At 35.9% G+C, this 64113-nt stretch overlaps 1 protein-coding gene across 5 annotated transcripts; it reads right to left on the bottom strand.

Moving 5' to 3' along the window:
* Nucleotides 1–6133: 6133 nt before the first annotated feature.
* On the bottom strand, nt 6134–63128 carry EBAG9 (estrogen receptor binding site associated antigen 9). 5 transcript variants are annotated; one of them, XM_074201205.1, is made up of 7 exons: nt 63024–63128; nt 35930–36027; nt 17274–17352; nt 17021–17179; nt 15228–15335; nt 10654–10745; nt 6134–6663 (listed from the first exon to the last, which is right to left on the bottom strand). In XM_074201205.1, exons 2-7 carry the CDS (start codon nt 36010–36012, stop codon nt 6543–6545), a joined length of 642 nt encoding a protein of 213 aa, XP_074057306.1. In that variant the 5' UTR covers nt 36013–36027; nt 63024–63128; the 3' UTR covers nt 6134–6542. The 5 variants fall into 5 exon arrangements, with proteins under 5 accessions (XP_074057306.1, XP_074057307.1, XP_074057305.1 ...); XM_074201206.1 differs by lacking the exon at nt 63024–63128 and adding an exon at nt 54311–57452; XM_074201204.1 differs by lacking the exon at nt 63024–63128 and adding an exon at nt 44965–44988.
* Nucleotides 63129–64113: the final 985 nt, after the last annotated feature.

Genomic DNA, 64113 nt, shown 5'->3' with positions numbered 1-64113 from the left:
ATACAAGGTGGTTTGGAGGTGTTGGGGGAATCAGGAAAGACAATGCAGAAGATGCTCCCTAAACTGCATCTTAAAAGAAGAGAGGAACTTGTAGGCAGAGGTTTAAAAAGAAAAGAAAGTGCTTTCTGGCTATAAGGCATAGTTAGTACACAGAGCTGAGAGGGAAAATCATAGTCGAGAAACCAGAGATAATACCAATATGACTGGATCACTCCCTAAGTCTAGAAAGGAGAAGTGTGTCCACTGAGGCCAAGACTAGGTTGTTTAGAGTTTAAATATGTATTTTTTTAAAAAGAGTAAATATTTTTATCCTTGAATCAATAGCAAGTCAAGTAGGCAACAAATAAAGTCAGAGCTGAAAGGATTCCCTTGGCCATAGAGTATAGGATGCTCTAGAGTGATGAAAGAAGATGTGAGCTGGAGGGACCAGTTAGGAGGTTGTTGCATAACTGAGCAGAGAGGTGATAAGAGCTGAATTAGGGTAGTAGTTGTTTGAATAGAATGAGTCAGATGTGAGAGATAATGTAAAGCAGAAATGTCATGATTATTCTCATTCATGAAAGGAAGGAAACAAATCTTTTTATTAAGTACCTTTTTGTGGGGGCCAGGTGTGATGCTAATTGCTTTATAAATACCTCATTTGATCCTCAGAGCAACCTTGTGAGATGGGTCCTATCATTACATTAATTAATGAGTCCTATCATTACAATTAATAAAACTGAGTCAAGCCAAGGAATTATCTGAGGCTGAATTTGAACTCAGGTCTTTATAAATCTAGGCCCAGTGCTCTACTGAGCCACTTAGCTGGGTGAAAGATATTTATGTTGACTACATAACTAATAAACATAGGAGCCAGTACTTAAGTCCAGCTCTTCCAGCCCCCAGTCTAAAGCAAAATTCCTATATCAACTCTACAACAAACCGGAGAATTTATCTTATTCTGAAAATTAAATCCTAATCCTTTTGTTAATCAAAATTGTCCCCACATTTCCCTGAAATACATTTCCTCATAAATTAAAGAGAAATGTTCTAAGTTATGTTCTTTCCTAATACTTGATATGTTCCTCAGACATTTGAAATGTTATCTTTTTTATATAGATCATCATATGTGAATTCTTGACAATAGATCTGGTTCCAATCTAATCAAATTTACACTTTGAAAAGTGCTGTTTCTTTTCAATTAACTTCTCTACTTCACTGGACCATAGATTTAGAGGAGGGGACATTTGAGGTCATCTGAATCAATTCCCTCATTGTACAGTTGAGGAAATTGAGGCCAAGGGAATTTAAGTGATTCAGCCAAAGTTAATATGGTAATATTGAGTAGTTGTTGCTACTAAAATTCTGTTATCTACTCTCAAAATGTAGGAGTCATCTTTGATTGTCCCCCCCCCATTGCTTTCCATTTCTAATCCAGAACATTTCTGAGCTACTTTTCTCCATACACTCCACTAGGACTCTAGTTCATTCTGGTTCTTGTCCTTTGTTATAGAAGGCCAAAATGACATCACTAGGTTTGTGACAAATTACAGTGCGTTGGGCTGTGGCTGATCAGACCAATCGAGCTCAGAATGCTCTACAACAAGTTGGGCACAACCATTCATTACTTTTGTGCTGGACAAGTATAATATTTCCTCAGGTGGTTTCTATTCCTCTAGACTTTCAATTCATTTTTTTATATTCAAAAGTCTTCATAGATTCATATCTTGATCAGACCATTTCCCTACTCAAAAATCTTTAGCTTAGCATGTCTTCTATAATATAGCTCCAAACATACTTTCCCACCTCATTTTAATTTTCCTTTTCCACATTCCTGCCAAACTGAGTTACTGCTATTCCATACACTAAATTGGGTCCCCTAGATGGTCCCATATAGGCCATCTCCCACTCCAAGAATGCACTCCTGCCTCATTTTTGTTTCCAGGATTCTTTCTTTTATTAATCATCTCCTATTTACAGAATGCAGTCCTAGGTACTTTGGAAGATACAATCACAGAAATATAGAAGCTGAGAGTGGAAAGGATCTTAGAGATAATGTAGTCTAACTCATGTTTATAACTGAATTCCATTACAATACACCAATTAATGTCCCCTACTTGAAAAATTCCAGAAAGGTAATTGCTACCTCGTAAAGCAATCTATTCCACTCCTGGAATAGCTAATTGTTAAAATGATTGATCCTAGAAACTTCTACACTTTCCTCCTTGTTCTGTCTTACATGATTCTTGCCATCTACTTATATAACCTCAAGAAAGTCACTTCTGGACTAAAATATAAAGTATGAATGACTCTAAGGTTCCTGTCGGGTCTATGTAAGATTCCTGAAAATTAAGTAACAAAGTAGGAAGTTCATGCTATGCTTGCTGCTGAAGAAATGACCCACAACTTGTGTTATTTTGGTGCCACAGATAAGCATTTTTTAAATCAACATTATGAAATGAGTGATGTAAAACTTGAATAATTAAGAAAAATTTTAGTTGAGCCAAAAGAGGAAACCTTGGCCTAAGGGCTGAGGTTTTAGGACAGAGCACTATAATTCCAAGGTAGGATGAACTCATGTGGCAGTCAGAAAACAGGGAAATGTACCACAAAGTAATTCTTCCTACTGTAACTACTGTAAGTTGTTATTTTTACACTGCTAAAAGTTGTCAAAACATAGATTAACTAGTTTTAAAATAGCACAGTCATTGTAAATCATCAATCAATAAGAATTTATTAAATACCTACTTGGTTCCAGGATCAGTAGCAAGTGTTGGGGATACAAAGATAAAAAGTTGAACCGTCTGTCCTTAAGGAATTTCCATTCTAATATGGCATTATACATATAAGTACATGGATATTTTTATTTATTTTTGCCCCTCCAAATTTCAGTGCTCTGTATCAAAATTTACTCTAATTATTGCTAAGTTCTAAACTCCCTATTATCTTTTTCCATCCTCTGCTCTTTCCCTTCAGTCTTAAAGAAGTGACATTTCTCCTTAAAGGAAGGCCAATGGTAGTTTAAATCCAGTCTCAAGACACCTGACATGGACTAGCTATGTGACCCTAATCATGTCTCTTAACTCTGATTGCCTCACATCCAGGGCCATCTCCAGTCATCCTAATTCACATCTGGCCATTGAACCTAAATGACTCTGGAGGAGAAAGTGAGGCTGGTGACTCAGCACAGCCCCCTCACTAAGATTCAATTCATGTGATTGTCATGGCATCACCTCCCTGATGTCATGGTCTTCTTCCACAATGAAGGACAAACATCTAGATCTAAATCCTCCCCCAGTTATGTTTCCTTCTAGTAGAGGAATGGCAGGTTAGGGAATGTAAGTGGAGGGATCAGTTATTGATGGATATATCTCAAGGGGTTTGGCCAGGAAGCCAAGGAGAGATAACTAGCAGGGATAGTAAAGTCAAACAAGAATATCTTTTAAAGGATGGGGAAAATATGAATATATTTGTAGGCAATAAGAAAGGAAACTTCATGGAACAGAGGGAATCAAGTAAAGCTTAGTGCTTGAGCTAAATCTTTACTATAAGGTAGAGGCAAGGAGGGAGTAAGTTCCAGATATTGGACACAGCTAGCCTCCCCCATCCTTAAATATACAAAAAAAAAAAATCCTAACTAAAAACAACAAAACCCTCTACCTTGATCCTGTAATTCCCCCTAAGTATCATTCATCTTCCCCTTAGCCCTCCCTCTTTTCCAGTTAAACTCCTTGAGAAAGACATCCAAAGGGAGGCTAGGTGGTGCAGTGGATAAAGCACCCCCCTGGAGTCAGGAGTACCTGGGTTCAAATCCGGTCTCAGACACTTAATAATTACCTAGCTGTGTGGCCTTGGGCAAGCCACTTAACCCCATTTGCCTTGCAAAAACCTAAAAAAAAAAAAAAAAAGATCCAAGTTCACTCCCTTTCATTTCATCTCCTCTCACTGTACTTTGAAATTTCTGGCTTCTACTCTCATCTTTCAATCAAAATTGCTCTCTCCAAAGTTACTGATGCTTTTTTTAACAGTCTACATCCAATTGCTTTACCTTAATTCTGGTCGTTCTAGACATCTTTGTAGCAATTTGACACTGTTGATACTCTTCTCTTTTTATGATGCTTTCTCCTTTGTTTTCCACCCCCCCCCCCCCCGTTGTCCAACCACTCCTCAGATTCCTTTATGGGATCCTCCATCTCTATCATACCCACAAACTATAGGAGTCCCCTGGGGGTACTGTCCAGGGCCTTCTACACTCACTTCATGATTTCATCAGTTCTCATTAGCTTATTATCCATATGCAGATTTCAACAGAAAATGATTTGAAACCACAAAATTACATCAAAAATTATTTGCAAAAAACATCCCCAGGTATCCAAGGTATGTACATTGAAGCAGATAAAAATGAAATAGGTTCACCTCAAGGTCCAGCTTGAGGCTGATGATGTTTGTCCTTTATTCTCAAAGAAGACCATGACATCAGGGAGGTGATGCCATAACAAGCACATGGATTGGAGTGAAGGGATGCTGTGCTGTCACAAACCTCACTTTCTCCTGCAGATTCATTGGGTCTAAGTGGCCAGATATGAATCAAGATGACTGGAGACAGCCCTGGATGTAAGGCAGTCAGGGTTAAGTGACTAGCTCACTGTAAGTGGCAAATATCTGAGGCTGGATTTGAACTCCCATCCTCCTCACTCCAAGTGCTCTATCCACTGTGCCACCTAGCTGCTCTTCACTCTATATTACTTTTTACATGAAGCTTCTCTTAATCCTATTAGCTTTAGTGACAACATCCTTCTCTCGTTATACAAATGAGCTTTAAATGTTTTTCTCCCCCTGTAAATTCCTTTAGGGTATGGAATATTGTTTTTGTATTTTCTGTAATTAGCACAATAATACATTGCCAAGTCACTAAACATTTATTGATTAATTTAACTAGAAAACATAAAACTAGAGAAACCTTGGCAATGTATACACCTCAAGCAATAATTGAGTTGGGGGAAGAGGAAGGAAGAATAGAAAGATAGGGATTCTAAAATAGAAAGTTCAATGGCAGAAAACCTCCAGATAATTAATTTTGACCTTCTGAAGGTGTTGGGGGGGGGGGGGTCAACAAAAAGGATTTTATTTTTTGAAATCAACTTTATGTAAAACCAATAACTACATATATGTGCATTGGAAAATTAACAGATCATAATTAAATTGGCATATTTTGTTAAGGCTCTTTATGTTTGGAAGTGGGAAACAAGAGTTGAGAGGGGGAAAAATACATTGAAAAATTCCAAAGACATTTTAGGATGTATCAATTACCTGGTTGTATTTTAGCTCTTTGGAGTACAGAAGCCAGGGGATCTTTAGTCACCATATATATTTTTTAATTTAAAAAATATTTTTTTCAATCAAAATGGTATTTGGGCCTGGTAATAAGTTAATTCAGAAGAGTATTTAAATACTACATGGTAAAATTCCTATATTGACTTACTTTATAAATAATTTAATAATCAACAATATTTTCATAGTTAACATAGGAAACTTGCATTATGTCAAATGTAAACAATTTATATGAAAAAACATTATTAAGCTTCAAAAATATCAGAACTAAAGGCTTTGTGCATCTATGATGGTTAAATTGATGGACTAGGAGAATTAAAATAATTTAGATACATTATTTTTTAGAACCTAAAGAAAGAGAAATTCTATAAGAGATTTGTTGAAATATACAAGTCAGATATAAAAAAGCCTACATCAACTATAGTTGACTTTGTCCATAACTTATGCATGCAATATAAATTTGATAAAACTGAAAAATGTCATAGCTTACAGGCATCTCTAAAATTATGTAGTCTACTATACTGATTAGAAATAAGAAAACTGAGATCCCAAGAAATTTAGCTATGGATTACAACATGGAAAATAACATTTTCTATAAAAAAAATCTTTATGATGCAGAAAGCCTATATGACAATTTAGAAAGAAACCTAAGCATCAATGGTTTTCAATGAAAATAAAATTCTCACATACCTCAATGAAATTTTAACATTAAGTATTCTACTCCAAATAAGAGGAAACATATGCATATGCCAGCTTATAAATCAAATAAGTTAAAATAGCAGTTTATATCTGATTCAGGATAGGTGACCATGTAGACAGAGTATTCTTTAAAATTGTTTATTTCATTTTTTACACACAATGAAGGAAAGCATAATAGAAGTAGTTTCTCCCACCAGAAAATTATTTACACCCAATTTTTTCCAAGCTAGAAATACAAACGTGAGGAGTTACTGGTATATCCAATTTGTAATCATTTCTCTGCAGCGATCAATTTCCTTATATGTTTGGAAGTTACTGAAGAAAAATATTGTCTTATAAGTCTTTTCATTCTGTTTAAGTTCCATCTAATAGCAGTTCAAGTGGCAATGGGAGAATCCTGGTATCCAGGATGGCCTGATGAACACTTTGAAATCAAGCAGCTTGTTTGAATTCTAAAAATACTCTTAAACCCATACAAATGATGCTCATATTGTGGAACTCAAAATCCTTCAAATGGAAATGTCAAACATCTGTTATGACAGTTTCACACCAATTTTGTTCTGTTCTTTCTTCATTAGCCGTTGTGCTTCCTTTTCCATTTTCTTCCTTTGTTGTTCAGCTGCTCTCTTTTCTCTGTCAGCTATTTTCTGCTGTCTAAAATTGAAAAGAAAAACATATAGTTTTTCATGTGTCAAAAATAACATACCCCTAAATCTACAAACAATCTTCAAGGGGAAACATCTTTGTCCATGGTTAAAAAAAAAACCAATATTAAATTACTGGTCTAGATAATGTAAAATTTCACTTTCTCATTTTATACCATCTTAGTTTTATCTTTATAACTTCTATAGGATTAGTTGGATAGAGGTAGTGGATACTCATTTCTATCACAGATAGGGAAACTGAGGCATGCTACTTAAGTGACTTATCCAATATCATATAATTGGTCAGTTGCAGTATGTGCAGATGAGAAATTATGTCTCCTGGGCATAACTGGTTACCAGTTACACCAGGTGTCACAGCATAAATATGATCTTAAGCTGAACCAAAAGAATCAAAAGTGTCTAGAAAGAGGCTAGTGATACTCTAATATCTCTGTACCTTAACATGATGAGACTACATGTGGAGTACTGTGTTCAGTCCTGAAAGCAACACTTACTAAATGAAACAATATTTTCAAAGGAGAGATGACAATCGGGAAGGAAAGGGGATTAAAACTATGCCATATGAAGATTAAAGGAATTGGGGCTATTTAGCTCAGAGAATTTAAGATTTAATATGGGAAATGCAAAGATAAGACTTGCTTTTCCTTTGTAAGGGCAATATTTAGCGCAGTATCTGGGACATAGGGGCAACTTAATAAATGCTAGCTGACTGAGAGACACTAACTAAAGAAGATGAAAACAGGAATATGATCTAATCAAAGAAAGGACAACAAAGGAAATTTATGTGGGAGAAACAACTTTAAGAGTGCCCAAAATCTGACTCTCTAGAAAGGGGAAGAAAACAGGAGGAAGAAGCAGAAAAGGAGATTTAAAAATGCATGGAGAGTATTACTACCAAAAGAAGGCAACTGGGACATAAATAAGTAGCCTCTGACTCATCTATCTACTTTTCTCATATGTATAAAATATTTGTATGAATGATTTGCCTATGTATTTAAGATATCTTCAATTATTTTTACTAATATATTATCTATATAAGCAAAATTCTCGTTATCCTTTAAAAAACTTTTTTTAAACTCCTTAGTTTTCATCTTTAGGATGATTTAACTCATATGATTTTGGAATAATATCCATAGGCTAAAAAATAAATAACATGAAGCAAAATATAAATGTCATAACCTCTGATATGATATAACCAATATGATTTGCAGCTTACACATACAAATTATTTCCATTGTATTAAGAAGTGATCCTCCATGTTATTAAGTATTAAAAATTTTTAGTGTTATAACACATAATTTTTAAAAATAGTATATTTAAGGACAGACTAAGTCTAAGAACTAAAGCCCTCAAGTTACACAACAGCAATTTTACTGCCCTATGGCTCCCTCTGCTGGCTAAATAAATTAATTTTAATTTTCTGGCCTTAACATCAAAACAAGATTTACATGATTTTAAACTGCAATTTTTAGCAGTCATAACTTCTACTCATTAGAGGCTTTTAGATGTTAAAAGTCTTCTCTAAGCTACTGTCCTGGTGGTAAGTAAGGTTAGCTATTAAGCAGTTCAGAATAAAATTGTTATGAAATAGTTTTCTTTAATAAATCCTATCAAAAATCAGTTAGAATTCTGAAGTTCTAAATTTAAAAAAAATTAATCTAGTCTAATCCCATCACTTTCCAATGTAAAAAATGAGACCTAGAGATATTTGGTGTTTTTCAGGAAGGAAAAAATCTTATTATGATTTATTATTATTATTAAATGGCTACATTTCAAGGAAAAAGTGGGACATGTCAACTGGAAGTTAAAATTACTAAATGAAAACTATTTGAATAAATTCCTTTTCACTAATAATTTTTAATTAACACTTAGTGTATGCCAAGGATCATAAAGGTTTGAAAAAGCATATATCTTAGTCTTCAATATAGCTTGGCTAAAGAAATAAAAGACTAGACTTGAAGCCAAGTTCAAATCCTGTCTTTGACAGTAGTTGTTAATATGCGGCAAGTCTTTAGTTCAGCTTCCTCATCTGTAAAGTGAGAACCATGAGTAAAATGAAAGCATTAAACGGCAGAATCTAATAGGTGCAATGAAGACAAATTATTCTTTTTTTTTAAGGTTTTTGCAAAGCAAATGGCTTGCCCAAGGCCACACAGCTAGGTAATTATTAAGTGTCTGAGACCGGATTTGAACCCAGGCACTCCTGACTCCGGGGCCGGTGCTTTATCCACTCCACCACCAAGCCGTCCCTCAAATTATTCTTTAGTAGGAAATAGCATAAACAAAGTTTCAGTATGGGAATATTCACACTGTATTGATGTTTTCCTCATAAATTCTTAAGAGTTAATTAAAGAAGGGACAGCTAGGTGGTGTAGTGGATAAAGCACCGGCCCCGGAGTCAGGAGTGCCTGGGTTCAAATCCGGTCTCAGACACTTAATAATTACCTAGCTGTGTGGCCTTGGGCAAGCCACTTAACCCCATTTGCCTTGCAAAAACCTTAAAAAAAAAAGGTTAAAGAGAGAGCCCAGAAGTCATCCAGAGTAACCTTTAGTCAACATTTAATTTATAATTCTTTAGTACCATAGAATGACACTCCTGATGTTTGTTTTTTATTCTCAAAGAAGATATCAGGGAGATGGTATCATGACAAGCACATGAAGTGGATTTGAGTGAGGGGGTACTATGGCAAATCACCAGTCTCACTTTCTCCTCCAGAGTCAATGGGATCTAGCAGCCAAACATGAACCAGGAAGACTGGAGATGGCCCTGGATTCGAGACAATCAGGGTTAATTAACTTGCCCAGGGTCACACAGCTAAGTGGGAAGACACTCCTAGTGAACAAAGAAAAGGTAATCTTTAAGATTTCCAAGAATTTTGACTAAGTTTCAAAATAAATTTCTAAAAATAATTTCAAGTTGAATTATATCATTAAAAGCAAAAGTCAAAATAGTAATTCTCATCACAAGTTTCTCCTGCTAAGATGAGAGATATCAGTTAGATCCTGAAAGGACAATTAGACTAAAAATACCAAGTGTTATCAATGTAAACTTGGAGGGAGAAGGACTTCCAAGTGTTGCCCTTGGTCCTGGCTAATAGTTTTATAAGTTATATACATGATCATATAGGTGGTTTCCTTTTCAAATTTCCAGATGATGTGAAGTTTGGAGGGATAGTTAATGTTAAAAGAGAGATGGTGGTATAAGAGATGTGTGAAGCCATGTGATAAGGGGCACAGATTCTGGAAGAGGAACTTATATTCAAATTTTGCCTCTGAGTCTATAACTTCAGACAAGTCAAGTTTCCTTATCTATAGAATGAAGGGGTTAGGCTACAAGGTCTTTCAGATGTAGATCTATGATCTTAAACTTGAAAGATCAGGAAACAGATGTAGGAAGTTCAATAAGCAGAATATTGTAATAGAATGGTTGATAAAATGGTATATGATAGGGTGATAGCAACGGGAATGGAGAGAAGCAGATAGATAAAAGGAATATTTGGGAGGGAGAAGCAACAGGGTAGTAACTCACTAAAGATAAAGGAAAAGAAAGAGTAAAGCTATACCAAAGATGGTGATGCCCTATTGGGGAAACTACCATTCTACTTCCAATCATACAGTTCTGAAAAGACTAGACAATCCTACCATCACAATATCTCACAGACATCTCTTTAATCCCATTATGCAATCACTTTCACAGTTTAAGGCCTCATCACTATTTCCAAGTCTACTGCAATAGAGTTCTAATTAGTTTCTTTGATTCTAGTCTCTTCCTTCCATCCAACATAGTTGCCAATACAAAGCCCTAAAACACATCTAATTATATCATTCTCTTGTTCAAGGGGTTCCCTTTTGGCAACAGAATAAAATATAAAACTTAAACTCCTCCATGACTGGGCACCTTCCCATATGCCTCTTAGACGTTTTTCATGTTGTTTCCCTTCAAGCCCTTTCTATGTCAAATAGTAGTAATGTTCTTTACCTAAGGACTTCCTCTGCCTGCCAGGCTGCATCTTCTTCTTCTTCCCACGCATTTGTATTCTCCTGCCAGGTATCCAAGTCACCTAATTCAGGCTATAGTAAAGAAAACGAAAACAAGTAAGTATAGGAAGGTGACAGAAAAGGGACGGGGGAGGGACTACAAAATTCAGTGACAATATATGGGGTTCTAAAACAATTGTGGAGTAAATGAATGCCTAATGGAAACATACAATTAGTGGTTTATTAGATGGAGCAATGAAGCCTTTTTAACTAGAGCCATACTACATAAAAATATGTAATTAGACATTGTTGATTGTTTCAATTTTTTTGTCTTTATTCCATTTAGGTCAAGACTTATATTATTTTAGATTTAAAACTAGATTAGTTATAAGACAGACTCTGAAAACCTAACAATTGCTAGTAAATAAGCCTTCATTTCCTTTTAGCAGAGGGAAAAAAGATAGTACTTGCAACTTACATTTATATACCACTGAAAAGCCCTTTCTTCAACAGCCCTGTTAGTTAAGTTAGAGAGGATATCATAAAACAGTGTAAAAAGAATACCAGCCACAAGAGATCCTTCAGCATTTGTGAAAGGGTGCTGTATAAAATAGGATATTTATTGGATACTAGAAAAAAGATGGGTAATAGGTTGTAGAGTATATATTATGTTTCTAGGCCTTCACTATTCAAGGAGAAGGTAAAGGCATACCAGAGGGATTTAAGTGAAACTTAGGTGAGAATATGATTAAATTCAGTGGAGCATAGCTTTTAAAATCTTCTAAACTCATTATACCTTGTTCTAGCTATCAGAAGTCATTTTTAGCGGCATAGTAGATGCTGTAGGACCATTCTCATACTCCTATCTCCCTTGATAACCCCAATCTTCATATCCCAAGTTCTTTCCTATACTCTCCAGAAACCCACTGTGATGATCTAAAGTCCCTTGAGAATGCACCTTTTCTCCTCATCAACAAAATTAAAGTCCTATTCTATGAATGCAAAAGTAGGCAGGATCTGAATTCAATCACTTACATTAAGGTATGAATGAACAAAGGAGTAGTGCAGTTCTCTGGATACTGGTAGCAATGAGAGACCAAGACAGAGAATAGCATGGGGCCATTGTAGGTTGCCAGCAGACTACTGTCCCTGGCTCTGGCAGCTATCTCTCCAACTCTAATATCAGTCTTTCCCAGAGACCTTGGCTTGTGTGAGTGGCATGCTTGGCCTCAATGCCTCTGGATTCTTGCTAGACTTTTCTTGGCAGCAATGAGGTGATGCAGCTGATAGAGAACTAGGTCTGAAATGAGGAAGACTTATCTTCCTAAGTTCTAATCTTGCTTTAGACACTTACTAACTGTGTGACCATAAGCCACTTAACCTTGTTTGCCTGTTTCCTCATATATAAAATGAGCTGAGAAAGGAAAAGGAAAACCACTTCAGTATCTCTGCCAAAAAAAAAACTCCAAATGTTGTAACAGAAAATCGAGTGAATAAAAACAAATTAATGAACAACTTCTTAATCTAAAATAATATTTAAATGGTAAGGAGGATAGCTTTATGGAAGATGAGGAAGACATTCTTTGAAAATCTTTGGCTTCTTGCTTATTTCTTAGGTTTCTGTATCTGATCCCATCTCTACCAAAAGTACCAAAAAGAAAAATATATTCAATCAACAATGTAAACATATATAATTCCTCCTTTATTTACTTGCTACTTTAAGAAGCTTTATCTACAAATAGCTCAGTAAAACAATTACTGCTTGAGGAGGGAGCAATCATAAATATTTGAAAATCTAAATAATAAATCTGAATAACACAGAATATTCCAACGCCTTATCAAACAGTTCCCAACCTGGAGTAGTAACAGAACAAAACTTTTTAGATTTTCTGATATTAAGTAGCCTATAATTACTCAAATTTCTCCATTATTACACAAAACAATGCTTTACTGATGGAAAGGAATATTCAGACATTCTAATGCCTTGTAATACTTGAAAATCTGCATAAATGTAGAAGTTCTGCATTTTACCCACCAAAGTGTTTTTTAAAGATGCAAATATAATTTGCTTATACCTTCATTTTTAAAGTGAAAAATCTTTTAATTAATAACCACTATTTTAAATATCAGTTTTGAGTATAACATTCACTAACTTCCCAACTTCAATGTGCATGCATGAACCATAACCTCAATATTTTATGAAAATTCTTATAAAAGGATAGGTAGAATACAAATGCAAAATTTGTCTCTACAGGAATGGAATTTCTCTTGCTGTAACTATGTCTTCATAGATCAGATATAGTAATTACTTTTCCCCAAAAAATATTCTACCAAACAAACCTATATAAAACATCAGCATTTTTTTTAGGTTTTTTTTGCAAGGCAATGGAGTTAAGTGGCTTGCCCAAGGTCACCCAGCTAGGTAATTATTAAGTGTCTGAGGCCAGATTTGAACTCAAGTACTCCTGACTCCGGGGCCGGTGCTCTATCCACTGTGCCACCTAGCTGCCCCCAACTGTGTCACCTAGCCACCCCCAAGCATCAGCATTTTTATGTTTTACCCACAAAGCCCAGCAGTAAAGGACAGAAAGAGAAATTCCATTTAAAATAACTGTAGGAAAAAATATATAAAAATAAAATAACTGTAAACAATATAAAATATTAGGGAGTCTACCTGCCACAACAAACCAAGGAATTATATTGAACACAATTACAAAACACTTTTTACACAAATAAAATCAGATCTAAATAACTAGAAAAATATCAATTGCTCAGCTGAATTAATATATAAATATAATTAATATAATAAAAATGACAATTCTACCTAAATCTACTTATTCAGTGACATACCAATAAAATTACCAAAAATTATTTTATAAAACTAGAAAAATAACAACAAAATACAAACGGAAGAACAAAAAAGGTCAAGAATCTCAAGAAAATTAATAAAAAAAATTCAAAGGAATGTGACCTAGTTGTAACAAATCAAATTATAATTATTATTATAAAGCAGTAATCATCAAAACTATTTGTTATTGGCTAAGAAACAGACTGGTGGATCAGTGGAATAGACTAGGTACACAAGACATAGTAGTAAAAAACTACAGTAATCTACTATTTAATAAACCCTCTTGTTTCTTGGATAAGAAAACTCACTATTTGACAAAAACTGCCGAAATAATTGAAAAACAGTATGGCAAACATAAGGCACTGACTGACCAAGATCTCACACTTTATACCAGGATAAAGTTGAAATGGATACATGAATTAGATATAAAGGGTGATACCATAAGCCAATTAGGAGAGCAAGGGATAGTTTAACTGTCAGATCTATGGAGAAGGGAAGAATTTATAAACAAACAAGAGACAGAGAACATTATGAAATGAAAAATGGATAATTTTGATTACATTAAACTAAAAAGTTTTTACACAAACAAAACCAATGAAACCAAGATTAGAAGGAAAAAAGAAAGTTGGGAAATAATTTTCAAAGCCAGTGTTTCCAATAAAGTCTTATTTCTCAAAGAAATAAGAGAACTGAATCAAATCTATAAGAATAAAAGCCATTCTCCAATAGATAAATGGTCAAAAGATATGAACAGGCAGTTTTCAGATAAATTAAAACCTATCTATAATCATGAAAAAATGCTCTACATCATTATTGATTATAGAAGTACAAATTAAAACAACTGTGAGGTACCATATTACACCTATCAGATTGGCTAAAATGACAAAAAAGGAAGGTGATCAGTTGGAGATGTGAGAAAACTGGGACACTAATGCTCTGGTGGTGGTGTTCTGAACTAATCCAATCATTCTGGAGAGCAATTGGAACTATGTCAGAGATAGGCATATACCCTTTGATTCAGCAATGTCATTACTAGGTCTCTATCCCAAAGAGATCATAAAAAGGGAAGAGGACCCATATGTAAAAATATTTATAATAGTTCTTTTTTCTGGTGTTATGGAATTGGAAAAAATGAGGGAATGTCCATCAATTAGGGAATGGCTGAACAAGTTGTGGTACATGGATGTAATAGAAATACTTTTTTTCAATAAGAAATGATGAGCAGGAGGATTTCAGAAAAACCTAAACTAATGCTGAGTGAAGTGAGCAGGAGGAGGAGAATATTGTACACAGTAACAGTAACATTGTACGATGATCAACTATGATAGACTTAGCTCTTCTCAGCAAAACAGTAATCAAAGACAATTCTAAAAGACTTGTGATGTAAAATACCATCTACAGTTAGGAAAAAAACTCCTAGTCTGAATGTTGATCAAAACATATGATTTTCACTTCGTATTTTTCATTTTTTTTTGTCTTTTTCTTTTATTTGGTTTTTCCCTATTGTGGTGATTCTCTTTTCACAATATGACTATTATGGAAATATATTTAACATAACTATACATATACAATTTATATCAGATTGCTTGCTGTCTTAGAAAGGGAGGTGGAAATGGAGAAAAATTTGGAACTTAAAATTTGACAAAAATGAATGCTGAAAATTATGTTTACATATAATTGGGAAAAAATAAAATATTAAGCCAAAAAAATTCTACCAGAATACTTACAGATTGGTGAATAAAAGGAATATCTTGTGCAGCTGCTAATCTACTAGAAAAACCTGTAGTACCATCTGGGATGCCAAAATTTAATGGTTCTCTCTTTTTAATAATAATCTGAAAGACAACATTAAAGACAATAAGGATTTTTTTACTTGATGGATTAAAATAAACTAGCAAATAAATTATTCAAAATAAGTATTTTTGATTCACAATGTGGACTTTAAGCGTTGCTTAAGGATACAAAAAACATTAGTTAGCAACTACAAAATTTCTCATTAAATAGTAGGAAGAATCTACACTGCTCTAGAATATCATAAAATTTAGAACTCAGAGGATCTTAGAAATCATCTAGTCTAAGCTCCTCAATTTTACAAATGAAACACAAAAAGGTAGGTGGCTTTATTAGAGCCACACCAGGATATGAGCATAGGTTCTCTCATTCTACCATTCTGCTTTAAATACAAACATGCTGGGTCATAGTCTGCCAAATGAATAATTCTTTTAATTAGTACTCCATTTCCGAAAACATAAAACCAATATCCAGGGAAAAGTTTATTAAATACTCAGTGGATGGAAAATGCCTACCTAACTACTTAAAAAAAAAATTCTGTGCAAAAAATATTTCTTTAAAATATTTCCTGGGAACTACACCCAAAGGGCAACAAAAATGTGCATACCCTTTGATCCAGCAATACCACTACTGGGTCTATACCCTGAAGAGATGATGAAGAAGGATAAAAACATCACTTGTACAAAAATATTCATAGCAGCCCTGTTTGTGGTGGCAAAAAATTGGAAATCAAATAAATGTCCTTCAATAGGGGAATGGCTTAGCAAACTGTGGTATATGTATGTCATGGAACATTATTGTTCTATTAGAATCCAGGAGGGATGGGAATTCAGGGAAGGGATTTGCATGAACTGATGCTGAGTGAGATGAGCAGAACCAGAAAAACATTGTACACCCTAACAGCAACATGGGGGTGATGATTAACCTTGATGGACTTGCTCATTCCATCAGTGCAACAATTTGGGGCTGTCTGCAATGGAGAATACCATCTGTATCCAGAGAAAGAACTGGAGTTTGAATAAAGACCAAGCACTATTAGCTTTAATTTAGAAAAGGAAACTGATAACTTATTGTCTGATCTTGCTATCTCTTATACTTTATGTTTCTTCCTTAAGGATATGATTTCTTTCTCATCACATTCTATTTGGATCAATCTATATCATGGAAACAATGTACAGACTGGAAAATTACCTTCTATGGGGGGTAGGGGGAGGGAAGTAAGATTAGGGGGAAAAATTGTAAAACTCAATAAATAAAAACTTGGGGCAGCTAGGTGGTGCAGCGGATAAAGCACCGGCCCTGGAGTCAGGAGTACCTGGGTTCAAATCCAGTCTCAGACACTTAATAATTACCTAGCTGTGTGGCCTTGGGCAAGCCATTTAACCCCATTTGCCTTGCAAAAACCTAATAAACAAATAAATAAACGTTATAATTTTTAAAAAAATTTCCTGGGAGCACCTAGGTGCTGCAGTGGATAGAGCACTGGCCCTAGAGTCAGGAGAACCTGAGTTCAAATCCTGCCTCAGACACTTAATAATTGCCTAAGTGTGTGACCTTGGGCAAGTCACTTAACTCCACTGCCTTAAATAAAATAAGAAAAAAAGAAAAAAGAAAAGGGTTTTTCCTATGCTTTTTATGTTCGCTAATTCTACTAGAATAAGAAACAGTTACAAATTCTTACATATAATTAATCAATTCCAAATAATTACACTGAGTTGAGTAAACATACTTTTTGTGTTTTTCTTATAGTTGGTGCCATGTCTTTAAAATAGTCAGGTTCTAACTGTTCCATTGTATTTTGTTGTGCTGTCCCATTTCCATTCCCTCCTTCAATCTTTATACTTGTGGGTGCATCTTCATCCCAGGAGCTCCAGTCTTCAACTTCTGACTAAATGTAATATTGAATGATATCATGTTAATCACAAAAGGAAATCAAATTTATATGCAACAATAAAAATCAGTGCACCCTTTGTAAAAGTCACCTGCTTAGGAACTGGTGAATAATCCACTGTGGTTGGCAAGGTTATTTGATCTCCACTTAATTTCCGTCCTCTGCCAGATCTGAAATAAAAATATATGAATAATTCCTTCCAAAACTACTAAATAACAAAGAATATCAATCAACATAGGGGAAAAAAGGGAAAATAGAATAGAATGACAAACATTTCTTAATACAGTTTTTAGTTTAAATGCCAATAAATCAAGAAAAAACATGAATTAAAGAGTTTGAAGATTTTAAAAAATATGGAAACAGAGTGATGGTATCTAGCATAGTTTGGATTTTAATAGTTATGAAGAGAAAATTAAATTGTCACTTCCTTCATGAGACTATATCTTTAGTTTGCTTTCTTCCCATTACTGATCATATCTTAGAAGGTCCAAGAAAAAATAATTCAGTTCCTTCCATTATAGAAACAAGCTTTTTGCTCTCTTTTCCTGATTGCTATTCATGTAAAAATTTATTCTATGTATGATAAGATCTTACTGAACACTCTTTCTGACCAACCTTAAGGATAGATGTAGAAGGGTTTTCCAAACCAAAGTTTTTTAATGCAAAAATTATCATTTAACTCTTAATTTGATGTCTTTATGCTCTTACATTCTTCCTGTTATCAATATAGTGATCTGTGAAATCAGGAACACTTACAATATTCTTTATTTGTCCCATAACATTTAGTATAGTATATTGCACAGATACTCAATGTAGATCCAGCGAATGAATGGATGGATAAAAATTTTAGTTGTATCAAAAATTGAACACTAAAGATTGGTTTCCACTTCAAGAACAAAAACATCATGCTTTCCTCTAGGATAACATCATCACTAGAAATCTCATCATTACAGAAATTACTTAAACTCTGATGCTCAATAGCTCCTCACTATCCTCAGGTACCTCTCCTCTCTAATAGGAGAAACAGCTTCCCCCCAAAAAAACTTCCAAAGATTACCCCTTTATAGAAAGCTCAGAATCCCCAAACTTTCCTTTCTCACCTGCCGCTCTGCTTCGTTTCAATTCCACAAATATCATACTACTTGGGAGCTCTGGTGATCTGCCATTTCAACTACAGGAAGCTGTATTATATTGCATGGTCCTGAAGGAGAGGGACTATCTTTCTTATTTTTATCCTCAACAATAATTTTTTTTATTGACTACTGAGTAAATAAAAAAACAGAAAAAAGCAAAAATTTTTTATAATTTAAAAGAGCAGTAACATTTTTACCTTCTCATATAAACTTAATAAAATATGTCCTCAATACAAGAGTGAATCTTTTCATTGAAAAAGAAAATGAAGCAGCTAGGTGGCATAGTGGACAGAGCACCAAGTCCTGAAGTCAGGAGGACCTGAGTTAAAATCTGGCCTTAGACATTTAATAATTACCTAGCTGTGTGACCTTGGGCAAGTCACTTAACCCCACTGCCTTGCAAAAAAGATAGAAAACTTAAAATGTATGCCCAATTATTCTTTTATTACCATAAATGATTATTTTATAAATATAATAATTAAATAAAAATTCCAACTTCCCAGAAAAATTCAAAAGTGACTTCTATACAACTGTATCTTCTAATGTCTAATTTTCCTTAATTGTAAACATAACTGTATCTGATTTATCTTTGCATCTCAACCAGTTACTAGTACGATGTACTATATATGCTATTAAATATTTGCAGGATATTGAGTGAATATCTTTTTGAAATAAAATAATTAAGATTTCATATATACTTTTTCAAGCACAGAATATGCAGAACTTTAACTGAGCGATTGATTTGTAGCAAATTAACTAGTTTTACATAAACAAAAACATTAAGACTTAAACTATGGGCATAGAAAGCACACTATTGTAACCCAGATGTCTTAAACACCAGAGTTATCAAACTTGCAGACCGGGAGTATTTAAAGCAATTAAATTGTAATTAGTGAACATTTAACAAAAAAATTACAATAAAATATAATTAATGTTAATTTCTGGTTTACTAAGTCAATATACAGAATGTAGGAATTAATTTCTATTTGAGTATGACATCTCTGTTATATGCTACTATAAAATTATGGAAATAAATGAAAGAATAGTTAAAAATCCTGAAATTGATATATAATTTCAACAAAAACCAAATATTTATTAAGAGCTTATATGCTAAGCACAAGGGATATAAGAACAAAAAAAGATAGTTTCTCTGCCTTCAAGAAATATATCCCACTGAAGAATATAGTGAGATTCTCTAGGCTGAGAAGGAATTCTTATGATTCAGGAATAAGAATGGCCAATAGACAAAGGAAAAATTCCAAAATCTATAGTGTTTCTAAGTTTTGATTATGTTACAAAGTAAGTTTTGCAATCAAAGCACTAATACAATACCTATCACTGGTTAACTTTCTTAGCTAAACAACTTTCCACAAATGGTCCAAATTGTTTGTTTTTGAGCCTAGAAATATATTTGAAAGGGAGGGACAGAGCATTCACTTCATAGAAATGTTTATAAACAAACAGTCTAGAACTCATATGTCCCATAACATAAAAAGGTATTTTTTATTCTATACAATAAAAAAGGAAAGTTAATAACTATATATACTTGCTTTCCCAGAGACTTCTGGTAAAAACATTTTTTTTAAATATCTTAATCTTGATGTAATACATATGAAAGAAATTTTTAGGAAAAAAATAGCTTGATTTAATTCGGGATGCTATAAACAGCTTTCTTCAAAAAGCTATGGCAAAAATAAAAAAATAAACAACAAAATCCTACAAAACAATTTGTATATGCTGTAAATCTCATCCAGTTTCATAAAGTACTGATATAAAATGCTATATAATCATTGTAAAGAGATAGTGTCCTGATTTGAAAAGCAATTCATGAGAATTGGAGGCTAATGGCTGCTGAGGAAAACTTAGGACTTCAAAAAGTACAAGTATTAAAAATTTGTATAAGTCTATATAAAGTAATAGCATCTCTGCCATATACAATTCATTTGGGTTATTTCTACTTCAGGTTCACAAAGTTGCTTTCCATAAAAATAGTTTTAAAAAAAAATCAGTGGGGCGGCTAGGTGGCGCAGTGGATAAAGCACCAGCCTTGGAGTCAGGAGTACCTGGGTTCAAATCCGGTCTCAGACACTTAATAATTACCTAGCTGTGTGGCCTTGGGCAAGCCACTTAACCCTATTTGCCTTGCAAAAACCTATACATATATATATATATATACATATATATATATGTATATATATATATATATATACATATATATATATGTATATATATATATATATATATATATCAGTGATGATTTCATCAGTTTCAGGAGCTTCCAGAGAGAGGAAGTCCCTCTACCAATAGACACTAGTACCTATCTTCATCAAAATAGAATCTTAGACAGTTGCCTTGGAGCACTGAGAAATTAAGTGACCTGTTCACAGTAAAGGGAGTCAATATGTGTCAGAGAGGCCTTGAACCTAAGCCTTCAGACTCCAAAACCAACTTTTGGTCTAATATGTCATGTTGTTTTACTTAAAGGAGCCCTAAGGTGGACAGCTTAATTTGCTACTTTAATTCCCATATGGTAATTCCATAAATCTACTTATAAAATATCAGAATTAACAAAGAAACAGTTACTTCAAAATTGGTTCAACAGTAGTTCATGTGAAAGTTTTGGGAGTTCAGTGGACTATAAGTTCAATTAGAATAAAAGAAATGACAAGCTAACTTGGTCTTAGGTTGTATTAACAGAACTATATTTTCAAGAACAAAAGAGGAGACAAGTATAAAATACTTTAAGAGCACATGTGGAAGTACTACAGTTGCTAAATTTTAGAATAGGCAAAAACAAAATGAAAAGCATCCAGAAGAGGAGGAATAGGAGGGTAAGTTGATGAAAGTCAAGAAAAGACTTGGGCATGATAGCAGTCTTCAAACATTTAAAGGGCTGACAGGTAGAAAAAAAGTTTATAGTTGTTATAATTAATATGAGGAGGCAGAACGAGGAGCAATGAGTTGAAACTTCAGGGAGGCAGATTTAAAGTAATGTAAAGAAAAATATTCCTAACAATCACAACTGTGCAAAACTGAAATGGGCTGCTTCAAAAAGAACTACTGTCTATTACTGGCTTTATTTGCTTATAGACAAGTAATCTAGAACACCTATTCCATAAAACTAAAGGGATTCTTTATACTAAATACAATAAAGGGGAACTAATAACTGCTTCTCTATTTTTCCTGAATAGTTTTGGTTAAAAAAATTTAGACTATCTCAATTTTGATACATAATTTAAAAAAAACTTTTTTGTTTTTTAGTATTTTTGCAAGGCAATAGGGTTAAGTGGCTTGCCCAAGGCCACACAGCTAGGTATTATTCTTTCAGGAACTCCTGACTCCAGGGCTGGTGCTCTATCCACCGTGCCACCTAGCCACCCTAAAAAAGAACTTTTAAAACAGTTTAATTCAATTTAACACACTTCAGCTCAGTTTTCCTTAAGAGAAGGCTTGTTGACCTCCTCAAGGCATTGCAGAGGAGAACTAGACTGCTAGTTCAGGTACAGTCTCTATCCCAAGTTCAGATTCTATGATTCAATGATGCTTATACCTAAAATTATATCTATATCATTCTCAGAAACTCTAATAGGATACAATTGATAATATAGAGGCACATACACACAAACTGTCAAGGGCAAAATAAAGCTGATGATCTAAACCACTATTAAAATGTAAAACTTGGGTTATCTAGGTGGTACACAGTGGGTAAAGCACCAGCCCTGGAGTTAAGAGGACCTGAGTTCAAAGTCTGGTCTCAGACAATTACCTGGCTGTGTGACCTTGGACAAGTCACTTAACTCCATAGCCTTGCAAAAAACCAAAAATGTAAAACTTTCTGTTCTTAGATAAGGGAATTTTGTCTACTTCAACATCTACCTTGGCTACCTGTCTTAAATGAAATAGAACTTTAAAGTTTTAAGAGTAATAATCCCCATTGTCTCATAAAAACAATCAAACAATAATTTGAAGAATAGAAGGTGGAGTCAAAATGGAGGAATAAAGGCAGGGACTCACCTGAGCTCTCCCCCAAATTTCTCCAACTACCTTTAAATGACTGTAAACAAATTCTGGAGTGGCAAAACTCATAAAAAAAATGGAATGCACAATTTTCCAATCTAAGACAAATTAGAAGGTCAGCAAAAAAAATGTCTGTTCCATCATTGTTGAGAGGAGGGCAGTCCAGTGAAGGCCATGTCAGAGCAAACTGGCACCCAGCAAACCAGAGGCAAGCCTCAGGTTACTAATCAATGGCAGCAGTGGCAGTTTCTAAACCTCAGTCCACAAACTGATAAGGGAATAACTGGACAAAAGTTCAGAAGATTTACAGGGTTCCTTTTACTTGCACCAGCATCAGGACTCTGTTGCATTGCCTATCCTTGGATCTGGGTTGCAGCCCTGGATCTTGGACTCAGTGTGAAGAGTACAGCAGAGTTTGCAGTTGCAGGGGAACAGAGACCCTGGTCACAGTTTCAAGAATGAAAAAGAGTGTTTGTGGTCATTCACAAACCGTAGCAAAGTATAGGAGAAGTAGTTAAGCACATTCTTCCTAGATCATACTACCTTGGAGGAGCCAAAAACTTATAAGCCCCAGAATTACCTCTGAAAACACCTAGTTCGTGTGAAAGATTTGGGAATATCAAGTTCATGGGTGTAAAAGAAATGACAAGCTAACTTGGTCTTAGGTTGCACTAACATAATTATATTTTCAAGAACAAAAGAAGAGACAGGTAAAAAGTACTTTAAGAGCACATATGGAATTATTACAGTTGCTACATTTTAGAATGGGAGACAACAAAATGAAAAGCATCCAGAAGAGGAAGAACAGGAAACCTGAAGCTTGGGACAATGCCCCCTCTGTTGTCCATTTGGGATAATGCTTCTCCAAAGATGAACACTATTTTAGCGTAGAGTAAAAGGCAAAGAAATAGGTTGGAAAATAAGCAAACAGAAAAAAAAAAAAAAAAACCCTGACCACAGAAAGTTACTGTGGTAACAAGGAGGATCAAAACACAATTCAGAAGATGACAAAGTCAATATTCCTGCATTCAAAATCTCAGGATAAAATATGAATTGGTCTCAGGTCATGGAAAAGCTCAAAAACAGAATTTTAAAAAATCAAGTAAAAGCAGAGGAACATTTGGAAAGAGAAATGAGTGATACAAGAAAATCATGAAAAAAAGTCACAGCTAACGTAAAAGGCACAAAAAATACTAAAGAAAACATCTTAAAAATTGAACAGGTCAAATAGTAAAGAGGCACAAAAATACAATGAAGAATGCCTTGAACAGAAGAATTGGTCAAATGTTAAAAGAAATCAAAAAATCACTGAAGAGAACATCATCATTCCTTAAATGTTAGGACTAGGCAAGTGGAAATTAATGTCATGAGACATCAAGAAACAAACAAAATGAAAAGAATAAAAAAACAAAAAATAATGTGAACTATATCTCACTAGAAAAACAAGTGACCAGGAAAATAGATTTAAGAATTACTGAACTATATTGAAAGTCACGATCAAAAATAAAGCCTACACATTTTTCAAGAATTGATCAAGGAAAACTATCCTGATATTCTAGAACCAGAGGGTAAAACAGAAATTGAAAGAATTCACTGATCACCTTCTGAAAGAGATCCCAAAATGAAAATCCACAGGAACATTATAGACAAATTTCAAACCTCCCAGAACAAGGAAAAACACTACTGTAAAAAATACTGAGGGGCGGCTAGGTGGCACAGTGGATAAAGCACTGGCCCTGGAGTCAGGAGTACCTGGGTTCAAATCATTTAACAATTACCTATAGCTGTGTGGCCTTGGGCAAGCCACTTAACCCCAATTGTCTTGCAAAACCCTAAAAAAGAAAAAATACTGAAAAAAAAAAACCCAATTCAAATATCATGGAGCCATAGTCAGAATCACATTAAGGAATATGAAGGTTTGAAATATGATTCTCCAGAAGGCAAAAAAGCTAGGATTACAATCAAGAGTCACCTACCCAGCAAAACTGAGTGGAAAAAATGGATATTCAATGAAATCAAGGAATTCTAAGTATTCATGAAGAAAAGACCAAAGCTGAATAGAAAATTTGATTTTCAAATAACAAGATGCAAAAGAAACATAAAAAGGTAAACAGAAAAGAGAAATTGTCAGGGATTGCATAGGGTTTAACATGGGAAAATGTTCCTAACATGGGAAAATGACATCTTTAACTTCATTTTTATCATTATTAAGGTAGTTAGGAGGAGTATATAATCATACTGTGACTGTATGATTAGCTAAAAAAAATAAAATTAGGGGATGAGAAAGAAGAATGCAATGGGAAAAGGGGAAGTGAGAGGTAGAATGGAATAAGTTAACTAACAAAAAGAGAAGCCTGAAAGCAATTTTTCAGTGGAAGGCAAAATGAGGGAAACGTGGAGTATATAAATCTTATGTAAAACTTGGCTCAAAGACGGAATAATATAACAAATTCAGTGCAGTATAGAAATATATCATGCCATACAGGAAGCAGAAAGGGAAGGGGATAAGAGAAGGGAGAAAAGGGTAGGGAGCTGACAGAAGAGCAGTTTGGGAAAGGTAAAAGTCAGAAGCAAAATACTTTTGAAAAGGGACAGGGAAAAAGAGAGAGAATAGGATAAATGGGGGGGTAGGAAGACAGGAATTATATAGCTGATAATTGTTACTGTTGAAAAAAAATTTTACTGTTAAAGTTATCTTTGTTAAGACTTCATTTCTCCTTCAGGCCAAGATGGCAGAGAGAAGACAGGCACAGTTCTAAAGTCTCCTGATCTTTCCCCATCTATCGTATGAAACAAACCTCTTAAAAGAAATCCGACCCACGAAACCCAGAAAGAAAAGCCAGAAGAAAGAACATCTACCTCAGGATTTGTCTCCCCCAGCAGCACTGGACAAATTCGGGCAGGTGAGTCTGGGCTCAGAGGGAGGATCAACCCGGATCAACCAGATTAGCAGTTGAATTGGAACCAGGAGCCTGAGGGCCCAAGAGCCGGACCTGCTGGATGGATCAGCCTTGGGGCTAGACTGCAGGGGCTTGAGTCAACTAGGGAGCAGAGGCGCTGGTGTTGATGCTGACCCTCTGGAGTTTGCCGACAAGGCTGGGGGAAGAGTTCTGGTGTAAGAGAATAGCAGACACCATCCCTGGGCTCCTCTGGTCTGAGGAACTCTGAGTCTACCCCTCCATTGCTGCTGAGGCCTCTTCCCAGAACAAACAATAGCAGACTAATTCTGCCTCAGGCCCAGGTGTGTGAGCAGAAGAACCAGCCCAACTGAGGAATGACCTCAGGCCAGGGTAAAGCCCACCATTGATTGAAGGCAAAAGAATTCAATAGCTCCAACTCCTCCCTTCAAGCAAAGGGAGACCTCAACAAAAGTCACAGACACTCCAGAGAAAGCAACCAGCACCTCCTACTGGCCAGCCAGAGAAACTGCACTCAGTGAGTAAAGCCTCTAATGATCCCAAGGCCCTGTGAACCAGCCCCCCCCCCCCCACTCAAGGTCTTAGCAAAATGAAGGGTCAGTGGAAAGGTGGATCCATAGAAAAATTCTTGGAAGGGAAAGACCCTAACTCAGAAAGACCTAGAACCTCTGAGGAGAATACGATCCCATCTTCAGCACAGAAAGAATTCCTTGAAGAAATAAGGAAGGAGCTTAAAAATCAACTGGAAAATTTGGGAGAGACAATTAATACCTTGCAACAAGAAAACAAATCCTTAGAAAGTAGAACTGGCCAAATACAAAAGGAGAATAAATCTCTCAGATCCTCAATTGGACAAATACAAAATGATAATAAATCTCTCACATCATCAATTGGAGAAATACAAAAGGAGAATAAATCTCTCAGATCATCAATTGGACAAATACAAAATGAGAATAATTCTCTCAAAACCTCAACTGGTCAAATGGAAAGTTCTTTCAAAAGTAGAATTGGCCAATTGGAAAAGGAGTTGCAAAAGGTTAATGAAGAAAACTCCTCCCCCCAAAAAATAGAATGGACTCTGCAGAAACTAAAGACTCCATGAAACAGCAAGAGTCAGTTAAACAAAATCAAAAATAGAAAAAATATAAGAAAATGTAAAATACATCATAAACAAAACCAATGACCTCGAGAACAGATCAAGGAGGGGGAACCTGAGAATTATAGGACATCCTGAAAACGTTGAAGAGAAAAAAAAGCCTGGATTTAATATTACAGGATCTAGTGATGGAAAACTGCCCTGATATCATGGAAATGGAAGGCAAAGTAGTTATTGAAAGAATACATCAATCCCCACCAGAAAAAGATCCTAAAACGAAAACACCACGTAATTTTGTGGCCAAATTCCAGAACTATCAGATAAAAGAGAAAATCCTGCAAGCGGCAAGAAAGAAACAATTTAAATATCAAGGAGCCACAGTAAGGATCACGTAGGACCTGGCTGCATCAACATTAAGGGATCGAAGGGCCTGAAACGAGATATTTCGAAGAGCAAGGGAGCTTGGAATGCAGCCAAGAATCTACTTTCCCGAAAAGCTGACCCTTCTCTTCCAGGGGAAAAAGATGGACATTTAACAAAATGGAAGAATTTCAAAACTTCCTGATGAAAAGACCAGAGCTAAATAGAAAATCTGTACATCAAACAGGAGGTTAAAGAGACACATGAAAAGGTAAAAAAAAAAGGGGGGGGGGGTAAAAAAGGAAAAAAAAACCTAAAAAACTGCTATCCAGTAAGCTGAAACTGGCTATATCCCAGCATGGGGGAAAAAAGATTCTCATGAATCTTGAGAATTGTAACTCTAACAGAGAGAATATACCTAGCCAGAAATGATGGACATTCATGATCTATCCATGGGACTGCTATCTAAAGGGATGTAACTGGCTTTAACCCCACTTGGGAGAAAGACTCTAATAAGTCTCAAGAATTTTAACTATTAGATAGAATATACTGAACTAGAACTAGAAGTGACAGACACTAAGAATTTTCTATAACTCAGAATGATCTAAAAAACACTATCTCCTTAAAAAGGGGACAGGAAAGAGATGGAAGGAGGGAGGGGATTGAATGGGGGTAAATCTCATTACACTAAGAAGTACAAAAAAACTATAGTAATAGAGGGGAAGAAAGGAGCAGATGAGAAACACCTGAATCTTCTCATCAGACTTGGCTTAAAGTCAACCTACACATACTCAGTTAACTTATAAAACATCTAACATTTCAAGTATCAAAAGGGGGGGAAAGGGGAGAGGGGATGGAGAAAGGGAAGGGGAGTAGGGGGAAAAGGGGAAAGAACAAAAGGATGGGAAGGGAAAAGGGGAAAGGGGAAAGAAAGGGGAGGGGTGATACAGGAGGGTAAATACACTGAAGGGGTGGTATTCAGAAACAAAATACTGGGGAATATGGATAAAGGAGGGGAAGAGGGAAAAATACAAACAGAAAGAAGATAGCACGGAGGGCAATAAATAATTAGTAATCATAACTTTGAATGTGAATGGGATGAACTCTCCCTTGAAACATAAGAGAATAGCAGAGTGGATTAAAAACCAGAATCCTACAATATGCTACTTACAAGAAACTCATTTGAAGCAGAGAGATGCATACAGAGTAAAGGTAAAAGGTTGGAGCAAAATATATTTTGCTTTACCTGAAGTAAAAGCAGGGGTAGCAATCCTTATCTCAGACAAAGAAGCAGCAAAAAATAGATAGCATTAAAAGAGATAAGGAGGGAAACTTTAACCTCCTAAAAGGTACCATAGACAATAAAGTTATTTCAATACTGAATCTATATGCACCCAGTGGGAAAGCACCCAAATTCTTAGAGGAGAAGCTTAAAGAAGAACTATAGGAAGGCATAGACAGCAAAACTCTACTAGTGGGAGACTTCAACCTGCCACTATCAGATCTAGATAAATCGAATCATAAAATAAACAAGAAAGAAGTTAAGGAGGAAATAGACTGTTAGAAAAATTAGATATGGTAGACTTATGGAGGAAACTGAACAGGGATAGAAAGGAATATACCTTTTTTTCTCTGCAGTACATGGAACTTATACAAAAACTGACCATGTACTAGGACATAAAAACCTAACGATCAACTGCAGAAAGGCAGAAATAGTGAACACATCTTTCTCAAATCACAATGCAATAAAAGTCATATGCAATATTGGGCCAAGGAGATATAAACCCAGAAAAAATTGGAAACTGAATAACCTCATTTTAAAAAAATGAGTGGAACAAAAAACAAATTATAGAAAAAATTAACCATTTTATCCTAGATAATGATAATTATGAAACAACATACCAAAATCTATGGGATTCATTCAAAGCAACTCTCAGGGGATATATTATAGCTCTAAATGCTTACATGAATAAATTGGAGAAAGAGAAAATCAATGAACTAAACATGCAACTAAAAACATTAGAGAAAGAACAAATCAAAAATCCCCAAATAAATACAAAATTAGAAATTCTAAAAATTAAAGGAGAAATTAATAAAAGCAAAAGCAAAAAAAACTATTGAATTAATAAATAAAACCAAAAGTTGGTATTATGAAAAAAAGCAATAAAATTGGTAAACCTCTGGTCAATTTGATTAAAAAAAAAAAGAAAGAAAACCAAATTGCTCATATCATAAAAGAAAAAGGTGAATTCACCACCAATGAGGAGGAAATTAAAGTAATAATTCAAAATTATTTTGCCCAACTCTATGCCAATAAATTTGATAATCTAAGTGAAATGGATGAATATTTACAAAAATATAAGTTGCCCAGGTTAAATGAAGAAGAGATTAAATAGCTAAACAACCCCATATCAGAACAAAGAAATTCAACAAGCCATCATTGAAATTCCTAAGGAAAAATCTCCAGGGCCTGATGGATTCACAAGCGAATTCTACCAAACATTTAAGGAACAATTGGTTCCAATTCTATATAAACTCTTTGGAAAAATAGGGAAAGATGGAACCCTGCCTAACTCTTTCTATGAAACCAATATGGTGCTGTTACCTAAACCAGGAAGAGTTAAAACAGAGAAAGAAAATTATAGACCTATTTCCCTGATGAATATAGATGCAAAAATCTTAAATAAAATCTTAGCAAAACGATTACAACAAGTTATCACTAGGATAATACATTATGATCAAGTAGGATTTATTCCAGGAATGCAGGGATGGTTCAATATTAGGAAAACTGTTAGTATGCTCAATTATATCAACAACAAACATATCAGAAATCTTATGATCATATCAATAGATGCTGAAAAAGCTTTTGACAAAATACAGCATCCATTCCTAATAAATACAGTAGAGAGTGTAGGAATAAATGGATTGTTTCTTAAAATAATTAGCAATATCTATCTGAAATGATCAACAAGTATTATATTCAATGGGGAGAGGCTAGAGGCATTCCCAATAAGATCAGGGGTGAAACAAGGATGCCCATTATCACCACTACTATTCAGTATCTTATTAGAAATGTTAGCTTCAGCAATTAGAGAAGAAAAAGAAATTGAAGGAATAAGAATTAGGAAGGAAAAGACAAAGCTCCCACTCTTTGAAGATGACATGATGGCCAACCTAGAGAATCCCAAGAAATCATCCAAAAAACTACTGGAAATAATTAGCAATTTTAGCAAAGTTGCAGGTTATAAAATAAACCCTCATAAATCCTCAACTTTTCTATATATGTCTAGCAAGATACAGCAGGAAGAGCTACAAAGAGAAATCCCATTCAAAGTAACCTCAGACAATATAAAATACTTGGGAGTCTATTTGCCAAGACAGACTCAGAAACTTTTTTGAAAATAATTATAAAACACTTCTCACACAAATCAAATCATATTTAAATAACTGGACAAATATCAACTGCTCATGGATAATAAAAATGACAATTCTACCAAAACTAAACTATCTGGTTAGTGCCCTACCAATCAAAATTCCAAAAAATTACTTTAATGAGTTAGAAAAAATAGTAAGTAAATTCATATGGAGAAATAAAAAGTCAAGAATTGCCAGGAGCTGGGCAGCTAGGTGGCATAGTGGATAAAGCACTGGCCTTGGAGTCAGGAGTACCTGGGTTCAAATCCGGTCTCAGACACTTAATAATTACCTAGCTGTGTGGCCTTGGGCAAGCCACTTAACCCCATCTGCCTTGCAAAAACCTAAATAAAAAAAAAAAAGAATTGCCAGGAACTTAATGAAAAAAAGTGCCAAAGAAGGTGGCTTAGCCCTACCTGATCTAAAATTATATTATCAAGCATCAGTCATCAAAACTCTTTGGTACTGGCTAAGAAATAGAGTGGTGGACCAGTGGAATAGACTAGGTGTAAAAACAGATGATTATAGTAATCTGCTCTTTGATAAACGCTATAGCCATTGGGATAAAAACTCCCTCTTTGATAAAAACTGCTGGGATAATTGCAAGTTAGTATGAAAGAAACGTAGATTAGACCAACACCTAACACCCTTTACCAAGATAAGATCCAAATGGTTACAGGACACAGACATAAAAAACAATACTATAAGCAAATTAGAAGATTAAGGACTAGTTTACCTGTCAGATCTATGGAAAGGGGAACAGTTTATGACTAATGAAGAGTTGGAGAACATCACCAAAACCCAATTAGATGATTTGATTACATTAAATTAAAAAGCTTTTGCACAGATAAAACCACTGTAACCAAGATCAAAAGAAATGTAGTAAATTGGGAAACAATCTTTACAACTAATGATTCTGACAAAGGACTCATTTCTAAAATATACAGAGAACTGAGTCATATTTTTACAACAAAAAGCCATTCCCCAATTGACAAATGGTCAAAGGATATGCAAAGGCAATTTACAGATGAGAAGATCAAAGTAATCCATAGACATATGAAAAAAATGCTCTAAATCATTCATTATTAGAGAAATGCAAATTAAAGCTTCTCTGAGGTACCACCTCACACCTCTCAGATTGGCCAATACAACCAGAAAGGATAATGATCATTGTTGGAAAGGTTGTGGGAAATCTGGGACACTATTACACTGTCAGTGGAGCTGTGAACTCATCCAACCCTTCTGGAGAGCTATTTGGAACTACGCCCAAAGGGCAACAAAAATGTGCATACCCTTTGACCCAGCAATACCACTACTGGGTCTACATCCTGAAGAGATGAGGAAAAAGGGTAAAAACATCACTTGTACAAAAATATTTATAGCAGCCCTGTTTGTGGTGGCAAAGAATTGGAAATCCAGTAAATGTCCTTCAGTTGGGGAATAGCTTAGCAAACTGTGGTATATGTATGTCATGGAACACTACTGTTCTATTAGAAACCAAGAGGGACGGGATTTCAGGGAAGCCTGAAGGGATTTGCATGAACTGATGCTGAGTGAGATGAGCAGAACCAGAAAAACACTGTACACCCTAACAGCAACATGGGAGTGATGATCAACCTTGAAGGACTCACTCATTCCATCAGTGCAACAATCGGGAACAATTTTGGGCTGTCTGCAAAGGAGAGTGCCATCTGTATCCAGATAAGGAGCTGTGGAGTTTGAACAAAGTTCAAGGACTATTCCCTTTAATTTAGAAAAATTGTCTGATCTTATTACCTCTTAGACTTCTTGTCTCTTCTTTAAGGATATGATTTCTCTCTCATCACACCCAATTTGGATCAAGGTACAACATGGAAACAAAGTAAAGACTGACAGATTGCTTTCTGTGGGGGGGTGGTGTGGGGGAAGGGAAGTAAGATGGGGGAAAAATTGTAAAACTCAAATAATATCTTTAATAAAAATAAATTAAAAAAAACTTCATTTCTCAAACATATAAGAAATGGAATCAAATTTACAGAAATAAGAACCATACATACTTCAGCTGATAAATAGTCAAAGGACATGAATAGAAGTTTTCAGACAAAGTAATAAAAGTTATCTATAGGCAAATTAAAAAAATGCTCAAAATCAATCAAGAAAAACGCAAATTAAAAACAACCCAGAGCTACTACTTTACACCTGTCAGAATCATGTGACTGGTTCATGTCCTTTGTTATCCAAAAAGATCAAAATGATATCACCATGTATGAGAAAAATTACAGTTGTGTCTGTTTGAACAGAAGAATAATAAGGAATGCTCTGCCACATGGACATAAATAGTCCATGTGAACACCTAGTATGGGCACTCTAAACTTAGTATGTCATGTTTCCTTTAAATTGTTTCAATTCTGCCTTCCTCATAAAGTGCAGCACCTCTCTGATGAGGGCATGCCATGCTGGGTGGTCCCGTCCCATGCTGGACAATCAATGCTAAAGTTCTGACCCCTTGGTTAGTGCTTGCCCTGTGTGAGTTCTCCAGAAAAATAGGTTTTTGGCAACAGTTGCACTCTCTGTAGTAATATTGGAATGCTGGGCAGTTTAGTTCAAGAAAGGACCTCAGTTTCCAGTATCTTCTCCTGCAAGGTAATCTTCAGGGTCTTCCTGAGATAATTTAATGGAAGCGATTCAGTTTCTTGACATGGAACAGGTAGACTGTCCAGGTTTCGCAGGCACATAGCAATGAAATCAGCACAACGACTCTGTAGACCTTCACTCAGTCTAATACCTTCTTCTCTCCCACACTTTCCTTTGGAGCCTCCCAAATACTGACCTAGCTCTAGCAATGGAGTAACAATCTCATTGTCAATGTGTCCCTCCCTGGAAAGGACACTGCCAAAGTAACTGAACTTGTCCACCGAACTCAAAACTTCTCCACTTATTGTAATCAAATAGTTCCACATATGGATGGTGTTGTGCTGGCTGATAGAGCACCTGTATTTTCCTAGTGTTAATCATTAGACCAAAATTAACACAAGTAGCAGAGAATCGAGCCAATCTTTGATGCATCTCAGCTTCAGATTGTGCACTGAATGCACAATCACCTGCAAACAGAAGATCATGTAACAACACTCCCTCCACTTTGGTCTTGGCTTGAAGAAATCTGCCATCAGTGTGGCTGAAAACATCATGCTAAAAAGTATGAGGGCAAGGACACATCCTTGTTTGACTCCACTGGTGACTGGGAAGTCTCGAGGGCATTGTCCACTATCCAGAAGTGGGCATGCACACCATCATGGAACTGATGTACAATAACTGATGATCTTCAAGCAACCAAATTTTGACATCATTTTCCATAAACCTTCATGACTGACAGTATCAAAAGCCTTGGTCAGATCTACATATGTTGCATACAGACCTCCATTCTGTGCCTGGCATTTTTCCTGGAGCTGTTGGGCAGCAAACACCAAATCAACTATTCTCCCTTTAGTGAAAACATACCAGCTTCTCAGGAAGGTAACCATCTTCCAAGTGAAGAATCAGCCTATTGAGAAGGACTTTGGCAAGTATCATACCAGCAATGACTAAAAGAGAAATATCTCTGTGACTGGCACAGAACAATCCTCTTTACCCTTACAGAGAGGGACAAGGCATTCCTGAATTCTTGGGGGATAACTCTTCATGCAATCGGGTGGATTCATTATCAAATGAATATAATCTGGAAAATTTCAGTCAGTTTATGGATAAACAATGGACCCCCCTACCTTGTAGATCTCAGCTGGAATAGAATCAGCACCAGGTGCTTTGTCACTTGAAAGAAGTCTAATGGCATTCAAAATCTCTTCTTCAGTTGGAACTTCAGCTATGGATTGATTGAATTCAATTTGAGATAAACAGTCAGTGGCTTCTGCATTGATTGATGATGGTCTGTTCAGAACACTAAGGAGGTGTTCAGCCCATCTCTCTAGGATCATGTCCCTATCGTTAATCAATCGTGGATCCATCAGCATTGAGTAGTTGAGATGCATGATAGGTCTTTGGTCCATAAATAGCCTTCAGGGCAACATAAAAAGTATTTTGGTTTATTACTATCTGCATAAAATTGAATTTCATCTGCCTTCCTACTGAGCCAAGAATCCTGTATCTCTCTAAAGCTTCGATTGTACTTTACTTTTGATGGAATTAAATGATGCCTTCTTAGAAATGGATGAACTATCCTGCTGATAAACCCTGTGGAGTTCTTGTTTTTCATTAAGCAGGAAAATGGCAAATGTAGGAGGCATGTGGGAAGACTAAAAACACTAATGTACTATTGGTACATAATACCATTTCAACCATTCTGGAGAGCAATTAGGAACTATGTCCAAAGGGTATGTATACCATCTGACCTAACAAGACCTCTACTAGTTAGGTCTATATTCCAAAGAAATTTAAAAACAAAAAGGAAAAGAACATATGTGTACAGAAATATTTATAGTATCTCTTTTAGTGATGGCAAACAACTGGAAATTGAGGGGATGTCCATCAATTGGGAAATGGCTGAACAAATTGCTGCATGTTAACATGTTGGAATACTATTTTGCTTTAAGAAATAATGAGCAGGATGCTCTCAGAAAACATGGAAAGATATATATTCACTGCTACAAAGTAAAATGAGCAGAACCAAGAAGTTATTATATCCAGTAACAGCAATAGTGTATATTTATCTAGATGACCCACAAAGAATAACTTAGTTATTCTCCAGCATTACAATGATCCAGGACAATCCTTTAGGGCTTATGATGAAAGATACTGAGAAAGTTAGTAGCACCTGAATGCAGATCAAAGGTCTTGGATATTTTTAGTCTGTGTTTTATTTCACAGAATGACTTACATGGAAATGTCTTTTGCATGACTACAGATGTATAAACTGTATCAAAGTGCTTGCCTTCTCAATGAGAAAGGGGAGGGGAAAGAGAGAATTCAAACTCAAAATTTGAAAAAAAATTAAAATTGTTTTTACATATAATTGGGGAAAAAATTAAATATGAAGACTTTTTTAAAGGAATTGTAAGAATATTTAGTGACCTCTTTTTTTTTTCCTTTCCTTGAGGAGGAAATGTTTTTTCATTTGATAATAAATCCACCCAACTGCATTCCAAACATTTCCCCTTCTCTCCCTTGAATGAGATTCCCTTTAATTCCTAAATTTTACAGAAACCTATGATTGCCTAGGTACTCTAAGAAGGCCAAAAAGTTATAAAAACCCAATCTATACCTTAAGAATCTGAAATTATTACCAGAACAAGCAGTTTCCTTAAAGTGTGAATAAATTTCTTTTCCTTTCAGTTTGATTATTTATTCTATCTGACCACCAGTGTTCAGGACTGGTGGATGAGATTGTCCATTGGGTTTTCAAAGAACGCAGGCTAAGAAATTAGTTGAAACAAAAAAAGCTTATTGTCCTTGTCTCTAAAATTAAATTAAAATTATTTAAAAAGCATATCTAAGGAACATAGATGCTTTTCATAAGGAAAGAAATAATAGAAAGATAGAGAAAAAATAATTGAACATATTATATTCTATCTACTCTGTAGTCTGACATTTAAGAAGTTCTTCTAGTAGAAGACATTCTTATTTTTTTAGTAAGCACACCAAAGAGAAAGTAAAATTCTAGGAAACTAGTATCATCTTGAAAAAAAATCACATGTTTTAAAGATTTGCATGTCAAGTGAACATTAATAAGATATTTAGCACCATCATAATTTGACTGGACAACAAATACTAAAACCACTATTATTCAATCACATAAGGAGCAGAATAGTTGAAATAAGATAATTAAACTTTGATTTACCTGCATATTAACCTCTTAATGAATGAGAGTACTGTAGCTAGGCAGGTACAAACTTTAAATAACCGGAACTGTGTGATAGCCATGATGGCAAGCAGAACCTGTCAAAAAATAAACACAATAAAAATGCATCAAGGAGATGTCATAAGCCACACAACCTGAAAATGTTAAGATTTAATAAAAGGAACAATTCTGACAGAATAAATCCAACATTTTAAAACTTTTCCCTGGTAATCAGAAATATAGCAAGGTAAATTTTGAAAGCAAATCCTTTGTCAAAAGATCATCTAGATGACTTGAGAACCTATACAAAATAGTATGAAAGACTTATTTTTGGTGAATTAAGTTGCTTAATTAGAATTATTTATGATTGCAATTTATGTAAAATATAAAAATGAGCCATATAAACAAAACTTGAGATAGCAGAAAACAAGAAAACAAATTTTATTCATGCATTGGTTTCTTCATTCTCAAAGAAGAATTTAATTTAAGCGAGGGAAGGTTGAATAAAGTCACCAGTCTCACTCTTTCCTACCGAGCCACCTGGGTTCAGGACAAGATATAAATCAGGACAAATGGAGATGGCTCCAGATGCAATAGAAAGAATGTATAATTCCAGGAAAAGGACACTGAAAGGGTACTCTGGAAATAATCTCTTTGAGATGAGGGAGCATTAAATTTACCAGGTGTTCTAAAGAGAGAAGACTTTAGGATTTAGGAAAAGTACTTAAAAGGACAGCAAGGTATCAAGAGGTGGAAGATATGTATTCTATTAAGTCCTATTAGCTTCAATATTTCATTATTCAGAAGAAGTAAGTGATGGTCCTAAGAAAAGATAATCTGAGAGGAAAATAAGGTCTTTCAGAATTGGAGATTATTTTATAATCAAGGAATAGTTTCAAGAATGAAAAAAATTTGCATCTTTAGAAAACTGATCTCACTGGATCAAAGGAAAGTTATGCCATAAGGAGGGTAAGAAAAAGTTGTTGACATAGCTATGTGAAAATTCAATAGAAAATTATATCTTTAACATTAGCAGAGAATAAGATAAATAATTTAAACAAGGGGTGGCTAGGTGGTGTAGTGGATAAAGCACTGGCCCTGGAGTTCAAATCTGGTCTCAGACACTTAATAATTACCTAGCTGTGTGGCCTTGGGCAAGCCACTTAACCCCATTTGCCTTGCAAAAACCTATAAATAAATAAATAGATAGATAGATAGATAGATAGATAGATAAATAAATGAATGAATAAGTTGAACAAGATTGTGTAGGATGGGAAAGGTCAATGGATGACTAGCCATTAATGTGTATATATCTGTGTATGTGTATATATCTATATATATATGTATATACACACACACACACATATATATATACATATATATACATAGATTTATATATTTCTATGTGTATATACTTGATATATCCAGTAAGATAAAATCTAATTTTATAAAGACAAATTTAAAAACTCAATTAAGGGGGGGGGGCAGCTAGGTGGTGCAGTAGATAGAGCACCAGCCCTGGAGTCAGGAGTACCTGAGTTCAAATCTGGCCTTAGACACTTAATTAAGAATGTATGTGAAAGTCCCTTTAAAACTAAAACAATATAAAATGGTATTTTTATTATTGCTTCTAGTACCTATCAAGATAATAAAGATATTGCTTTGGACAACAACATAGAACAATACAGATCACCTAAGGTATAAACATTGAAGAGATAAAGTTTTAGATCCTGTAAAGTGAAAAAATAAAGTGTTGATCTTGAAGTAAATCTTCCTAAAGATGTAATTTTAAAATGAAATAAATATTTAGTGGTCTAGCACATATCCTATAGCTAGACCTCTATCTTTCTCTATCAATCAACAAGCATTTATTAAGGAACTATTATGTTTAACCTACAATTTCTTACTATCATCTAATGAAAGTGGCCTGAAAATTAGGTGCAATTCAACAAGGGGCAGTTAGGTAGCACAGTGCCTATAGCACATTCATGAATTCAGATCTGTCCTCAGACACTATCTGAGTGACCTTGCACAAGTCACTTAACCTCAGTTTGTATCAGTTTCCTCATGTGTAAAATGAGGATATTAAAGTCTTTCTACTTCACAGGGTTGTTATAAGGATCAAAATGGTTGTTCCAGAGAAGAGCCAATTGTTTAAGCATCTAAACACTATTTGTTAAAAAAAATTTTAAATAAAATTCTTACTGAAATGTAATAGCAAATTTATATTAAACACATTTTGTAATGATTCATGATACTCATAATGACCAATTACCATGCTGTACTGTAATGTTTTAGAATATAGAATTGCCCAGTAAATAAAGGTGTAGCCAGAAGCCTTCAAAGCAACCCTCTACCTGCAAGCCTGACTCAATCCTGTCCTTGGTTCCCTCCTTCAAAGAATTTTCTGTCAACAACTTATTCCCAGGTACTTCACCCACCTCAATAATCTTAAAGTCTCTGGTAAATAAATGAAAAGTACCTATCTTCACCACAGAAAATCTGGAGGATTCTACTCTAAAAGATCTTAAACTAGTTTATAACAGATTTACTGAATGTCACTTAATGAAGTGACTCCATTCACCCTCAAGCAAGAATAGCCTTAGCAGATGCGGATTCTTTTCCCCTTGTTTCAGAAACGAAAAGATGGTCCAATTTTGATCAGGAAAGCCTGAACCCCTCCAAATATCTGTCAATCACATGAATGGAAAAAATTTTTTCTTTCTCTATTGAATGGTATATATCTTCTAAAAAGACTATTCCACAAATGGTCAATTATCTAATCTAATCTAATCTAAACTTTGAACAATATGACCCACTAACAAGAAAGTGGCATGTATTCTACAGTACATTCATTTTGTAATCATAGAGATCTTGTCTCCCCTTTAAAACTACAAGCTACTAGAAAGCAGGAACTATAAATTCATCTCCAGAGTGCCTAGATTACAAATAGATATTTGTCAAATGAAGAACCTGAAGAAAAGGAGAAGAGCCCCAAAAGACAAAGAAAGCATCAAAGAGAAAGTTTTAAGGAAAGTTTTTGAACTAAAGGCAACCTTAATAGAAAAATTTCTAGACTCTGAAGCCAGGAGTTCTGAATTTTATATCAGCTTTTCTATTCACATAGTTGTATGACTGTAATAAAATCAGAGAATAGAAAAAATACCAGATCTAGTGGGGGTCTAGGGATGTCATCTAAATCTAAGTCTTGACTTCTTCAAGCCATAGTTTCCTCATCTATTAAAAAAAATAAAGAATAAAGGAAAAAATACAGGACTAGATTAATTCAAGAGTAATTTTACAGAATTTGTTTTTTTTGTACAAACTTCTGATGACAAAAAAAAGTATCTCTCCATTTTTCACATATAGAACACAAAATTGCTAACAAGACCCCTTGTGCTAATGGCTTAAAACTGCACTAAAACTTTTGGGATATCCTCTATATAAAAGATGTCTTTTTGCAAAATGAATTACTAAATCAAAGTAGTCTTCTAAATTAAAATATTTTTTCACCTTAGTAAACTTTTCATCCTTTTTTTTAATAGCAATATCCTGTAATTTTTCAAACATATTAAACTACTGTGTTGTAAGAGTAACAGACTAAAAATCCTAAGAATTGGGCCCAAATTATGGCTCTGACATTTGCTAGTTATATGACTTTGGGCATGTCATTTCTCTGGGTCCAGATTTCTCAGGAATAAAAGAAGGGAACTAAATTAGACAAATTTCAGTATAAAGTCCTTTTCCAAATTATGAATAATAATTTTATATTCCATTATTTCTTTATAAGTATCCATCTTAACCTCATTTGACTTCAGGACATTAAAGTTTCATTCTTATGAAATATATGTTAGCAGGGAGATTTGCTACAATGTTATTAGATGCTTGCAAGTCTCAAAATTTTAGCCCTGAACATACATATACTCCTATAATCCTGAATATATAATTATTACAGAACATTAGGTTATTGATCATTTAATCATACAATGCCAGACTTTTCCCCCTTTAAAAAAAAAATCATAACCCCTCCTATGACAATTTTCCACAAAGAAGTCTTTCCAAAATCTGAATGTAAGGATAATTTTAAATGGAATACATATTAACCTTTAAGTCAAAAGCTTTGCTTTTTTGTAATAAAATGCTCAAATTTTAATAGCTCTTTTAAAAACCCAAACTTGAATTAAAGCATCACTGAGGTACCACCTCACACCTCTCAGACTGGCCAATATGACCAGAAAGGACAATGATCAATGTTGGAAGGGATGTGGGGAACCTTGGACACTAATACATTGTTGGTGCAGCTGTGAACTCATCCAACCTTGCTGGAGAGCAATTTGGAATTATGCCCAAGAGGCAACAAAAATGTGCATACCCTTTGATTCAGCAATACCACTACTAGATCTATACCCTGAAGAGATTATGAAAAAGGGTAAAAACACCACTTGTACAAAAATATTCGTAGCAGCCCTGTTTGTGGTGGCAAAGAATTGGAAATTAAGTGAATATCCTTCAAATGGGAAATGGCTTAACAAACTGTGGTATATGTATGTGATAGAACACTACTGCTGTATTAGAAACCAAGAGGGATAGGAATTCAGAGAAGCCTGGAGGTATTTGCATGAACTGATGCTGAGTGAGATGAGCAGAACCAGAAGAACATCGTATACCCTAACAGCAACATGGGGGTGACGGTTAACCTTAATGAACTTGCTCATTCCAAAAGTGCAACAATCAGGCACAATTTGGGGGTATCTGTGATGGAGAATGACATCTGTTATCCAGAGAAAGAATTGTGGAGTTTGCACAAAGACCAAAGACTATTACCTTTAATTTATCTCTAGTGGGTTTTTTTTAGGATTTTTGCAAGGCAAATGGGGTTAAGTGGCTTGTCCAAGGCCACACAGCTAGGTAATTATTAAGCGTCTGAGGCCGGATTTGAACTCAGGTACTCCTGACTCCCAAGGCCGGTGCTCTATCCACTGCGCCACCTAGCCACCCCCTATTACCTTTAATTTTAAAAAAAATTTTTATCATGTAATTTTGCTATCTCTTAAGGACATGATATCTTCCTTAAGGATATGATTTCTCTCTTATCACATTTAACTTAGATCAATATATATCACGAAAACAATGTAAAGACTAACAGACTGCCTTCTGGGGGTAGGGGGAGGGAAGCAAGTTTAGGGGAAATACTGTAAAATTCAAAATAAAATCTTTCTTAAAAAAAACAAAACCAAACTTATAAATAAGAGCCAAGGCTTAAAATGTCAGATAAAACAATTCTAAATGTTACTGTTAAATAAAACAGCAAATCAATATAACAATGGTCTTTAACAATATTCCCAGTTTGATAAATTTAAGAAAATATTTATTTCAAAATAGCCACAAAGATGGGGATAGCCAAAAAAATGTGCCTAAATTGTGCCTAAGAAACAAGAATAATTCAACCAATAAGGATTGTGATATGTTGTTGAGAAGAAAGACTTGCAAAAACAACTACCTCCTTTCAAGCATTAAAAATACAATTGGTTCTGGGGCGGCTAGGTGGCGTAGTGGATAGAGCACCGGCCTTGGGAGTCAGGAGTACCTGGGTTCAAATCCAGTCTCAGACGCTTAATAATTACCTAGCTGTGTGGCCTTGGGCAAGCCACTTAACCCCATTTGCCTTGCCAAAAACCTAAAAAAAAAAATACAATTGGTTCAAAAAAATGCAATTGTTCCCAATTAATGCAATTCCATAAACAAGTATGTATATGAGTTGTGGGAATAATTAAAAATCAATATCTCAGACAAAGGGAGGGAGAAGGGAAAAAGCATTTTTATACTGTTTGTTATGTTCCAAGAACTGTGCTAAATGCTTTTCGTTTTACAAATATTATCTCATTTGATATTCACAGTAACCCTGCAAAGTAGGTGTTATTTCCATTTTGTAGTTGAAGAAACTAAGACAGAATTTGTCCAGGGTCATACAGCTAGTATGTATCAGAGACCAAATTTGAACTTGGGTCTTCCTGACTCCAGATCCTTTTTCCTGATAACAGCTGTCTTTTTCTTTTGAAAAGAACAGTCCCTAAAGCTGAAGGCCTTAAATCTTTTGACTAGAAGCACCTTAAACTCATTATTATATTATCCTGACATATTCTATTCACCGGGCTTTGAAAGCTTCCACCAAGCTCTCTAAGAGACAAATGAAAGTGAGAGAATGTTCTCTGTTGATTTCAATTCCTCTACAGACTTGCATGGTCAGTTTTTCTTGTTATTAAAAACATCCCTTTAATTACATTACCCCAAAGTTACCATCCATATCTCTGATCCCCTTCACAACAAAAATTCTCTAGAGTCTAGTCTAGTCCATTTTTACCTCTACACCATTCTTTTTCATCATTTGTAATATGGCTTCCTTTTCCACAATGCTCTTAAAAGTTATACTCAGAGAGGCTTCAAGATTATGAATAACTTCTTTGTTGTTAAAATAGTTGGGTTTTTTTCTTCTGTCTTTATCTTTTTATCTTCTTTATCTCTCTGCAGTATTTCATAGTGCAGAACAACTGCCCTCATTACTGGCGTTCCTTCTTCTCTAAGTCAGAAGTGACAAATTCCAGATCCAGGTTAAAAATTTAATTGGGAAAGGTTTAACAAAATAAAACCATATAACATAACAGATAATATTAATGCTTTTTTAAAGACAATCTGCAGCCTATTTGACATCAGTGCTCTAGATTTAGTTTTTATTCCCTCATCTTCCTTTGCATTCCTTTGATTCAAGATATCAACTCTTTAAGGATAGATTACAGGCAAATGTAATCTTCACCCCAACTTCTATTCCTAGAGCTTTAGTTCATTATCACTAAGGTCCTACTGCACAGCTGCACCTGAATGTTCTGCTAGTAGCTCCACATATCCAAATTGAACCCAGTGACTCATTGATTTAGATCTAGGAAGGATATTAGAAGTTTTATCAAGATCAACCCAATCAAAGTACAAATGAGAAAATTGAGATTCAGAAAATTATATGTGCAGGATAACACAGCTATTTGTAAGTTTTCCTTACAAAGTTCTCAAGCCTAGATTACTCACACCATCCAGCTCCTTCATTCATATTTACATGATGCTGAAAGGGAGCTGGAGGAAATTATGAAGCCACATTGACTAGGCTCACAAATTTTTGTTCTCTAATCTCAGTTGCAACCTCACAACAGTAAACCCTCCCCTATTCCCTCTTCCAGACTTCCCTATTACTGTAAAAGGTATCACCATTCTTCCAGCCAACCAAGTTTGAAACCAAAATTGTTTGACTCAACCAAATACCAAGTCTTGTTAATTTAACCTCTACAATATTCCTTTCTCCTACTTAGCTCTGCTTGACTTGCCACAACCATCTTTGCCCAGGTCCCCAGCATACTAAACTATATATAAAAATTTCCTAAGTGGTCTTGCTGCCTCAAGACTTTCCTCCCTCCAATACATCTTCCACCCCCTAAGCAATATCCTAAGGCATAGATCTGGTCAAGTCATTCTCATTAACAATATATTATAGCAGTTTTCTATTATCTCTAGTTATTACCTCAAATACAGTCTCTTCTATTTGCCCTTTAAAGTCCTTTACAAACTACTTGGGTCCAACCCCACTTTTCTAAGTTTCTTATATTAATTCCCTTCATGCCCTCTTGGCAGCTAAGTGACTCAATGGAAGGAGAGCTGGGCTTGAAGTCAGTAAGACCTGAGTCCAATTATTCCACACTTATTAGTTGTGTGATGCTGAGCAAGTCATTTAATCTTTCTATGCCTCAACCTATGGGAGAAGGGAATTACAAACCACTCTGATATCTTGTCAAGAAAATCCATGAACATCATTGGCATGCTTAGGAGTCCACAGGGTCATTAGTAATCTAACACTATTAAACAATGAGCCCAATTACAGCATGACTAAACTATCCTCCTGTTTGTTCCCTATAGAGAACATTCTCTCATTTCCATTTGTCTCTTGGAATTCCTTGTCTCTTTAAAAATTCAAATAAAACACTTTATATGAGGCCTTTCCAGATTCTGTTCCAGCTGCTAATTCCTCACACACACACCCCCCAAAAAAACCTATGTTATATTTCCTATGTTCTTCTAAGTGTATATACTGAATATCTAGGTAGCCACTAAAGTTCAGGGCCTGCTAAACTTTTGTTTGGCCATTCCCAGGGCCTTGGTCATTAGGAAGTGCTTGATAATGGTGGTTGATTAATTGCCTATTTAGTTTATTTCCTTTTCAAAAATCCTTCACACTAAAAAGCTAAGTAATTTTCTTAGCACACTTCTCTAAGCATCTGGAATAAAACCTACTTTTTCCTGATTTCTCATTCTTAATCCCTTTTATGAATTCTATGTTCTAACCAAACTAGACTACTATAGAGCCCAATGATTCAATCAAATCAATCATGTTCTGGAACCTGTTTTTGTTTCTCCTTCAAGGCTAAACTCAAGAATCATCCTGATCCATAGAGTCTTCCTTGACATTCCCTCCTCTCTCCCTCCATCTTAAATTACCATCCTCAGATTTTTCTACCACTGTTAATTGAACTTTTCATTTGCATTGAATTACTTGAGTATATTTCACATTCCCTATTAAATTGTACATTTCCAAAAAGCAGAGCCCTTTTAAATCTTTGTTTTCTTATGACCTAGCTCAATGACTTGAACATTGTAAGCCATTAATAATCTGAACTGAATAATGTAGTACTGCTGCAATTTTGTTGGCGATCAAGAGCCACCAGAATGTCATGTTCTTCAGTCTTTCAAATCAATTTTCTTGAGCCAACTTGAGCATTATTAATTGAAATGTTTTGTTTCAACAATAATCACTTTCCAGCAAAGACTTCAAGTACAAGCTGTCTAAATAGCAAGATTAGGACTAAACTGATCTTCAGAATTATGGAACAGTTCTACCAACAATGAATTAGTGGTCCTGACTTTCCCATGATATCTCCAACAATAAGTTTTTCAAATCTTTTCAGTCAACTAAGTAATTTTATTAAGAGCACACTTACCATGAGCCAGAAATTCTGGTAAGATTTAGAGCTATAAAGATAGAAAACAAATTAAATATTAGGAATTTTGAACAAGTTTTCATCACATAACTATTGGAAGTGTGCTGTTTTGTTTTTTTAAGTTAATCATATAAGATTCCCAAAACGAAGCATTTCATTTTTTGTACCTGAATAGTCAGCACCCCTCACAGTGCCTGGCACACAACAGACAATCAATATTTGACACATCTCTTGGGATCACTTGTCCAGTGAGGGGGTGAGGAGCTCATTTACCTTCATAGGTAGGGGTCAATTTCCTGTTGCATTTTTATCAGAGGAGCTAACTGGCCCTCCCCTCCCCAGGCAAGACACACTTTTCTTTCCTAGAGATAGTCTTCCACGATTCTTAACCATATACAATTGTTCGTTCTTGATGCATTTTAGAGGTATTTCTATCCTAAGCTAAGAACACACAGGGCTATGATTTAGTGTCTGGGTATTATTATGTTTCCAATATATTCAGTGGTTAAAAATTTATTACAACACTCCTTATAGATCTTCCCCATGCTTTTTTCCCCTCTTTGTGGCCCTGAAATATTTTCTTAGTTGATCTCTTGCCGCTTCTCTCTTCTCTATCTCTGTTACTACTCAGAATATCTTCACTTTAAGATTTTACACACAATGGTCCTGGAGTCAGGAGTACCTGGGTTCAAATCCAGTCTCAGGCACTTAATAATTACCTAGCTGTGTAGCCTTGGGCAAGCCACTTAACCCCAGTGCCTTGAAAAAAAAAAAGATTTTACAAACAACAACATATACAAACACCACAGGAAAGATCTGTTTCACCAGGACAGGGACTGGAAAAAAGCTATGAGCACAGCCACAATCACAGCTTCACTGCAGCACAGTCGGGCTGAGTCCCTAGATCCCTGGGGGCATGTGGGTCTGTGGCAGAGGGGGACATTTCCAGACCTCCTGACCAAGGGATCACTGGGAACAGATGGAAAGCATGGTGAGAGAACTCTGTCGCACCAGAGTGTGAAGCGAACACCTGCCTCAGAGCAACCCTGCACTGAGAACCTACAGCAGAAATCAGGAAAGCCAGCCTGCCCCTTCAGAGTGCAGTCCATAGACAGTAAGGGGACAAGGAGACTGCAAAGGACTCTTTGCTCTCCCTGGGGCAGGACTCAGCTGTTTTCCCATACCCAAATCCAGGTTGTAGTTTGGGCTCCCATATCACCATAGCCAAGCAGGAACTCTCCTCACAGCTCCAGGGCAGAGTGGAGGGCCTGTGGTCATCTACATATCAAAGCACAGGCAAAAGCGCAGTCAAAACCTCTCATAAGACCTTGGAGGAATTAAGGTTCCCCAAAAAAATCCCCAAAGCCTTGGAGTGCAGTAAATCAGTCATAGGCTGAGGAAATGAGCAAACAAAAGAAAAAAAAAGAATCTGAGCATAGAAAATTACTTTGGTGCCATGAAAGATTCAGAAGATAACAAAATTGAAGCTTCTTTACCCAAAACCTACAAGATAAATAGAAAATGGACCCAGGCTATGGATGAGCAATTAAGGGAGGTAGAAGAAAAACTGGGAGGAGAAATGTGAGTGACGCAGATAAATCATGAAAACCAAGGTGAAAGCTTGGTGAAAGAATTTTTAAAAATACTGAAGAAAATAATATGTTAAAAACCAGTTTAGGCCTAATGGAAAAGGCAATACAAAAGGCAAATGAGAAGACTGTCTTAAAAAGCAGGAATTGGCCAGTTGGAAAAGGAGATAAAAAAAAAAAGCTCTCTGAAGAAAATAACTCCTTCAAATGCAGAATGGAACTAAAGGAAGCTGATGACTTTGAAAGAAATTAGGAAGAAATAAAACTATTCCAAAAAAGCCAAAAATTAGAGAAGAAAATGTGAAAGATCTCACTAGAAAAACAATCAACCTGGAAAACAGACCCAGAAGAGACAACTTGAAAATTATTGGGCTACCTGAAAGTCATGACCAGGAAAAGAGCCTAGACTTCATTTTTCAAAAAATAATACAGCAAAATTTCCCTGAGATCCTAGAAGCAGAAGGTAAAATAGAAATCTAGAGACTTCACCAGTTACCTCCTGAAAGAGATCCCAAAAGAAAAACTTCCAGAAATATTGTAGCCAAATTCCGAATTTCCCAAGCCAAAGAGAAAATACTTAAAGCTGCCAGAAACAAACAATTACAACTACCAGGGCTCTATAGTCAGGCTTACACAAGATCTGGCAGCATCTACATTAAGGGCTCTTAGGGCTTGGAATATTATATTCCAGAAGGCAAAAGATCTTGGTTTACAACCGAGAATCAACTACCCAGCAAAACTGAACATTCTCTTTTCAAGGGAAAAGACAGACTTCCAATGAAATAGAGGACTTTCAAACTTTCCTATTGAAACAATCAGAGCTGAACAGAAAGTCTGATCTCCAACTACAGGACTCAGGTGAATCATAGGGCAGATGAGAAGGACTAACTATGAGGAACTTAATGATGCTGAATTGTTTGCATTCCTGCATGGAAAGAAGATACTGATAACTCATAAGAAATTTCTCATTTATAAGATCAGTTAGAAGATGCACATATAGACAAGGCACAGGAAGGAGCTGAATATAATGGTATAATATAGTTAAAAAAATGTAGTCAATGGGTGATAAAGGAAAGTACTGGGAGGAAGAGAAAGGAGAGGAAGAAGGGGCTAAGATATTTTACATAAGAGTCAAGAAAAAGCTTTTTCAATGGAGTGGAAAGGGGGAAGGCAAGGGGGAATAAGTGAGTCTTGACTGAGAGGAAATAACATACACATTTAATAGGGTGAGGAAATCTATCTTACCCTAGAGAAAAATGAGAGGAAAGGGATGGGATAAGGGGGGAATGGGGGGAGGGAAGGGGAGAATGGGGGGGGGGAATAGGTGGTAGAAGAGAGGGAAGATTGTGGGAGAGGGTATTCAGATCCAACACACTTCTGAGCAGGGACAGGGTGAAAGGAGAGAGAGAATAGAAAAAATGAGTGGGAAGGAATAAGGTGGAGGGAAATACAGCTAGTAATAGCAACTATGGGAAAAATATTGAAGCATCATCTTTTTTGCTGGACTCATGATAAAGAAGGAAATTCATCCCAGAGATAGAACCACTGGAAGACTTAAGTACATTTTTCTCTCTCTCACTATTCTTGAGGTTTCTCATCTTTTGGGGGGAAGGGGAGTTTATGTTTATTCTTACAACAAGATTATTGTAATAGTATAAAATAAACAAAAAAAAAGTTTTAATCAGAAAAAATAAAGAAAACCAATATAAAGAAATAATAATATAAAAATAAAAAGGTAAATTATAATCAAATAAAGAGAAAATTAATTATTAGGAACTATTTTGACCAATTGCAGCCAATAAAACTGATAATCTAATTGAAATAGATCAATATTACAAAAAATATAAACTGACCAAGTTAACCCAAAAGGAAATTAAACACATAAACGTATCTCAGAAAGAAAAAATAAATCGAGCCAGTCATAAATAGGCTAAGGGCAAAAAAATTATAAAAATTTACAAGCAATTTATACCAAACATTTAAAAGAACACTTAAGTCTAATACTACATAAACTGTTTTAAAAAATAAAGGAGTAGTACCAAATTCCTTTTGTGACACAAATATGATCTTAACACCTAAACAAGGGAGTTAAAACAAAGAATATTATAGAATATTTCAATAATGAAAAAGTTTCAAAGAAAATATTAGTAAGGATATTAAAACAATTTATCACAAAGATCATACTCTATGACCAGGTTGGATTTATACAATGTGAGGCTAGTCCAATATTAGGAAAATTATAACATAATTAACTATATCAAATGACAAAAGCAACAAAAATCAAAATTATTTCAAAATATGTAGAAAATGGTGTAACAAAAACACTAATTCCTGTTAAAAAGAACAAAACACTAAAAAGCATAGGAATAAGTGGAGCTTTCCTTAATATGAATTGTATCCATCTAAAACTATAAGTAAGCACTGCTATGACTGGAATAAATTAGAAGTCTTTTAAATAAGAACAAGGTGATACAAGAATGTCCATTATCATTTTGCTATTGTTGTTCAGCCTATTTTTTTTTTGTCATACCCAACTCTTGGTGACTCCCCACTTGGAGTTTTCTTGGCAAAGATACTAGAGTGGTTTGCCATTTTCTTCTCCAGCTCTTTTTACAGATGAGGAAACTAAAGGAAACAGTCAAGTACGTTGCCCAAGGTCACATAGATACTAAATATTTGAGGGCAGATTTGAACTCAGGAAAAAGAGTCCACCTTACTCCAGATCAAGGGTTCTATCCATTTGGTCAAATAGCTGTCCTATTCATTATCACTATTACTATTCAATACTGTTCTAGAATAAAAATACTAACTATACTAACTATACCAGAAAGACAAGAAAAAGATATTGAAGGAATAAGTATGGGGAAAAAGGTAAAATATCACTTTTTGCAGATATTATGTTTACTTAAAGAACCATAGACAGTCTATTTAAAGACAAATTAAAATAATTAACAACCTCAGCAAAGTTGTAGGATTCAAAATAAACATTTACAAAATCAGTGCTACTTCTACAGAATTCCAACAAGATTCAAAGGAAGAGAGCTAGAGAAATTCTATTTAAAATAACAACAAAGAATATAAAATACTTGGAGACAACCTGTCAACTTATACCCAGGAACTACATGAACACAATTACAATTCTGGTGTCAAAAGTGGCACTGGACATGAAATTGGGACATTGGACTCTGGTACCAGTGGGAATGGGCTAGAGATTTATTTATCCAGCCATAGTATAACCTGCCATTCTCTTCTGTTAAGTTCTCTGCCCTTGTTCCTGCTTTACTCCTCCTGCCTATTTCAAGCTTGCCATTCTTTGTGAGGTAAACTCCAGGATCCCTCTGGTGATCCAACCATCTTAGATCACTGGTAAGGATTATCCTTCCTTAAACTGCACACTTTTATTAATTGACCTGTGTCCCTCTGCATTTTTTTAAACTGAATACCTCTGGAGTAAAAGTTGTAAATGCATGCTTCTGTGGTTTCTTAAACTGCATACCTAGGTAACTGTGTGCCTAAGTAAAGTCGGAAATGCAAACTTTGTTAGAATTCTTTGTGTCTGTATCTCTTGTCGTTGTTTTGTCTATGTCTGTTTTTGCAAAGTGTAAAATTTCTGTGTCATGTTTGTGTTCTGAGTTAGATTCTGTTAACCCTGAAAGATTGAAAATCCAGTAAATCAGTAAAACTTTTTAGGGTTGTGGCCAAAAAGTTTAGAATACTAGTTGAAAAATTGTCACAGTGAGGAAGACTAACCCCGTTGAGGCTTTCTGGAGGAAATCAGGTAAGATTAAAAAAAGAAAAATCTGTAAAAAAGTTTTTTTTTTTCCTGACATTTCAGCTTTGACTATATTGGAATTATAGAAATAAAGCCAGATAGTCAAAGTTTATAAAACTCAAACTTCTTAAAAACTTATTTTGGAGGTATGGAAATTAATCATTAAGAGTTTAGAAATGAATAATTTTAAGACTGTGGAGAACTCTTGAGACTTTGGGTGGGGGTAATTCTAGAAACTCCCTTCTGAAATAGCTTAAGTTTTGAGGTACCACTCTAGAATTTGTTTTAAAGAAAAAAATGGCAAGATTAATTGTTCTTGGGCAATGAAAGAAGACAGCTAATTTGGAAGTAATTCCAGTGGAAAAAAATAGATAAATGGTATGCACCTTATAGCAACCTCTTTGTTAACCTTCCCTTGACATTTCTGACCTTTAAACCAAAGAGACTCCTGTGATTCCCCCCAAGGAAGTCCTTCTCCCTATTAACCCCTCTCATCCCAGATCAGATCCTAAATATAATTGGCAATCAGTTGGGAAAAAAATTGGGAAAATGTAGGGAAACTTATACTCTGGTTGAGGAAATTTTTTGGCTATATAATCTTAAGAAAATTATCTTGTCTGCTTGCCCCACTTTCCTATTCTGTAAAGAGAAAAATAACAATGGTAGCCACCCCTCCCAATATTTGTGTGAAGTTCAAAATAATATAATGATTGTAAAGTGCTTAACACAATGACTAGTATATGCTAAGTACCTGATTATTTCTATTTAATTGAATGTAATTTTCCATTCCTGATAACTCTAAAAGTGGTTCTAAAATGTAAAGAATAATAAAATCAATGTTTTTTATATGCAAAAATCTGGAAATGCAACTGATGTCATATTAAGTTTCTTGTTTGTGTTATTATTATATTTCTAAATTCTCTTATATTGTGAAATTTGAGAGACCATTATAACAAAAATGTTATAAGACAAAACAGCTTTTTAATCTGGATGCTATTACACCTGAATTGAGTGATAAAAATAGTTATTTGAAACTGTTAAATATTTAACAACTCATATTTTGATATAAAACAAATAATGATATATAGCAAATTTTCATTTGAAATGCTTAGCTATTATGAAAATATATAGGATGATATAAAGATGTAGCTTCAACATATTAATGATGAGTCAACTATCAGATAATTGCTGTGTGTCTGAAGACCCAGAATTATTAATAGTTTTAATTTATAAGTAAAGGATAAATGAAATGTTACCTAGTTAGAGAAATAGCAGGAAAGATATTCAGGCTCTTAAGTTGAGGTTAGCAAAATTCTGTTAAAGTAAAAATTTCTATGATTGTAAATGCAGTTGTTTGAGTTTTGATTATAGAGAGTTGTCTGAATTGTTATGAAGTCAAAATTATTTTGGGTTTTTTTTTTTTGCAAGGCAGTAGGGTTAAGTGACTTAACCCCTAGGTCACACAGCTAGGTAATTAAGTGTCTAAGGTCGAATTTGATCTCAGGTCCTCCTGACTCCAGGGCTGGTGCTGTATTCACTGCACCACCTAGCTGCCCCCTGAAGTCAAAATCATTAAAGGGCATGTGCGGCAGAGTCTGGGGACTGCTAAAGGTGGATGTCTGTGACCAGAAAAAAGTTTTGGGGTTGAAATCAACATAGACTAAGTAGGACTCTTCTGATTGTATTTCCCCATTATGCTATTTCCTTTCTGAAAAGAAAATCCTGATACACTATGACTACATGACTGTCTGTCAGATATGATTCATGTCCGGAATTAAACAAAGCTAAAGAAATCTTTCATCCTCTTAGATTATTGTCATAATTATGTCCTTTTTCCTTTTAAAGAAAATTTCTATAATCAACAAGTTTTGAAAGTACAAAACTAAATCTATAAAATAAATGATTGATACTAGAACATCTCTGATATACAAAAATAAGATGCAAGTACAAATATCTTTCAATTTCAGCTTGTATCTTGGTATTTTGTATTATGGTCAAATTATAATATTTGGATGATAATAAACTCCTAAAGGGGAAATTTAATAAATAAAGTTGTAAGAAAAAGATCTAATGTAAAAAATTTTCTAAACAAATGGAATAGTAAATTTTGAGAACAATAGGATTAAATTCTTCTGCTATATAGATTATGTCTTCTAATCAGAGGTGTTCCTCAGTGCTCTTAAGTCTTCATTGCTGCTTCCCTTGGAGATCTCATCAGCTTAATGTAAAAAGTTTTCTAAACAAATGGAATAGTAAATTTTGAGAAGAGCAATAGTATTAAATTCTTCTTTAAAAATTATATATAAATATACATGATTGGTTTCCAAATTTATCCATCATGGGGCATGTTTTTGGTAATAAGTTCTCAAAATTGGATTTTACATATAAATTGTATGGATAAAAGTAAAAAAGTAAAATTATTTTCCAATTATTAAAGTATCTAATAATTTTTAAAAGCAGGAGAGCTAAAAAAAGAAATCTGACCACAGACAATTACTTTGGTCCCACAGAGGACCAAAACATACACTCTGAAGATGAGAAAGTCCAAGTTTCTACATCTAAGGACTCTAAGAAATATAGAAGCTGGGTTGAGAATATGACAGAACTCAAAGAAGATTTTGAAAATCAAGTGAGGGAGGTACAGGAAAAATTGGGAAAAGAAATGAGAAAGATGCAGGAAAAACATGAAAGCCAAGTCAGCAGCTTAGTCAAGGAGATCCAAAAAACACTGAAGAAAGCAGCATGTTAAAAACCAGTTTAGGTCACATGGATAAAACAGTTCAAAAAGTTAATGAGGAGTAGACTGTTTTAAAAAGCAGAATTGGTCAGATGGAAAAGGAGATAAGAAAGACCTCTACGGAAAACAAATCCTTCAAATGTAGAATGGAGCTAAAGTAAACTGATGACTTTGCAAGGAATCAAGACATAGTAATTCAACACCAAAAAAAAAATGAAAAACTAGAAGAAAATGTGAAATATCTCATTGAAAAAGCAGGACACTCATAAATTTTAAAAGATTCTTACATTAGATATAGGATTTAGGTAGGAAAGAAACAATAAATAATTGAAATTCTCTGAAGTTTCAAGATTGAAGAATCAAATTTACTAAATTACATTAAGTCAGAATTATCTAGGAACTTCTAGATTTGGAGCTAGAGAAACAGAGCCCCCTTTAGACCTGTCCTGACAATAAATCCTATTGTCCAAGAAAATGTATCTAAAGATCAGAAGACTATATGAGACATCTGGAATTCAAAATATGCTGGTTAAATGGATATTGAGAATGGGTCACTAGAATACAAGGAGATCTGATTTTAGTTACGTTTAAGTTTTCTTGATTATATTGGTGACATGGAAATCTTCCTTCTCAGAATTATTCCACTGTGAGACCTCTAAGTAATTTGATCCATATTTGAATTTATGCAATTAATGGAATTATGAGAAAAACTTTATTGCATTGTTTAAAAACATAACCTCGTGTGACTAGGAAATGGATTATCTCTTTGTATTGTTCAGAGAAGCTTAACTAAGGACCTAAATTATATATTGACCAGAAACTCAAATCCAAAGATTGATAAAAAGGAGTTTTCTCACGATTGTCAACCCGTTTATCTTCTAACGGTCCCTAGCAAATCCTTCTGACTATTGCCACAGCTGCCAAACTTGTGGCTGTGTACTCTTGGATTATCTGATGAAAACCCCTGCACCTGAGTGATGGAGGAACCCTCCAGGGATCTCAAAGTTCAGTGGACCCAGGAGCAGTTGATACCCAGGTAAAACAGTTGTCCCAGGACACCAGACAAGGGCTAAGTATATTGTCCTCTTCCCTTTTGTGCCTGACCACCAAGACTCTGATTCAAGTATTTATTGGCATTTTCAAGTTCTACATGCTTGGTTCCCCTCTCATTTTTTGCTTGCAAGCAAACAATGGCTAGAAGTGATATCTGAGGTATATTTCCCTAATAGGTTCCTTCAAGGAACTGACCTCCTGAGATGAAAATGCTTGTCCTGGTCCAACTGGCCCCTCGTGGCATCTTGGCTTATATACCTGCCTCTCCTTTAGTGGTCAGAAGAGTAAGAATTCTTTCAGACTCCTTCCCTTTGGCCAAAAAGAGGGAAATGACAAGACATTAGAAGAAATCCAGAGCTAAGGCACAGAACACAAGTTGTGCCCTGAGTCTAGCAAAGCAATCCTTTGCATTCACTCTCTGAATGATCTCACTCTGACAAAATCATAGAATTATTGTATTGCTTTAACTAGCACCTGAGTTTAAATAAGCACCTCCTGTATCTATTATGTTTTGGTTGTGAAATGCTGCTGTGACTCAAACTTGTCACATTACTGCTGTTACTCCCTCATTGTCAGGGCTACAATTCACTGTGCAGCCACTGGTATAAATATTGAGATCTCCCCACACTGCCTTAAATCCCCCCACTGGGAGAGGGGCCCCAACACAAGGAGATCCCCTTCTTGCTTGCAAGTCATTTCCTTCACTTTGAAATTAAACTTCTATTTGATTCCTGAGATTCACCTGTCTCTATCCTGCCCTGTTCAGTTCCAGCTATCCATAGGTCAAAGGTCAGCTCAGGCTGATTGACAGGGTGATCAACCACTTATACACAGGAACTATGTGAACACAATTACAAAACACTTCATACAGGGTTAAGATATCTAAATAATTGAAGAAATAAAGTGCATAGCAATAGCTAAAATGAAATAAAAATGACAGTCCTATCCCATTTACTATTCAGCGACATGTTAATTAAAATATCAAAGAATTACCGAATGAAAATACCAAAGAATTTCTCCACAGAGCTAGGAAAAATAACAAAATTCATCTGGAGGAATAAAATGACAAGAATATCAAGAAAACCAATGGGGGGAAATGGCATCAGGTCTAGCTGCATAAGATCTCAAGCTATACTACAAAGTTATAATTATAAAAACAAGCCCCACTCTTGGTTCACTCCCACCATTCCTCACCTATGCTCCTACAAAGGTGCTGCTGAAGGAAGGGGAGAAAATCAAGCAACTCTTCTGACTTAGGTCCATAGCAATTTTGTCACAATTTGCACTGGGTCCTCAAAGATGTTAGATATCATACCTCCCTTATTAGCTCACTACCCCAATGGTTAGAATAGCTCTTACAACCTCTCCATCCCTCTTCAAATCTCCCAAAGCTTCTTCTCTTCCCCACTCTCATGTGAAAACCTTGCATCATATTTTACAGAAAAAAATTGGGGATATTCACCACAAAGTCCCTCTTCTTCCCTCATCTCCCATCAATAAAATGCCTTCTGACACTATCTCTTCCTTCACTCCTGTTTTCATATGAAGTAGCCTGCCTTACTAACTTATCAAGGCTAATCTTTCTACTTGTTTAAGCGATGCCATTTCATTCAGTCTCCAACAGATTTGCCCTCCATTGTCATCCCTTATTGTGTCTCTCTTTCTCTGCTACCTATAAACATGCCAATGTCTCTTCCACCAGGAAAAAAAAATCCATACTTTACCCTTCCATATCTGTTACAAGTCCTATATCTCTCCCTTCTGTCCCTTGCAAATAAATTGCTTAGAAAGACCACCAAAACAGGTGTTTCCACTTTGAATATGTACATTCCCTTTTTTAACCTTTTTATTCTAGTTTCTGACCTTAAGGATCCACTGAAAGTACACTATCCAGAGTTACTAATGATCTCTTAGTTGACAAATCCATGATTTTTTCTCACTTCCACTTTCCTTGACTTCTCTGCAGCCTATGACTGCTGATCACTTTCTTCATGATAGTCTCTTCTCTCTAGGTTTTGTCTCCCTGATTCTCCTGCCCATCTGACCACTCATTTTGGATTTCCTTTTCTGGATCTTCATCTAGTATAGATTATGTCTTCTAATCAGAGGTGTTCCTCAGTGCTCTTAGTCTTCATTGCTGCTTCCCTTGGAGATCTCATCAGCTTCAATGGATTTAATTACTATCTCTATGCTGACAATTCTCCAAATCTAGCCTGCCCCAAATTCTCTGCTGACCTCCACTCTTGCATCTCTAACTTCCTTTCAGACATCTTGAACTAGATGTCCAGTAGATATCTTAAACTATGTCCAAAACAGAATTCATTTTCCTCCCTAAATCTTTCCTCCTCCTATCTTCTCTCTGACTGGAGAAGGCAATACCATACTCCCAGTCTCTCAGACTAACAACCTAGGAGTCATCCTAAAATCCTCTCTATCTCTCATTCCTTCCCCATTTCCAATCCGTTGGACCTCTGACTCAGGTAGCACTCTAGTGCAAGCTTTATTATCTCACCTGGACTATAGTAATAATCTGGTCATGGGTTCTTCCTTAAGTGTCTCTCAAATCCATTCCATCCTCCACTCAGCAATTCAAGTGATTTTTCCAAAAGTTCTCAAGTCACGCACGTCTAATCAGTAAAAACTCCAGTGAATTCCTATTGCTTCTTCCTCACCTATCATTAGACTTCTACCTCTCTTAATCTCAGTGTTTTTTCTCTATTTCCTGTTTATCATGTATATATAGTTTTACTTTACATATATATATATATATATAAATGTGCATGTGTATGTATGTATATATGTTGTATGTGGGTATATACTTGTTTGCATGTTGTCTCTCCCATTAGATTGTTAGTTCCTATCTTTTTCCTTTTTTTATATTCCCAGCACTTAGTAGTTCCTGGTACACAGGAGGTGCTTAATAAATGTTTATTCATTGATTGGTACTAGATAAGAAATAGATTGATAAGTAGAATAGATTATTATATAAAAGCAAAAATGAGCTTCAGTAACATAGTGTTTGATAAACCCAAGATTCCACCCATTAAGGTAAGAACAAACTATGTGACAAAAACTTTTGGGAAAACTGGAAAATAGTCTAGTAGAAGAAACTAGGAATAGATCAACATCTGACACCATATATAAACATAAGCTCAAAATAGGTACATGATTTAGACATAAAAGGTGATAAAATAAGCAAACTGGCAAAAGTAGAAAGGAAATTATCTGTCATATCTAGGGCTGGGGAAGAGTTCGTGTCCAAATAAGAAACAGAGAGGTTCAAAGAAGGTAAAATGAGTAATTCTGATAAAAATTAGTTTTTTTATTAATAAAACTAATTCAGATAAAATTAGATAAAGAGGAAAGGGGAGAGGATTCCTTGCCGCAAATTTCTCTGATAAATGCATCACTAATAAATCTAAAAAAAAAGATAATCTTTCTAAGATTAATAGGAAACTGAGTCAAACTTACAATGAGAGCCATTCTCCAACTGATAGTCAAACAGGAAGTTTCAGAGGGAGAAATTAAAATTATCACATATAAAATAACATGCTCTAAATTCCTATTTGTAGTTCAATCACGTCTGATTCTTTGTGACCCTATTTGGGATTTTCTTGACAAAGATACTGTAACAGTTTGCCATTTCTTTCTCCAGCTCATTTTATAGATGAGGTAGATAGGGTTAAGTGATTTGCTAGGGATTGCACCACTTTTAAATGTCTGAGGCCAAATTTGAACTCAGGAAGAGGAATCCTCTTGACTCCAGCACTATATGGCACTACACCATCTAACTGACCAAATCTCTATTAGGAAAACAAATTAAAACAATTCTGAGTTACTACCTCATGGTCATAAGATTGGTTATGATGACAAAAAAGTAAAATGACAAATGGTGGAAGGGATGTGAGAAAGCAGAAACAATGATCTAGTCTAACCATTCTAGAAAGTAATTTGGTAACTATGTCCAAAAAGCTATTAAACTGTACAAAGCCTTTGACTCAGAGCAATACTGCTACTTAGGCTCTACACCAAAAAGATCAAAGAAAGAGTAAAAGTACACACACACACACACACACACACACACACACACACACACACACACAGATACCAAGTTGTGGAATATGAATAAAATGGAATACTACATGTTGTTACAAGAAATGATAAAAGGAATGGTTTCAGAATAACCTGGGAAGACCTATATGAACTGATGCAAAGTGAAGTGAGCAGAACCTGAAGAACAATCTATAGTAATAGCAATATTGTAACAATAATAGAATTTGAAAGACTGAATAATTCTGATCAATGCAATGGTCCAATACAATTCTAAAGAACTCATGATGAAATTTGTTATCAAACTCCAGAAAGAGAACTGATGGATTCAAAATGGGAGATGGAATCATATTCCTTTCTTTTATTTTGAGAGGGGAAGGGAAACAACATGGTTCATGCAGAAATATGTTTTGTATGACTATATATATATATTAGTAATAGGTTCTGTTTTTCTTGCCTTCTCATTGAGTGAGGAGCAGAGGGAGAGAATTTGGAACTGAAAAAAAGTTTCTATGATTAAAAAAAAGAAAATGAAAATGGAAAAATAGCTTAAGAGTCAATCATATGCTGAGCGAGATGAACAGAACCAGAAGTACATTGTACACCCTAACAGCAACATGGAAATGATGATCAACCTTAATGGACTTGCTCATTCCAACAGTGCAACAATCAGACACAATTTGGGGGTATCTATGATGGAGAATACCATCTATATCCAGAGAAAGAATTGTGGAGTTTGAACAAAGACCATTACCTTTAATTTTGAAAAAAAGTTATCTTATTATGTAATTTTGCTATCTCTTATACTTTATTTTTTTCCTAAAAGTTATGATTTCTCTCTCATCACATTCAACTTAGATCAATGTATCCCATGGAAACAATGTAAAGACTAACAGACTGCCTTCTGGGGGGGGGGGGGACAGAAGGAGGGAAGTGAGATTAGGGAGAAAATTGTAAAATTCAAAATAAATAAATAAATTTTTGAAAAGAGTCAATCATATCTTAAGTCCATTATTTTAATGGAATTGCTTTCCTGATAAAGGCTAGCAGAAGGCAGATGAAGAAAAGGAACTGGAATTTTGAATGGGGGAGAGGGCTATACCTAGAGCAGGGTAGCTTTGTAAAGATAGAAAGTCAATTAAAAGCATCAGATACTTGGGTAGCAAGGATTAAAGGAAGTGGGGAAGTATTCATTATTTTTAAGGAGGTTAAGGAAGAGGACATAACAAAATCAAGGTGCATCATATTTCAGAAAGAGCACTGGATTAGTAGAGCACCTGGGTTCAAAAATGCAGCTGTACCATGGACCATCTGTATAACCCAAGGCTACTCATTTCTCTTCTTTGAACCCCAATTTCTGCATCTGAAAAATGAGAGGACTAAATTTGATAAGCATTAGATAGATATCTCCTACTTCTAAACCTATGATATGCTGATATTTACAAAAATTCCCTGATAATCCTTACAAATGAAAAGAACCCTCCCATCTCTCCATAGGTCTGATATAAAGAATTAAAAAAATAAAACTCAAACTTTTTCCTTCTGTACTTTAAAAATTAAAAAGCAATGCTGATGGGGACAGCTAGGTGGCGCAGTAGCTAGAGCACCAGCCCTGGAGTCAGAAGTACCTGAGTTCAAATCCAACCTCAGACACTTAATAATTTAATAATTACCTAGCTGTGTGGCCTTGGGCAAGACACTTAACCCCATTTGCCTTGCTAAAAAAAAAAAATTTAAAAAAAGCAATGCCGAACAACACCCAATGAAGTAGTTGATAAAAATAAAAAGCATAATCTATTTTACAAATGATGAAACTGAGACAGTCATTCAATGACTTGCCCAAGTTAAATGAGTACTATTTATGGAATTAGATTTTTTAAAAAACTGCTACTGTTCACTTTAAAACCAAAGTTCTATTCACTGCTTCCTATTAGTTCAAGAGATCTCTCATGAACCGAATAACTGGAACTACAGAGCAAATCAACTTAAGGCTAAATTGTGATTACCCACAGAAATCAATTTGGAAATGGCAACTGTTACTGATGGTAAAATTCAAGTAATACAGGTACCTTCCCCCCATATATGCTTCCTGAACTATCAAAAATTAAAGATGCTGGGGAGCAGCTAGGTGGTACAGTAGATGGAATACCTACGGTTTGAGAAGCCCTGGAGTCAGGAGGACCTGAATTCAAATCTGACCTCAGGTATTTAATAATTACCTAGCTTGTGTGACCTTAGGCAAGTCACTTAACCCCACTACCTTAAAAATAAATTAAAGAGATTGACATTTATGATGCTAAGAATTAAAGATACTGCTACTGAATTTGGTGGTAACAACATATCTGAAGTGTGGCAAAGTAGAGTTGATCTGGTGGACAGGCCAACAAGTTCAAGTCTTGTCCAAGTGACTCCTAGCACTTCACTCATCCTGTCATTTCTCTAAGCAACTCTCTAAATAAAAATCAACACAAGAATTCACCATGCTGATAACAAAAGTATCATAAGGTCTATGAATACACACACACAAGTCATTTTATCAAGAAACTCAGGGTTGTGCTACCCAAATGTTTGCTAACATTTAAAGTACAGAATTTTATTTTCTTTAAAATCACACCATGATTTAACTTTTTGCTTCAAAACCTTTTAGCACTAACTCTAAAATTTCAGATTTGGAAAAAAAGGGAGAAAAATTTTGTCATCATTCCACAATCAAGATAAATACTATGAGGTACCTAGCATATAGTTAATAGTCAAAATGTTCTGAATTAGGATGAAACAAAATTTTTGTTCTACTTGTATGTACACAGAGATCCTGCCTATAGTAGAAATACTAAAATTGTGCTAAATAATCAATAGAATTTAAAACCTCAATAGCTGCTTTGGTATTTGTAGGAAGTTAGTTTGGTAGGACAGGGCTATTTTCTATCCCCTTTAAATGTACCACACAAACATGCCTGTCAAGACGACAAATGTATATGAACAACTCAAAAGGCTATTTAGTGTGTACTTACTGCATTCTTCTAAAATATTTCTCATGTAATTTCTATGAAAAACCCAACATCTCAGGCAAATTAAAACCTATCCAAAGCATATGCCTCTGGAAACACTAGCAGATTGCCTTCTTTTGGGGGGGGGGGTGAGATTAGGGGGGGGAAAATGTAAAAATAAATAGATAAAAAGCATACTTGACAAAGTCCTATAAAATGATTAAAGAGGGCACACTGTCTTCCAAATGATAGCCCTAATTCAGCAAGTGCTTGTCACTCATAAGAATGCTAGACACAAACTATCCAGCAATTAAATCTCATACTAACACATCTTTTTTAAAATTCTGCTCACTGTTTTATTGAAATTTTGAAATCGTTATGAGACAAAAAAAAAAAACCCCAAACAGGTCAATCAGGTTATTTTTTTGTCTTAGGAACAGTGTAAAAAGTTACTAATCAAGTTTCTGAAGGGATTATTGTAGTAAGTCACCTAGAAAATTGTTAACACTTCTACTTTTAAGAAACCAAAGGGAATGTTATACTAAGAAAATAACATTAAAGTTCAGCTCCAAAACAACCAAAATTGGCCTTACAAGTTGAAGGTTCAAATATTATACTAAGAAAATAACATAAAAGTTCAGCTCCAAAACAATAAAAGATTAAAATTTACCATTTGCCTAGGTAACCCCTTGTTGAAATCAATGCAAGCACATAAAATACCTAGAATTAGTCTGTCAATGTCACTTCTGCATATATCCACCTACCATTCCTAATTCAGAGTTGAAGAAGCACTTTACAAAACAAATGAAGGTTATGTCTTATGTTTCTAATATTGTGGCTTTGTAATCTTTTGGCCAAATTAAAGAAATTTGTGATCAAGCACAATTACAGCCGTTCCTACTTCTGTGGCGCTCATAGATGGCACCTCATTTTATGTGACAAAAAAGTCAAAATCAAAGAAAGAAAATACAGCTTCTTGGAGAAGGGGAAGTAGAATAATGTGAAATTAAACAGGCTACCTACAAAGAAAGATAAGACTATTAAAATGTGAAAGGCATTTTGGAGTTGGATCCTCGTGATTAACTTTCTTTAACATGACACAAAGGTTCTGTTTTTCTTTGCTATCGTTTTACCTTTATTTCAAGAGGATAGTGAGAAGCGAGTAAGGAGAAAAACATAATTAAAAAATTTTTCTTAACTAAAATAGGCTGCCACAAATCCCAAAACTTGGGGAACCACATGGCCCATTCACCTCCCGGAAGTGGAATGGGGGGACCCGAGTTCCAGTCGCGGCCGCGCTGTTTCCTGCCAGGACTGAAGGCAAGTTGGCCCGGTCCCAGAGCCCTCGGGGCTTCTCGGGGTGACCGGGGGCCCCACCGGGGCTTCACGCCTAAGGACCCACATCCGCCGGGGGTGCGGCGGGGAAGCCCGGCCAGGATGGCGCGGGGCCCCTGCCCGCCGCACGAGGGGGAATGCCCGGCCGAGGCAATAAGGGGGCGCGCCAGCTGGCGGGGGTCCTGGGGCTCCGGGTGCTCTCACGGGAGAGGCTGGGGGTGAAGTGAGGTGTCACCTAAGGACCGCTCCTCACCCCCTCCCCACCCCCATCCCCAAGGCTGCGGGAAGGGCTCGGGGTGCCGGCGGATCCCGGCCGCAGCCCTCACCCGGGGGGCTGGGAGTGGGGGGGGGGGTCAGCCTGACCCGGAACCAGTCCCCAGGCTGGCGGGGATAAAAGGGAAGAAGCGAAAAGGCATTAAAGGAGCGGAGAGGATCGCGAAGGGGGGCCGTCGGGGGGAGGGGGCGTGCGGGGATGGCGGGGAAAGGAGAGGCAGGGGGACCCCCCAGCCGCGGGCGCGCGCGGTTCGCACACTCACCTGCCCCTCCCCCTCCCCGCCAGCCCGGCGGAGGCTCCGAGCTGCCGCGGGCCGCGCGCGCACGCAGGCACGCGCGCGTGCGCTCGTCCTCGGCTGTACTCAGAGGCTCATTCAAAGCCACGCGCGGGCTCGCCGCCGTCGCCTCCGCCGAATCGCGGCCATGGCCCTCCGCCCCCTCCGGGGAAGCCCTCCTCCCGCCCCCTCCCTCCCTCTTCGCTCCGCCCCACGCTTTCCTTCCTCGGCTGCCTAGTCTCGAGCGGCGGCCCGAGCTTCCGAGCTTCCGAGCTTCCGAGCTTCCTCACCCCCGCCCCCTCGACTGGCTCGGACCAATTGGCTCGGGGCAGCCGGTCACGCGGCTGAGGCACGAGCCAATGAGAACCGCGGTCCCGGGCGACGGGGCGGGACGTTTTGTCTCCCCCGTCGCGTGTGGCTTTTGTGACCCTTGCGCCCGTCGCCGGCCCCGGGGGCGGCCGCTGCCCCCGCTCTCCCACTCGCGGCGGGCCCCCACGTTCCTGAAGGCGCCTCCGGCGAGTCGCTGGTGCCGATGAAGCTCCATCCTCCTCCTCCCAGTCCTTCCCGCCGCCCCGGACCGACCGGCTCCGGACAGACCGGCCCCGGACAGCCGGGGTTTCCATAGGACTGATGAGTGACCACAGCGTGAGCCTCGCTCCTCCGCCGCTGGCCCGGGAGCACAGCTCCCAACGCCTCTATTCCCTGGGTGTGTGCCTCCGGATTTCAGAACATATTCCCCTTTTTTTTCCCCTCTTAAAATACCTTGTAAAAGGACTCAGCAAAACAAAAACAAAAAAAAAAAAAACCACTGTCTTCTGTTGCTATGCTGGGAAGCGGGACGAGGGAAAAAGAAAAACCTAGGGTGTTCAATTCTTAATTATAACTTGCCATAGAAGACTGAGCCATCTCTAAGTCATCCTGACCCGCATCTGCCAACTGGACCCAGAGGAGAAAGCCGGGCTGGTGACTTGCGCAGCACACCCTCATCAGCACTCACCTCCCGGTCATGGATTCGTGAAAGCATTACCTCCCTCATAAAGCCTCGCCTCCTTGGTAATCAGTCTTATTCAAGAACAAA

Source organism: Macrotis lagotis, chromosome X (genome assembly GCF_037893015.1).
Source record: "Macrotis lagotis isolate mMagLag1 chromosome X, bilby.v1.9.chrom.fasta, whole genome shotgun sequence".
In the NCBI taxonomy this organism is placed as follows: Eukaryota; Metazoa; Chordata; class Mammalia; order Peramelemorphia; family Peramelidae; genus Macrotis; species Macrotis lagotis.
This window is presented reverse-complemented; position numbering and strand designations above follow the sequence as displayed.

Bases quoted from the DNA above. Each gene is read 5' to 3' on its own strand.
- EBAG9 (XM_074201204.1), bottom strand. The intron at 17,180-17,273 runs GTGACTTTTACA...TATTACATTTAG, and splicing joins ATTCACCAGTTCCTAAGCAG to TCAGAAGTTGAAGACTGGAG. The intron at 6,664-10,653 runs GTAAAGAACATT...TTTCAATTTTAG, and splicing joins CAGGCAGAGGAAGTCCTTAG to ACAGCAGAAAATAGCTGACA.